Source organism: Physcomitrium patens, chromosome 1 (genome assembly GCF_059467195.1).
Source record: "Physcomitrium patens ecotype Gransden chromosome 1, ASM5946719v1, whole genome shotgun sequence".
NCBI lineage: Eukaryota > Viridiplantae > Streptophyta > Bryopsida > Funariales > Funariaceae > Physcomitrium > Physcomitrium patens.
In genome coordinates this window covers 20794952-20863299 of record NC_143410.1, presented here as the reverse complement: position 1 = coordinate 20863299, position 68348 = coordinate 20794952, and the positions used below count along the sequence as shown (strand labels likewise).

General features: G+C 38.9%; 9 protein-coding genes across 19 annotated transcripts; 4 read left to right on the top strand and 5 right to left on the bottom strand.

Moving 5' to 3' along the window:
* Positions 1–1914: 1914 nt before the first annotated feature.
* LOC112288469 (small ribosomal subunit protein eS19z) lies at positions 1915–3584 on the bottom strand. Its single transcript, XM_024532668.3, has 4 exons — positions 3437–3584; positions 3026–3116; positions 2566–2749; positions 1915–2165 (listed from the first exon to the last, which is right to left on the bottom strand). The coding sequence occupies exons 1-4, from the start codon at positions 3512–3514 to the stop codon at positions 2090–2092; spliced, it is 429 nt and encodes a 142-aa protein (XP_024388436.1). The 5' UTR covers positions 3515–3584; the 3' UTR covers positions 1915–2089.
* A 1358-nt stretch (positions 3585–4942) lies between these two features.
* LOC112288478 (small ribosomal subunit protein eS28) lies at positions 4943–6405 on the bottom strand. The gene is made up of 3 exons (XM_024532677.3): positions 6309–6405; positions 5712–5853; positions 4943–5132 (listed from the first exon to the last, which is right to left on the bottom strand). Exons 1-3 carry the CDS (start codon positions 6309–6311, stop codon positions 5080–5082), a joined length of 198 nt encoding a protein of 65 aa, XP_024388445.1. The 5' UTR covers positions 6312–6405; the 3' UTR covers positions 4943–5079.
* A 2551-nt stretch (positions 6406–8956) lies between these two features.
* LOC112284048 (pentatricopeptide repeat-containing protein At1g26460, mitochondrial) lies at positions 8957–12759 on the top strand. The gene is made up of 6 exons (XM_024523555.3): positions 8957–10206; positions 10576–10798; positions 10923–11381; positions 11572–11775; positions 11894–12031; positions 12171–12759. Exons 1-6 carry the CDS (start codon positions 9554–9556, stop codon positions 12384–12386), a joined length of 1893 nt encoding a protein of 630 aa, XP_024379323.1. The 5' UTR covers positions 8957–9553; the 3' UTR covers positions 12387–12759.
* Positions 12760–13780: 1021 nt separating this feature from the next.
* On the top strand, positions 13781–27638 carry LOC112284032 (uncharacterized). 3 transcript variants are annotated; one of them, XM_024523535.3, is made up of 21 exons: positions 13781–13917; positions 14729–14782; positions 14911–15033; positions 15636–16386; positions 16778–16866; positions 17055–17153; positions 17292–18054; positions 18371–19504; positions 19694–19847; positions 20048–20790; positions 20944–22777; positions 23166–23430; positions 23687–23770; positions 24169–24720; positions 25102–25197; positions 25417–25572; positions 25698–25877; positions 26079–26189; positions 26532–26714; positions 27029–27073; positions 27218–27638. In XM_024523535.3, exons 3-21 carry the CDS (start codon positions 14953–14955, stop codon positions 27350–27352), a joined length of 7455 nt encoding a protein of 2484 aa, XP_024379303.1. In that variant the 5' UTR covers positions 13781–13917; positions 14729–14782; positions 14911–14952; the 3' UTR covers positions 27353–27638. The 3 variants fall into 3 exon arrangements, with proteins under 3 accessions (XP_024379303.1, XP_090109187.1, XP_024379294.1); XM_024523526.3 differs by lacking the exon at positions 13781–13917 and adding an exon at positions 14019–14155; XM_090253061.1 differs by lacking the exon at positions 13781–13917 and adding an exon at positions 13973–14155 and having other exon boundaries at positions 14729–15033.
* Positions 27639–33280: 5642 nt separating this feature from the next.
* Positions 33281–36185, top strand: LOC112275193 (uncharacterized protein At4g15545). The gene is made up of 7 exons (XM_024505365.3): positions 33281–33983; positions 34306–34374; positions 34522–34612; positions 34752–34865; positions 35052–35267; positions 35421–35545; positions 35660–36185. Exons 1-7 carry the CDS (start codon positions 33618–33620, stop codon positions 35753–35755), a joined length of 1077 nt encoding a protein of 358 aa, XP_024361133.1. The 5' UTR covers positions 33281–33617; the 3' UTR covers positions 35756–36185.
* Positions 36186–41252: 5067 nt separating this feature from the next.
* On the top strand, positions 41253–48841 carry LOC112280159 (uncharacterized). 5 transcript variants are annotated; one of them, XM_090253044.1, is made up of 10 exons: positions 41253–41288; positions 41806–42221; positions 42579–43220; positions 44007–44375; positions 44737–44801; positions 45019–45142; positions 45446–46358; positions 46668–47749; positions 47966–48097; positions 48310–48841. In XM_090253044.1, exons 4-9 carry the CDS (start codon positions 44292–44294, stop codon positions 48053–48055), a joined length of 2358 nt encoding a protein of 785 aa, XP_090109170.1. In that variant the 5' UTR covers positions 41253–41288; positions 41806–42221; positions 42579–43220; positions 44007–44291; the 3' UTR covers positions 48056–48097; positions 48310–48841. The 5 variants fall into 5 exon arrangements, with proteins under 5 accessions (XP_090109170.1, XP_090109169.1, XP_024371098.1 ...); XM_090253043.1 differs by lacking the exon at positions 41253–41288 and having other exon boundaries at positions 41812–42221; positions 42640–43220; XM_024515330.3 differs by lacking the exon at positions 41253–41288 and having other exon boundaries at positions 41814–42221; positions 42640–43553.
* A 534-nt stretch (positions 48842–49375) lies between these two features.
* LOC112280183 (oleosin G) lies at positions 49376–50739 on the bottom strand. The gene is made up of 2 exons (XM_024515365.3): positions 50356–50739; positions 49376–49881 (listed from the first exon to the last, which is right to left on the bottom strand). Exons 1-2 carry the CDS (start codon positions 50680–50682, stop codon positions 49759–49761), a joined length of 450 nt encoding a protein of 149 aa, XP_024371133.1. The 5' UTR covers positions 50683–50739; the 3' UTR covers positions 49376–49758.
* A 797-nt stretch (positions 50740–51536) lies between these two features.
* LOC112280175 (uncharacterized) lies at positions 51537–55888 on the bottom strand. 2 transcript variants are annotated; one of them, XM_024515350.3, is made up of 14 exons: positions 55819–55888; positions 55386–55690; positions 55061–55145; positions 54801–54931; positions 54400–54502; positions 54168–54182; positions 53825–53973; positions 53478–53673; positions 53195–53269; positions 52906–53025; positions 52709–52753; positions 52383–52481; positions 51955–52152; positions 51537–51767 (listed from the first exon to the last, which is right to left on the bottom strand). In XM_024515350.3, the coding sequence occupies exons 2-13, from the start codon at positions 55646–55648 to the stop codon at positions 52132–52134; spliced, it is 1302 nt and encodes a 433-aa protein (XP_024371118.1). In that variant the 5' UTR covers positions 55649–55690; positions 55819–55888; the 3' UTR covers positions 51537–51767; positions 51955–52131. The 2 variants fall into 2 exon arrangements, with proteins under 2 accessions (XP_024371118.1, XP_024371109.1); XM_024515341.3 differs by having other exon boundaries at positions 55386–55888.
* A 9808-nt stretch (positions 55889–65696) lies between these two features.
* On the bottom strand, positions 65697–68317 carry LOC112285397 (bifunctional nuclease 1). 4 transcript variants are annotated; one of them, XM_024526227.3, is made up of 4 exons: positions 68243–68317; positions 68042–68151; positions 66762–67599; positions 65697–66647 (listed from the first exon to the last, which is right to left on the bottom strand). In XM_024526227.3, the coding sequence occupies exons 3-4, from the start codon at positions 67491–67493 to the stop codon at positions 66378–66380; spliced, it is 1002 nt and encodes a 333-aa protein (XP_024381995.1). In that variant the 5' UTR covers positions 67494–67599; positions 68042–68151; positions 68243–68317; the 3' UTR covers positions 65697–66377. The 4 variants fall into 4 exon arrangements, with proteins under 4 accessions (XP_024381995.1, XP_090109147.1, XP_024381971.1 ...); XM_090253021.1 differs by having other exon boundaries at positions 67940–68317; XM_024526203.3 differs by having other exon boundaries at positions 68042–68317.
* Positions 68318–68348: the final 31 nt, after the last annotated feature.

The following is a 68348-nucleotide window of genomic DNA, read 5'->3' as shown; positions in this document are numbered from 1 at the left end:
ACACGCATAATTTTGAAAAATGTCATACTATTTATGTCAAAGTTTTAATTCTGATTTTTCGAGAAAGTGAGAATATCACAACTTTGAATAAGATTTTCAATTGAACCATCACCAAGAATTTTATCAATTAAGTCGTGGGGAGATATTTTATCATCTTCAATTGTCATCATGATATGAAGTTTTTGAGAAACAGATCCTTTATTCACAAATTTTGATTTGCCCCAAAACAACCCATTCATTTCTATTCCTCGAACATGTTGTTCAATCTTTATCAAATCACTAACATTGTCCCAAGGTTTTAGCTCAAGTTGTACAAATTTCTTCAACACATTGTCTTGTGCCTCAATACCCTTTGAGACATTACAAGGAACCTCAACAACATCGCCTCTATTAACAATAGAATCAACAACAATAGTTGTGTCTTCTTTGTGTTGATTTGATAATGGAGTTAAAATGGTGCCAACCACAACTCCTTCACTTGGACCCAAAAACCTTGAACCAAGAATATCATTCACATGGTTATACCAACGTGTAAGATTGGCATAATTTGTATCCAAAGTTCCTTTTAGAGCACCATACAAAGCAAGATCATCTTTGCTTGGCTCGGCTCCACTAATGAAGCTTTGTTGACCTAGGAGCTCATCCAACTTGTCCATTCCTTCTTTTGTTCCTATGTTGAGGAATTTAGTTGCCATTGCAATAAGTCCTGATGCCATGGATCCTCAAATAAAAATAAAAATTGAGGTTTATAATTCTCTTAATGTTGTGAGTTTTAGACTTTAAATATAGAAGTCATTAATTGAACTCTTTGAGCTTTGCACAATTTTGGAAAATACTCTTGATAGTGAGATCCTACGCTAAAGCATTCGAAACATGTTTTCTTTCAAAACTAAAAAAAATTAAAAAAAACATAAAATCTACTCTCATAATCATCTCATTTATAACTTGTAAAACATAATCTCAAATGTAATCAAATTATGAAGTTGCTCTTAATAATAGTTGTGATGAATAACTTCTCTTGATTATAAAATTATAGTTTTTTTTTAGTATATTAGAATTAACTTATCATCACATTAGCATGTTTCTTATGAAACACATATTACTATTATAACAAATATATAAACACATATTCCACTTATTTCAAAGAATTACAACAAATAAAAAAAGTTGATGCAGCAAATAAAAAAATACGGGAATCATACTAATAACAGAATCAATTATAAATTGTGATGTACATTACGTCAAATATCTATCAACAAAATAATTAATAACATCTTATTAAATGCACATCACGAAATCAAATCTTAACATTCATGTAAAATAAGGAAATCAATTTATGTCACAAAATTTGCTAAATTATAGCAAAGTGTAAAAAGGAACGAGAATTCCCAAGTTGTGTTTTGAAGAAACCCTAACGCCTCCACTTGGCCGAGTCTAACCACCACATCCACCATCTTTTCCATCCGAGGTCCATCACATTCATCAAGTTTCTATTCTAGATTCAGGACCTGAAAATGGGATCTGAGGCTGTTCGATAGTCATTTCATTGGACACCACTCTAATAAGTCTCACAATGAGATATTGTTGGTAAATGATTTGTTTTAACACAATAATAATTTTCTTTAGCTAGCGGTTTCGACATTCAACTTCCTTCACTTGATCACGTCAAAGTGAAAAACAAAAGAAAGCACCTTGACCCTAATTAAGGCACATGTTCTGTTCTGTTACGTATAAGATTTAAATTACACCATAGAGGAGGCGACAGTTCTCGACTTGGAGCCCGAAACCACAGATCCTAGTTTTTCATTAAAAACTAAGTTAGAAAAGAGAAAAAAAACGCTCATCCAAAATTCCTCTCACGGAACTTCTTAAGAATACATAATTCTATATGCAGACACATTGAACACAGATAGATACTGGATGAGCAACTGCATTTTGATTAAAGATGAATGGTACTGCATTGTGCTGTGCAACACAGAACAAGAGAATAGAATTCCATGGAGTCGGAAACCTAGAAGTTCTGCTGTGAGGCAAAGCCCTACAGTGTCACTCAGCACATGGTGATCAAGCCTACTTCTTTCCCATAAAATTAAGCCGCAGCAACAGCAATGCGCCCAGCAACTTGGTCTAAGTCGCGCTGTCCATCGGAAGTGATGCGCCTTCCTCTGCAATAGGAAAAACGAGCACATCGGACAATAGTGTGTTAGACAGTTGGATCAAAAGATAATGGTAAATCATTAAATTCGTATCAATGAACATGCGCGTAAAAAAAAGTAAAGATGTGCGAGCTTCAGAAATTCTCAAATAAGATGAGGTAAAACACGAGAGCATCCCGACCTGTACAATAGCAAACGATTCACTAAATTCCACTTGGTATGTTCAATTTCTAAAACCTGAGCTAAAACTGCTTCAGGGAAAATAGTGCAGTTCTTAAAGATTGTGTGAATTGCAGACTTTGAGCCTAGTAGAACCCTGAAACAAAGATACTTCGTTGGACGACTATTGATGGAAGAGACGCGAAAACCGGAATGATGCAAATTAAGTAGTAAGTGCACGATCACTGACCCCTTGGGATCCTTTTCGACGATGTTCAAGGCCTCTAGCTGCTTTAGGCAGTGCCTAGCGATGGAACCACTGCTCTTGGCAAAGTGAGAAGGCCTAACTCCATTGCTTTTGCGGCCACCATAAATCTTCTTAAAGGCACCCACGCCAATTCCTCCCCTCAGGTAGATCTTCCTTGCCATGGAGGCTTCAAGACCCATGTAACGGTGTGGCATGATTAGTTCCAAGTTCGCCCGGCATTGGCTTTACGTACACGGGTGCACAAAAATGAAGCATAAACGATGTCCTAGCTCGGACCAAGTGAATATAACATGGGAACCTTATCAGTTAATGAACACTGCAAGATTCATTAAGTAAGTGCAGTGAAGGCTTTCCAGTATTCACAACAGTACCCTCAGCAACTTTAAAAGAAAAATGCGTACAAGACATACAGTTAGCAGAGAAGATTTAAAAAGAAAAATACCGGCTCTTATGTAATACCAGTCAGATTCATAAGGAGCGAGCTCCTTGAAAGTGGCGGTCTTCACAAGATCGGCCCATGTAGGAACCTCAATCTGAGAAGAATAATAAGAAAAAAAAAAAACGAATTACGACCCAATCTCAGTAACAAAGTTTTAAAAGAACCCGACTTCGTGAACTCCACAACAAAACCACCCCATCCCGAAACCCTAATCTCCACGTGACTGCAAAAAAACCAGTATACCAATCGCTAATCAAGCTAGAATCACTCCTCCCAAGCTTACACCACAACGTAAAAAATCCAAACAAAATAAAGCTCCTACTTCGCCTTCGAAACCAGTCTCCACCCTCTGGAAACCCTAAAAATAAATTAAAAATAAATAAATTATGCAGTAGCAATAAGGAGGATGGTTACCTTGCCGGAGCGCTTCAAGTGGGCGGCATAGTTGCGCACGAACTCGTGAGAGGGCACGTCTTTCACCGTCTTGGCCATGGTGGAAGGTGGAGGTGCGACGCTGCTGGGCGCCCCGCACGCTGGTCCGAGTTGCTCGCAGGATCTCGCAGAGACGCGAAAGAATCAGCTCTGTCTCTACCCCTCGGCTTTCAGCACCGCCCCCTGTCCCCCGCCCCAACCCTAATCCCCCACCGCCCGATCCCCCTCCCCATCTCACGGTCCCCCCCCCCCTTTATGACTGACTCCTCCATTCTTTCTTTGGAATGAATATTCTGGAATCTGAATCATTCAACAGATTGTACAATGAATTACTTAGGAGAAGTGTCATTCTTTTTTTCTGTGTGAAAATCTTGAAATCTTGAAATTCGATTTGCGTGATTCAACTATGGAAATAAAGCTGTTCGAAGGTCTAAAATGTATGAATTTGGAATGGATGGTTTGTTATGAGTAGAAGGACACTTCAAGATTTACTGAGAAAATTGAGTTAGTCATTCGTAGTTGTGTCCGTTCTGCGAATAACATCAGCGGAAGTAAGACGGTGGCAAGTGTTATTCAAAACTCACAATACGAAAAGTGGACATGAACAGCAGAAGGTACCACAGACACACAAACATACGAATGAAGATCTGTATGAGAATATAAGTATACGTGTGCACAGTAACAGTGAAACTGAACAAATTGTATGGTAGTCCCATGTGCCAAAGCTTGATTTTCTGTTTGAAGGGTTCAGCGGTCATGTGTCTTAAACCCACCCACGGAGGATCATTGTTACAGCACACTTGCAATTTGAATCATCCAGTAAGAGCATTAAGCACCATAATTTCTAAATTAGCTTGGAAGTAGCTCAGGTTGAAATAAGGTTTTCGTCTCATTATTTATCAATGCTAATCCCACATGGAATTTAAGTACAGTTGACAGGCTCGCTGTCGAAAAAGCACCGTTCGGCAACACATGTTACGGTAGTGACATTGATGTTACTGTAGTTGTTGCGCTTGTCAAATACCGCAGCGTAGCGGATGTAGATGTCCAAGCAAAGATTACAATCTTCCTACAAATTAGTAAGAAATCCCTATTTGTTTAAAAGGATGATAAAATCCAAATAGTCTCAAGCTCCAGCAGAGTTCTATTGATTGTAGATCGCGAATTTGGGAATTCAAATCGAACGTTCATAGTTGGACGTGGTCGGAGTAGTGCGTCCGTATATCTACTCCACGGGGGGGGAACATCAACTTTTCTATAATAGAAGCTACAGATGGGCTAGGAACGATCCTGCCACATCAGTACTTCTGAACGACGACTTGTTGATTTCCGGTTAATACACGAGAAAATACACGCTAGCACAATAATAGTAAATATACAATACACACAAGACAAATATTTGAAACCATTGGAAGTAATCATCAGCAGGCTCTTCAACGTGGCAGATAATTCCTCGGCTAATCAAGATGAAAGTGTGCAACACCCAGCTGGGATAAAAACTCCAGCAAAATTTGGAAGACTGGAACTATATTACGTGAAAATTGATCTTGCACTACTTGTGCAAATAGAGGTTCACATACATGCACAGCAAATCAAGCTTCAGAGCACCGGGAGACTGTTTCTCCTCACCGCAGCCTCCGGGCTTCGCGCTCGGACTCAAGAAGGGTCAAGATGTCACCTACAAACAAACACGACCGACATTATTTTCCATGAAAGAAAACAGCTTCGTGGACGAAATTGTCATTATATAGAAAGTAGCATCTTGTTCATACCATATAAGAGAGACAAATAGAAACTCTAATTACAAGCACTACACGAAACAAGAAACCGTCGGTAACAAAAGTGGTAGTAAGAGTTACTGTATCTGGCCCCAAATATTCTATAAAGACTAAGTGTGACATAAACGGTCTAGTATGATAGAATTAAAAAAGAAAAATGTCACAGTACTAACCACAGTAACATGGAGCTTAATTACAGGATTTTGTGGTGCGTTATTTCCCATATAGATACATAGAATTACTGATTCAAAGTGAAGCTTCAGAATAGACTCTACAGCCCCTAGAAACGGTTTTTTTTTCCAGCACAAGAAGGAACCAGCCACATCTCTTCAAATCATACACATGAACGACAAGTAGATAATGCGTGGGCCCAGATCTGATTCCGATAGGGATGAATCCTCGCCCTGAGTAACTTAGTTATGTAGATACTTGTAAAGCAAGTGCGTTTGGAATATTATCAGACAGACTGTTATACATACCTTCTCGCACTGGCCCCTTGACGTTGCGCATGATGAGACGGTTCTGGTCATCCAAGAACTTAACGCGCACCTGCGTCACCTGCCCTCGGGACCCAGTGCGTCCGATCACCTTCATTACAATAGCCAGCTTCACTGCTGAATCCTGCACGATCAAATCTCAGCATTCAATATCCACATAAACATCATATATTGCAAACGGAATCAATCAACACCAGAGAATTCCTCTACTAATTATGAAAACAAAATAAAAATAAATAAATAACTCGCCTGGATTTACATTACATTTCGAAACATTTACATTCCAACGGGCACTCAATTCGAGACCCCCCCCCCACCGAAGAAATCAGTTTAAGATACTAACTAGAGCCACCACAGTAGAATGCCAAACCTCACAACAAACCTAGTTCTCTCAACAACCCTAAAACGGTCCGACACCCTACTTCGTCCCAAGAACTTCAATCTCTCTACCAAAGCAAGTCGATAGTTGGAAAGACCAATTATTCAGCGCGAAACCACATTGTTCGACAACTCCACTTCAAAAATGCAAGACAAAATAATCGAAGGACGTAAAGAGAGAGAGGGAGACGAAGCGCAAACCATTGTGGCCAAGTAGCGAGAAAGCCTGCAGTAGCAAGCGAACAACGAGAGGGCGAGCGGGCGGGCGAGCGAGCAGAAGGCGCAGAGGTAGATTTCGACTGCGGAAGAGGATGACTAGACTGCAGCACACCCCTCTTCTAGCGCAAAACCCTAATTCCGACATCCCAGAGCCCATTTGCCACCCCGAACAACATCTCGGTATTAAACGACACCTCAATTTGCGGAATCCTGCGGTGGCAGGGCAAATCCCCTGAATTTGCGATTCAGCCGAACGCCGTGGGGTCACGGTCATGGGATCGAAGTGCCCCCTGTTGCCGTGTGCATGAGTGTGCAAAAAGAAAATGTGGAATAATTTGATGGTTTTCGACCAAAATGTTTCCGTTTGTATTCGTAAGGAGATGATGTGCATGCTCGAGAAGTCTTGCATATTCTAGATACTTTTTTCATTTCTTTTCTTTTAAAGAATAAATATGGTATGCCCAAAAACTATAAGTGGTAATGGGTGTGTTAATGTTTGATGTGATGTTGTATATTTGTTAACTTGATATGATATTCATCTTTAACTAAAATATTTCAGTACCGAATAAAAATTTTGAATTTTAAAACTGGGCCTTTTTTTTTTTTTTTGAACATTGAAATTTGAAAATCAGCGAGTTTAATTAATAATTAAATTCTGAAGATGGTAAATCATATAATTGTAGATTTTTAGAAGGTGCCTACACTTTGAGGAAGAGGTTGCAGATGTAAACGAAGTAAGATAACGTTACAAGTATTTAATCGATAGCCGGGAACTAGGAGTGAATGATTAAATAATTATAATGCAAAATATTGTGTTTGTATGGTCAATCTAATAGTTAGGTATATTAAATTGCATGCCAACCAAATACAACTTTTTTTTAAAAGATTTCTTTCATCTTCTGTATCACATAAACTGTAGGAATGTTTTATAAGAAAATTAATACACCATCACATCAAGTTGAAATTGGAATGTTCAGAAATTTTGTTGTTTTGAATAAATGCCTTAAAATATTGAAATAATTAATTAATAACAAGAAGTTGATTGTATGCAGTGATGTTTAAAATCAATAAACTAGGCATGACGTACTCTAAAAGTTGGTTAAAAAGTTATGAATGTGAATTAATATTAAAAAAAAACCCAAATTTTAATAATTGTAGAATATTATAAATTTTCCTGTCGGTGCCAGGTTTGGTCTTTACTACAATAATTTAATTGCACATAGTAAAAACATAATAGAATATGAACATAAATTGCTTGCTATGAACATGGACGTAAATAAACTACGATGCTTAAATCGCATACAATAAATACATAATATTTTTCATATATCTTTGAAATTCGTTCAATTACAACTTAAATGCATCCCAAAACATTTGTATTGGAAAAAATACTTGCACAAAAGAATGACTGAAATTTCAATTGTTTTTACTGTAAAAATAACATCGTACAAATATTAGTAATGATAAAGAAGTTCATTTATTTTCCTAAAACATCTAATGATATCATGTGAAGATTATAATTTGGCACATACATTTTTGTCTTGGGTTTCTTTTTTTTCTTATTTTCTAATTTTCACACCTTTTAACGTCATTTGTACATATGATATGATTTTGACGTAAAGCTCGTTTTAATTCATTGATAGAAGGAAATAGAATACGATCCAATTACATATCCTTCTTTCTATCATTTTAAAAATATTTTAACAAGAAAAGTAATAGATATTGGGAGGTTACCTAGAAAATGAGTAGTTTATGTGGATATTTATACATGTATGGATGGAAATCTTGCAATATATGTCTCTTTTGTGCATAACAAAAACCTTTTATACAACTTTAAATAACAATCAATAATAACATGGAGGTAGTTGTGGTTTTCAACGTCCAAGTTAAAAAAAAAAAAAAAGACTTTGGTGATCAGAATTAAGTGTAATCAGACCTGCTGGATCATTTTTAGTACATTATTTCAAAGAACTCTCAAAAGCAATTCTGTTAATTATTGTACAACATAGAAAAAGATTCAACAAAATGCTTGCATTGAGAGTTGTATTTAAATCTGCAACTTAAAAAAAATAAAATAGATGAAAGACTTTAACAAAACTAATGTTTGGAACTAACCGTATTGATGTTAAAATTGCAAAATTGAACGGCGTAAAGAAAATGATGGTAGAAACAAACACGGTACAAGTTTGTGCCACACTACAGTATAGGAAAAAAATTATATTTCATACTCAACATTCCAACAAGAATAATTATAATTATAATTACACTTACGACATATCACTACAGATTACACATTATCAACAAATCACTCGGAACTGGATTTTATTTATTTATTTATTTTTGCAAGATCATTGACAAGTTTTGGACATTCGAATTTCATTAATCCCCACCCACACAACATGGCTCATTTCTCAGATTTGGTTCAAATGCATTGCGAATTGCATCATCTATATACTTTCATTTCATTTTGTTTTAGTTTTGAATCGAAATCCAACATTACCCACAACTACAAACCCATTCCTCGAGTGACAAATTTGACGATATTTTTCCAAAACATAAGGAATGAAAACATGTTGCAATAGACACATGCATGCACGAACCCTAGTAATATTACAATTATCAAGCATTTGTTCAGGTTGGGAATTTTCTATGAGAGTGAACTAAAGTCTCAAATGCTCTACAAGAGTGAACTAAAACCTCAAGTGACCTAAAACCAAGGGACACTAACTCCACGGAAGCTTAGGAAGAAGAGCTCTACAGGAAGGAAGGAAGGTGAGGAAGCCAAGCCGAAGCCCAGCTTTAGCATTTGCATTGTATTGAACCACGTCGTTGTTGTTTTCAGGCACTTGGGCTCGCCATCGCCCCCACCCTCTTCATCCCCCTTGTTCTGCTCGGATCGCTTGCTGCGCTCTTGCGTCGTGCAGCTACTCGGCTGCCGTTGCTGTGCATCGGCGTGGGGAGCACGTCCCGGTAGTGGCGGATTTTGAGCTCGTGTTCACCCTTTGCCTCGGTGGTTGAGAGCGGAGGATTCGAATTGGGTTGCATGGGCTGCCTCTATGTCTGATGTGGTGCGCTTGAGTGAGGTTGCGGGAGTTTCTTCTAGACGTGTAGATAGTGGGGTTTGGTTCGGGAGGTTTGGAGTGAGTCGCGATTTAGAGGTGTGAGACGAGGTTTTTGTTCAAATTAGGGTTTAGTGGAGGTTTAGGGGAGGACAGGTGTGGGTCGATATGGCTTCCAGGGAGAGTCTGAAGGTTTTGTGCAAGCAGTTGAATGCGCGGCAGCGGCATGTGCTGTGTCGAAGCTTGGGATCGCTCGCATTATGTGGAAACGGGGCTGCTCAAGGGATAGGCGAGGTGGAGAGGAAGGGTTTTAGGGTTCCTATGCTGAGAGATGTGAGGAGCGTGAGCAGTAGTGCGCATTGCGCGCAAGCATCGTCGCAGTTGGATGCGCAACTTTCGTCTGTTGTAATCCAAGCTGTCGGAAGTACGGCGCCGAAGGTACCTGGATTTTCCATGTCATCTGGGTTTAAGCCCGTTGCGGCACCGGCTGAATCGTCCGTTGCGAATTTGGATGCCATCGGTTTAGCGCGAGAAATGTCCAATGCGCTCTCCCATCAGAAGATGGACGAAACCGTGCGGTTGTATGATGAGTGGGTCAAGTTGACAGATGCAGCAGGGAATCCTAACAGTCCGAATATTTTGGTTTACAACCTGCTGTTACATGCCAAGCTCCGCCTAGGTGCTCACCCCGATGTGCTGCATCGAATTGTGAGCGAAATGGAGAGCGGAGGCGTAATGCCAACTCAATTGTCTTACAATTTTCTTCTACGATCTGTATTCCGTCAAAGGGATTCGAAAGCAGCTGAACTTATTCTTGAGAAGTGAGTTCCGCTTTGATGTTCTTGGTGCATTTCATATTCTCGCATACTTTAATCTTCGCTTGTAAATCATGGAATTCGAAAAACATCCCAGTGCCTGTGACTCGCTTTTATAGTTTCTTCATCAATTTTGATTGTGACGTTTTGTAAAAGAAAGATTAACTTTAGTGGATCATGGTAACATGAAGATTGGCCTCAGCACTTTTACACCAGGTTATGAAGCGTTTCTTGGCTTCCATCGTGCTAATTATCACCTTTAACAATTATGTCGTGTCGCAGGGTATTGACTAAAATGCTTTTTTCATATGATATTTTGGATGCAAATGAATAGTGCCACAGGTTAAATGTTTTTTTCTCCCCGTTTCTTTGCAGAATGGAACGAGCTGGTCCAGAGGCGCAACCTGATGGGGATGCATATAACTTCGTTATTGCTTTGTGTGCGCTTAATCGAAGAATACCAGCTGCGATAAAGCACATGCAGTCTATGTATGTGAGGAATTTTGTGCCCAGCAAGACCACGTATAATGAAGTATTGCTTGCTTGTGCTCGAACCCATCGCTCCGCAATAGCTGTTGCGGTAATGAAGCAAATGCAGGTGGGCACGCTTGACACATCGCTCTTGCTTGTGGTGTTTGTTCAAGGGATAGTTGCTCGAGTATTCATTACCATGTCCTTCGGTTTCTAACTTCGGCGATTGATATTTACTTCTGTTTGTTCAGACGCACCAAATGGTACCACAAGTTCAGACGTTGGTAGAGCTAGTCATAGCGGCAACAGAAGTTGATGATGCTGAGTGTGCTTTTACCTCTTTACAACACCTGAACAACCAAAGTGCATCTAAGGTTGTTCAGCCTCTGGTAATGGATGAGGGGAGTATTGCGGCTATTCTTGGAACGGCCGCACGTACTGCTAATGCTGCACTCGCTAAAGAGGCATGGGATCTTCTTAAAGTGTGTGTTGGGTCAGGTCGTACACCTCATCCAGCTGCTTACATGGCCTTGGTGCATGCCTTGTCCACCTCTCAGCAGTTTGATGCCGCGTTTTTAATACTTTCCGAGATGCAGAGTCTCTTTGGGGCCGCTCAAAATGCAGAGGAATTGGAGATTTTGAGTCCTTTTTCGTCCTTGAGGCCTCTTGTGCTTTCACTGTCTCAGTTAGGCCCCGCAGGTCTTGACGGGGTGAGTTTCATTCTTAATTGCCCAGTGCGTCTTTTACACTTTGTCATGTCCTCTTTTGTTTATGCGGCGGTTATCTTATCCTCTCTATTTGTATCTTAGTAGTAGTAAAAAAAAAAAAAAAGAAAAAAAAGAAAAAAAAAGTGGGTTCTTTTTTGTGTTTTGATTACTTCCTTGCATGTTTTGTCTGCAGGCTTACTTTAAATTGGCGGAAATGCATGCCAGTGGACAGCCTGTACCTATAGCGGCTATAAACTGCGTGATACTGGGCTGTGCAAATATTTGGGACGCTGACCGTGCATATCAGACTTTCGAATCTATTTCAAGCACCTTTGGACTGAGACCTGATTCTCATTCCATTAACGCTCTTTTGGAAGCTTTCGGGAAGAACAAAAAGGTTAGTGTTGTTGAGAATTTCTGAAGGACACTTATCAGGAGCCTGCGGTTTAAATTTGGATTTAATATTTACATATACTTGTCCCTACTAAGAATTTTACTTTTCTGGTTCTGAGCAGACAGCTGAGGCAGTAAAGTTGTTCGAGTACATGAAGGAATCTGGTATTGCTCCCGATCAGCGATCTTTTGAGCTGATGATCACTGTTCATGTTATCAATCGAGATGTTGAATCAGCTTCTGCTATTCTCACCACAATGGTCAGCAACTTTCCAGCCTCATGTAGATGACTCTGTATTCCATTCCGGGTTGAGATCATTAGCAATAATTTTCAAGACAACTAACAATTGTCTGGATAGGATGTGATGGATGCTGACTATCTAATCACTCTTTTTGCAGATGGATGCTGGTCATACCCCGTGCAGGGAAGTGCTGTACAAGTTGTGGAGGCGGTCTCGTAGAGAAGGTGACACGAAGACAGCCGAATATCTTCGGGGACTCTTCAAGAGTTGGGGATACCGGGATTGCCACGTGGGAGAGAACAGGCGCCGTCTCATTACTACAACCGCAAAACAAACTGAATTCGATTCTCAATCTCAACTACTTCAGGCTTGATGGAATGGCTCGAGAGAGAAAGACTTGAAGAGTGTTAGGTTTTTGGCCTTTTCTAAAACTGGAATCACAGGTGTCGTAGAGTATGAAAGTGTGGCTGTAGCCTACGAAGCTGCTAACAAAAGGATAGACCTGGAGTCTTTTGGATAGTGTTCTGAACCACTCTACGAATCTATTGGAAGTTTAGGCATTGGTATTGGGTTCCATCATTTCTAGTCGAAGGGGAAGAAATTTTCCCTGGCAGTGGAAGCGCTTCCCAGCTTCAGTCATGCACGATTTGTGGTGTAACTTGTTACACGAATGGAGCTGTGCACCGTTCTTAGTTACCATTCAATATTGATCTTCCCTGCAGACACATGGGAGTGATTTCTCAGGAGATGAGTATTCGTGATTGTACTCCAGTACTCTCATTTGGTTCTTTACATTCTATTTTGTGCAGCCCTTTGTTTGCCACAGCGGTCTGTTTTTTGTCGTCAGTATTCTAGCGTGCTAGAGCTGTTATGCCAGTGATACTTATTGTCCACCTCTCACTTCCTTGATTGACGATTGGTCTCTTTAATAATCACTCTTTTTCCTTCACCTCCGTGCATGAGTGCTTTGCATGCCCCAAATCCATTTGCGTACGCAATCCTACATTTTCTTTAACTGCAGAGCCTTAAATAAATTTCAATGGTTTGACCATTCAACCTCCAGGATCCTCACTGTCAGTACCTGCGCTGGTGATGTTTTTCTTCACACAAGTTCTGAAGCTAAGTCGTGATTAATCTACAACAGTTTAGAGGTCACATCTGCCAGTACCTGCATCATTAATTATATGATGTACGCGCGATATCTCCCGACTGTTTTAAGCACCAGTTGAGGCAAATGCTAAAATTTGAAAATGTAATTTGCAAATCGGTCTGAGAGCCCATTGCCGCTCAATCTCAGCAAAAACGGGCCGGGACCGGAGTAAGGGTACGGCGTAAGTCAACATGGACAGAGAGCATAATAATGTGCGTGCAAGATGAAACGGTGAGGAAGGCTGCAAACAACCCACAACGCTACACTAGGGCTCAGTTTGTAGGGGGAATGCTAAGTTGGGTCCCACCGCTCATCGTCCACGCTATAGAGTAGGCGGGTACCAGAGCCCGCGGATGCCCTAGAGTTCGGCCTTGTAGCAACAACACATGAAACAGACATAGGAAGAGGTGGACGAAGGGAGAGGAGGAAGAGGAAGAAGAAGAGCAAGTGCAAGCAGCGAATTGAGTAGAAGAATCGCTGCCGACGCTTGCTGAACATCAATTGCCACGGCTGTCTCTCTTGCTCCACCCTCCTCTTCCCCCCTCGAGTGGTGCCAACCACGCAAGGTCTCCTCGTCTTCTCCGCCAGCGGCTTCGCGTGGGGTGACTGGCTTCAGAGGAGTTTTGGGATGTGAGGAAATGCTGTTACGGAGAGCTCTCACGGGGGATGTTGGTTGATGGGTGTGGATTATAGCGGGGGAGGAGCTCTGGAAGTCAGTTGTGCTGGGATTACCATCGGGAGGTGCTGATTGAGGGTAATTACGAGTGATTTAGGGGCTTGTAGATGTATTCATTTTTTATTATTTTTGCATCGTTGGAGTGGGGAATTTTTTGAAGATTGAGGAGTTGCGGAAGGGTGGGGCAGGAGAGGAGAAGTGTAGGGCAGGGCAGGGCAAGGTTGAGTTTACAATCGAAATTGTGAGGGCGGACGAGCGCAGTGTCGTGTTTCTTGTCCCCGATATGTTGTGGTTTCCGTAAAGGATCTACTATCAGGTGAGGGTCTTGTCTGGTGAGTGGAAAATCTGCGAGGACAGCGGTAAGATGTTTTAAATTGACGTTTGGAGCAAAGCCTCTTAATATGCTCCAAGAGATTGCAGAAGGAGCGTGTCGTGTCTGCGACTATCCAAAAGACTTGGGTATTGACAGAGGAGAGACTTATTTTTTTTCAGATCATCAGAAATCTTATATGTATACATATAAAATTCTGTGGGGCATAGATAGTTGAAGAGATGGAGACTGGCATCAGGAGACATGCTGCGGGTAGTGGTTTTTTCAATGCTGTCACATATTAGCCAGACTGCAGCGATTGGTGCAGTGGTGGAGTAGTAAACTGCAGCTTGGAAACTTCATGTTTTTGCAACGCGATTGTATTTCTGTACTATTTTTTCTATGTTGTTGATCGTTGAGGAGGCACAATTATCGCTGAGGACAGTAGTTGAGATTCTGGAAACCGAGATAGTCGGTCGTCGTGACTTTGGAACGCGTCAGTGCCTACGGAACATCTACTGCACTACTTGTCTGCGTTGTTTGTATTTTAATGCACGGCTTCGTGGCATTGTCATTCAGGGAAAATTGGAAGTGTGCACTGTTTACCGGACGTTGCATATCTAATGGTCAATGGTATCATATTTCGTTCCGTCTTCCGCTCCTTGATGTCGAAATCGGCATGCCTTTTTCTATAGAAGTGTGCTCCGGATTGTGAAAGTTAAAAAGTGAAGTACAAGTCTGAGGCTTGTTTGTCATTTCAGAGTAAAGTTAATGGTTTAGGTGGGGGCATTCGAAGCTAAGTGATGACCTTGGAGGAGATGTGGAACATGAGGCCACCCTTGAATAAACCTCCGACTCACCCGAGCGTGTCAACATCAAACCAGGTAATCTACATGTCTTAAAGGTGTCCTGGTGTCTAAGAAGGGGTTGCTCGTCGGGAAATAACAGGACGTGGTCCATGTTGCCTCAGAGTCTTTCAATGTGTTCATCGGAATTTTTTGTAGTCTTGTTTGGATGGTTGTAGCAATGCACCTTTAGCTCCATTTGTACAATGAGCGTTCGTAATCTCAGAGCTGACGAATAGGGAGACACAGGAGAAAGTGAGGGCGGTTTACCATTTCCAGCTCTTAGGAATTGATTTATACAAATTTGTTTGAACAAGGAACTTTGCTTGCATACAGTGTGGTAAGTTATTTTGATCTGATTGGATATATTAATCAGACAGGTACATTTTATAGCATGTTCATTGCAGTTTGTTACATCAACGTATCAAATTGTGCAAGGAATTATGAGAAGTCACCATACGAATTAACTGTATATAGTCCACCTGATAATTCTAGTAATTAATAACTATTCAACAATCGTTTATTTAACTCGTGAAATAGTGGTTTAACTTAACATGTACAGGTAATGTCAGTATTCTCGGCTTTTCTGCAATTTATGTAGAAGCGCTAATCATCACTTTTGTGTGGGTTTTCTGTTGTAGTTCAATTTGGATTCAGGGCAGTTGCCCCAGCCCTACATGGCTAAGGAATTCTGCGTTATCGAGCGTACTTTCAGGCAAGAGCATATGCTTCCGAATATGATGAATTTCGGCTCTCAAGGGCTCAGTGCAAACAAGCCCAAGTCGGAACTTCTGGCCATGGTTTCTGGGTCTCAGCAGCATCCACTTAAGCCGAATAACCCTCCATCCTTGACTGCCCGGTCGAGTCATATTGCGTCTCTTCCTCCATTCACTCAAATGAATCTGGCAGATCACGGTGGGTATGATGGATGGTCTACTCAAAATCTTTCTATCCCATCACAAACAAATCGCCTAGACGGTAGTGCAAAGTTTACTACAGTGGCAGATCCATCTATTGGACACAATAGGGACTTCAATCTCACGACTGGCGGAAGAGTAAACGAAAGTTTCCTTCTGAATGGGTCAAGGGCACCAGTAGCTGAATTTATGTCGCAAAATTCAAGTTTTAGCAGGGGTACGCATGAATTGGGTTTGGAGGGGAGCCGACGTCTTTCTTCATCACAATGGTTAGCGGAGCCGTTGAGACAAAGGCAGCGGTATCCAAGCGTGCAAGCGTCGACTCTGTTCATGGCCAATGGGGACCTTCACAAATTTGACTCGACGTCATCCAATATGGGATCTGTTTTCCGGAGCCAACCTCACTCAAACCCAGGCCCGACTCCATCCGGAGGGCTTCGAGTTTATTGCATAAACTACTTTGAAGTACCTGTGGGTGAGTATCTTCAAAGAGCCTTTGGCACACTGTCTTGGCCCTGTTTGTCAGGCTGTGAATGTGCATGTTGCTGGCTTAATCCCTTTCTCTTTGAGCTTGTATTGAGTAGATTATTGCCTCTCGTAGAAAGAGTGGCTGATTTGTGATGTCAAGTTTGACTTTGGGTGGGTGGGATCTCATTGTGTATCTTTTCGTGTGTTGCGATTCATTTTTGTTAAGATGTTTTATGTAGCATCTTCGATGGGTATAATCTACTCAATACAAGCTCAAAGAGAAATTGAGTAGATTATTGAGTAGATAAGTCACGATGTTTTATATAGCGTCTTCGATGGGTATATGTCTCTTTGGATTCCTCTGGGACTGCGGGTTGACCTGAGAAGTGTGGTGGCAGGTGGGCTGCTAAGTTTGACTGACGCAGGGCAGTTGGGAGTAACTTGTGCCTGCCACGGCCAACACATGTCGGTTGCTAAATTTACCCAGGTATTTGATGGAGGTACTTATTCTGTTGGTTCAGTAAGGAACAGCTGCACTGTAATGTATGGTCCCTGCAGGTCTTAATGCTCCAACTGATGTTGGTGTTGAATTTGAAGTGGTACGAAAGTGACTAAGTTGCCACCCTGTCTCTGTCCTTAGTGGCTTAAGATATCTTATGGTATGGTTGTGTGCAGCATTCAGGACTTAATGTTTCAAATCCTGGACTGGCGGTATTTATGGAGGGAGGTGAAAATTTGGTACAGTGGCGAAAGTTGTTTTTCTCTCAATTTGGGGTAAGTTGATGGACATCATGGACACTAGTGGCTGAGATGTATACAATGACATGTTTCTGAATGTATTTTGAGGTTCTCCAACTACACACAGTGAGGGTCACTGCGGTTGAGCTCACAAATTGCTTTTCTGGGCGGCAGGTGAAGGTTCCGGAGGACAATGTGGGTTGGGAATGGCAGAATAGTGGTTCTGTGGAGACGGGGCACGGAAAATATAAAGATGTTGGTCCTGGTGAGATAGGGCCTGGACGGGATAAAGGGATGTCGACTCAGAGGTGGCAAAAAGAAGTGGATGTGTCATGTGGCGGAACCAGTCCGATGATGAAGAGCAGAACAACACAGATGTGGGATGCTCGTGTAGGCAACGGGAGCACTTCCACTCTTCATGCGACGAATTCCAACTCTAATACGAAATTCGGACTGCTGAACACTGGAAACGGTAGCGTAATGGATTCTAGAGAGACGGAGTTGAGGAATTACGAGCAATCGTACAGAGGAGTGAATGTAACATCGGCTGTCGGGTCTGGACAGTTGTATACAGCTCCACCGCCCGAGAGCCTTTCGAGGGGTCAGGGGAATATGGGAGGTATTACATTTCAAAGCATGTCTCATGCAGGTCACGAAGCCATAAGCAATGAACGCAACTTTACAAATGATGGAGGTCAGCGTTATTCCTCTGCGGAACAGCAGGTGAGGAACGGTAAAGGGGTAAACTATTTGGTTAACAGATGGACCGATGGGCAGGAATGTCGTACAAGAGAGAATGACAGTACTTCAAATTTTGAGCTACGGTTGGGGCAGCCATCTCAGCAAACACAGGCGGCTGGGGCATCTTTCTCATCCATGGCAACTTCCAGTGTGGATCATCCGAAGCCGCCTTTGTTTGAACAAATCATGAACAAAGGTTGTCGCCTTAACACATGTTTCGTATTCACAATTTGCATGCTGATTACAACAGTGATGTCTATCCATATGCACTGGAAATCCGGAATAAAAATTTAAACAGCAGAAAAGTGCTCATTAATGTCACCGATGTTACCTCCCGTCAGAGACAATATGAAATGGAAATACAAATTCCACACGAAATTGTTTTGTGGTAGAAGATGAGGTATAGTGTCTGGGTTGGTGGATCAAATGTATTAAAGCATACACCAGCCTATATATATTTATATATGTATGATTAATGTGGAGAATGTGGATATGTGTATGTTTCTTGACAGTGTGGGATGGAAAGTCGCCACATAACTTACAGCAGTTCAATCCGACGAATCTACCTAAGTTTTCTGGCATTTCTGGTCAGAAGAGAGAGCAACTAAGCGGCAACACGACACGACATTCAGTTCCTGTCAGAACAGATGGTTTGGATGGTTTCGGTAAAGAGAAGCGCGGAGAGGACAGAGGCGCAGCTTATCACAACTTAACCCAAAGTACAAGGCAGGTGTTCCATTCCTCACAAGGAGTATACGAACTAAGTGCTGTATCAGAGCAGGTTCAAGGAAAATTCACGTCTTTGGAATCCATTCACCAGTCGAGCATCTTGAGCAGGAGTGGGGATGGTCAGTTCCGGGTCGTACAATCGGGGTCGGAGAAGTTGGCGGCAAAGCTAATTTCACACCCTAATCAGTCTCGTAGCGTGACATTGGAGAATGGGACGAGCTTGGATTCGTTGAGCACAGGGGCATTGATGCAGCTGAGCAACAAGACCGGACAGAGGCTTTTGGAAACAGCCATTCAGTCATCGTTCACGTACCGAGCGATGGGGCCAGAAGGTCTTAGGGCACAGCTGAAGGACGGTCATAGTAGAGGAGTTGCGGCAAAAAGTTTGTCCAGCGGTGTGGATATATTTGGTCGGCCCTCGATGGCTCCCCGTGCTAGATTCTCTGACTTCCTTATGGAGAACCAAGGTCACCACGATTCGGGGATTGGTTCTCGAGGGATTGTGGATAGTGCAAGTCACAGTAGGTTGGAGCAGGATCCAAAACTTGGATTTCAGATGCGAGAACAAGGGATGACGTTCATGACACAGCGGCCGATTCAGAGAGTTGTGCAGGAGGATTGCAGTACACGATGCAACGAGGTAGGAAGAGTACCGGGTGCTGAACATGTATTGGAGGGTCAAAAATTGATGTCAAATAGAATTGAACAGAAGCAGTGGCAGAGTCAGAATGACCAGGCATTGGGAAACGACAAGCAAGGCTGGGCTCGAGGCGGTCCCCAGGCATTGAACACTGTAGATTCGGGTTTGGGATGGAAAGTGCAGAACGCAGAGATTCCGAAACGTTTAAGGCCAGGCGACGCTGAAAGCAGACGCAATGAAGCTGAGTACGTGGATGTGCGATTGGAGCGTCTAGCAGGTCTCCAATCGAGGCCCCGGAATCGTGGTGTAGTTGTTTAGATTTCTGTTTTTAACGGTGCTAGAGATGTGGTTTCGACAGAATATTTGTGGAGATTTCTGTGCATGTAAATATGTAGGTAACGGAGTACACCTGAATCTGTGTATGGGCAGTGTCTTGGTCTAACATGTTTCTAAGCGGCTTTTGCAGATCCGGCAGTTAAGGAGGTGAAAGATGGTCACGCGCCGGGTGAAAGCCCGCAGAGAAACTTCGAACTTTTGTCTGTCAATGGGGAGGACACACAGTGCACTTGTTTCAAATGCAGGAAAGCAAGTCCATCTACGAGAGGGCAAGCTGTGCCAAGGTGAGGGGAGGTTGCAGCGTTTCTGTGAGGGTTAGCTTTGATCGTTGATTGCTCTTACGTGGTGTAAATATGCTTGTTAGTTTTAAACATCCTTGATGTATGCAGTTAGTGGACTTCGAAGCGCAGGCATGTATGAATAGTGAGTCATTTATTTTTATTTTCATCACAGCTTAGTGTTGAATGTGGTGGTGGTTGTTTAGGCTCGCTGGACAAGTTTGTCTGAAGGAGAAGAATAGCCTTGCGAGCACGGTGGAGGCTGGAAAAAGAGTAGGTTTTGTGGAAGGCCAGCATGATGCTTTAGAAGGTCGTGCCCAGGTCCAACAGCCAGACACGGAGCCACATCTGGACAAGGACACAGTGAAGGGTAAAGAGTGTACTCTGGAGTCCAGTGGTCCGACCTTACCGTGGGAACCGAGACGGAGAGAGATAGAGGTGGAACGGCAGGAGATGATTACAAAATGTGAAGGAGTGGCTCCCGGGGATAATAGTGTGTTGTCAGACACTGCTGCGAAGGGCGCTGCAGCAGGGCGTAGCAGTCCACTAAGGAGTGCTGGTGGTGGTGAAGTTTGTTCGAATAGCTCAGAGAACGTGTCTAGCGGGCTTTCTGATGAAAGATGTGCTGCTAGTGGCGAAGGATGCCCTTCGGTTGTGCAAGAGTCGGATATGACGGCTGCTCCCGGGGCTGTAGATGAAGGGTCTGGAATAGGTAAATGCTCTTCATCGGACGATGTGGACATGGGAATGGCCACGAATCAGAATGAATTGTCGTTGTTGGAGGATCCAGTTAAGCTCGCATCTCCATCGTCTATGGGATGCCCATCATCCAGCAACGTGGGAAGAAGACTTATTGTGAAGAGAAGTGGAGTGAGAGGCACAGGAGGGTGCCATGGCAGCAAGGAGGCAGAATCTAATGAGGTGGAAGCAGAGCCGGTGATAAGCACAGGCGAGTACTTTGTAGTTACTTTTGTCCGGTTTTGATTGTGTGAGAGTGAATTTTTCGGCTTGGGAAATTAGAGTCTGAGTTAAAATTTCCCCACAGAATGGTGGATTGTGAATTGAAAATACATGGCAAACTCACACAATCTTGTGAAGGCAGGTAAACTGGAGAGGACGCAGCGACGTAACACGAAATGGAAACGGCTGGAATTGGGTGAGGATGGAGATGCTAAGGTTGTTAGTCCGACGAGTTCGTCTGGGCACGAAGCTGAAGTTCAGGTGCCACCAGCGAATGCAAGAATAGGATTCCAGGTGCAGGAGGCGCTTGTAAGAGCGGATGCGGACTTATCGACGAAGGATTTGAAAGCGAGTAGCGGAGAGGTGATGCCGCCTTCTAAGCGGCGGAAGCTGGCCATACCGAGACGGCATCAAGAAATGAAGTTGACGAATGTGACTGAGGATAATCTAGAGGCGGCGAGTTTGAGTGAGGATACGAAGAAAAAGACAGGCAGTTTGGTGATACGAGTTCCAGTGGCAGGCGTGAACCGTCTTAAAGCCAAGAAAGGGATTTGGACAAAATTGCAGTCGAAGTGCGGCGGGAGGGATTGGAGTGGTAACCCAGCTGAGGAGGGTCATTCGGATATAAGAAATGGCAAGAGAGGGCCAGATATGGGTGAATCGACGGTCTCCAAAGTAGGAGCTCTGGGCAAAGTTTCGTCAATTTGTGATTCAGGTTTAGGGGAAGCAGGCACTGTAGGTCCAAATAAGGTACCAACTTTCTTGACTAAGAGTCTTCGCAGTCCGAGAACACCATCGGCGCGACCAAGTCCACGAAATGGGAAGATAGTGTCGTTAAGCGTGATTTTGAAACAAGCCAAAGATTCCAGTCCGATTTCCGAAGCTTTCGAAGGAAAGGCAGTTGTACAGAAGCTTAAAGAAGCCGTTCCAGAGTTCAGAAACGAAGGAACTATTCAGAAGAGGGTAGATGTCCACGCAGTTTCTGGTAGTGTCGCAGCCAGTCGTGATAAAAAAGTCAAGGATCGAGATCATTTTGGCATGGGAGGATCTTGGAAGACTTCTAAATCTACAATAGAAGCTACAGTCCACAAGAAAGTTGAAACCCATGTTGCCACTGGTAATATCACAGCCGGTCCTATGAAAGACGTAAAGGATAAGAATCGTCCTGATACGGGAGTAGTGTGGAAGGAAGGGCGTAAGATGATACAAGTCCACAAAGAAGATGCACAGAATCGAAAGGTCCGCAGTCTGTTGGAGTTGACTGGCAAGAACAACATGAATGGGCCACATGCAGAGGTGTCCGAGTTCGCAGAGAATGAGGATTCAGCAGCAGTCTGGAAGGCCGGAAAACAGGCGTCAGCAGCTTTACAAATGGACAACCCGGCAGTACAACCTGGATCTGTAGGTATTGGTGGTCCTATCCCTCGCGGTGAGAGGTCAGTGAGGCCAGGGATTTCAAATAGAAGGAAAGTAGAGTGGCACAGAAGCATCGACGCACAAGTAGAAGTTGACAGGAGCGAGAGTGTAGCAGAGAAGGAGAAATTAGCTCCTAGAAAAGGCGATACATTTGAGTGCGAACTATCTCAGTTGAGATCAGCAAGCGACAGCATTATCTCAGAAACGAAGCTTCGGCAGGGGTTCGGTGAGCAGGGTTGCCTCGTGAGGAAGCAGATACGGTCAAGTAATGTAAAGAGAAGTAAAATAAAGGGAAATAAATCGCTGGACAAGGATACATTATCTTCTGATAAAAGACTGCGTCTGGGAGATACAGACACAGTGCCGCACGAGGAGAGGCGTGTGCAAAAGGGGGGTATAACAGGACTAGGGGTGCTAAAGAGAAAAGGAGGACCAGAGTTGCTGTCTCTGCCGGGTGCCAGCACGAAACGTCCGAAGTTTATCTCTGGATTGAACAAAGCGAAAGAGATTTTAGTTTGCGACATTGAGGCATCCATGGAAAGCGTTGCTCTGCCGAAGAGGTACTTCATAATCATTCAGATGCTCAAATAGTTGATGGTGGCTTGTGTTGTGTATGTGGGTTTATTTATATTGTGTTATTTATCTTAGATGTGTCTTGTCTAATAGTTGGTCTTCGGTAGCTCATCAGACTATAGTCAGTATTGCGAAGATGATCAATGTTCCTTTGCACCACATCTAGATGGTGCAGGAGTATCAGTTATGTATTGGGTTTTATGCCTGCTATTATTTCTTAGGTTTCTTTAGTGTGAGGAATGTCTTGCTCATTACAATGTGCTTCTCCTTACACTGGTGACCTCTGTTGTTTTAAGGACATGCTCTGGATAATTTAGATCTGGTTTTTATGAAAGGGGTTTCCTGAGAGAAACGCACATCTTTTGCTTGGTGCAGTTCCATGGGGGAGCTTTTTTCAGACGATAGAAAATTGAAAGAACACGTGGACCATAGTCTGGGAAGCAACTTGAAGATGCAGCTGAAAGCAAAGCCCACGTTTTCAAAAGAAATGATGGGTTCTTATTTGAAAAAAGAAAGATCAGTGGCCAGTTTTGAAATAAAAAAGCCCAACATTCACGAAAGGAATAAATGTGATGTTTGTGGAGCCTTCACCTCGGTCAGCTACAATAAGTTATTATGTTGTAGTCGGTGTCCAGTCAAGGTAAGAATGTATATTAGTGGACGTGGAACTTTCTGGTGAATTTCTAATGGAGCATGTGCCTCAAGTTTCGTACTTTTGATTGCATTCATCCTTTGTTGTGGTTGGTAGTGTCCAGTTGACAAATTATTTTTTCTGATATCAATATGATATCATTAATGTTTTTTTTAAAAATTTTCCTTTTTGGCCGTCTGAATTTTAACTAAATGATGTCTGACCATGCTTTACGTAATGTTCATCTTGATCATCATTCGGATAGGTTCATCAAGCATGTTACGGCGTGCCCAAGATTCCGAAAGGGCCTTGGTCTTGTCGTACTTGCAAATTCAAGATCAAAAATTCGGTAAGGGCATAATTTACTTCCGGGTTTTCTCTGGCTTCAAATTTTTAGTTGCTTTTGTCCAGCTTGGTATGTATTTTTTATTTGAGATGTTGGCACATTTTTATCTCCTTCAACTTCAGGATCCTCGAGTTATTTACTGTTTATTTTAAATATAGTTTAGGTGTTTCCTTGTCCATGTCAGGAATGATCTTTCTCATTTATATGTCTTTTTACTATGCTCTTTGGGTTTTCTACCTTGTTTTCGATTTGGCTAATTCACCTTTTGATGTTTGGTACGGGTGCCACAATTAACTTTGCTAGAGCTGTTTCGTGTCAAGAATACGCGACCTAAAAATGAGGAATGATTCTTGCATTTGACCTGGTGAGGGAATGACGAAGTTTTGGGTTGGTTTATGTAGATATGTGTTCTTTGTGGATATGGGGGTGGAGCTATGACCCGCGTCCACAAAGCTCGAAGTTTCTGCCACGGGTTATTGCAAGTTTGGCGAGACATGAAGGATGAGAACATGCCTGACTCCTCTTTAGCAGATGATGAGAAAACCCTTCTGTCAGAAACAAACACCATTCAGTTATCGAAGAACAGGTCGGTATCTGTCTTGGCAAGAAAGTGTTCGAAGAGTAATGATACGATGGGCACAGAATGTGAGTCATGTGATTGTGAGGGGCCCAGAGACAACAGTTCGATTTGCAAAGTTTGTCGTAAGGACAGTCCTGAGCCTGGGAGCAGTGGTGGCAACATAGTGAAGTATTCTGATAGGGCTGTTTTCGCAAATTCCGGACGTGAGAGTTGGAGGAGGAACAATACCGTTCGAAGCGTCTTGAAGGATAGTGGAGCCAAACAGTGGGCCCATATGGTGTGCACATTGTGGATGCCTGGAACGCGATGCTTGAATATGGGAACCATGGGAGTGTTCGATGTATCGGGTGTAAAAGTTTCTCTACGAAAAATGGTAAGTACTGGAGTATTCTGGTTGGATCTGGATTTTATTGATTATCTGGTTGTTCTCAGAAGTGATAGATGAGCGTTTCATTTTTTGTATGTCTCAATAGAATGTGATGGGGAAATATGTAGGAAAAATAGACAATCTGCCGAGCGAGAGGTTGTAGATTGTGATGAGACAGGTTGATAGTTAGTTTCGTGGTGAACATCTGCGAGTATATTGCAGTTTGACGTTTTATTCGACTCACTCCGACTCTGGTACTGGTTTTGAGGTTCAAGATTGTTCAGGTGCTTGTCGTCAAATTGAGTTTGTTTGTTCGAGGACCTGAGCATTGTGTTGGAAATATTGCTTTTGGTAACTTGAAGTTGACTGTGTTATTGAATTTGCCAGCTATGCTCCATATGTCGGAGGAAAGGTGGTGCCTGCATACAGTGTCGTGTACCAAAATGCTCAACACCATTTCATGTCTTGTGTGCTCATGAGAAGGTAAATCTTTTCAATTGGTACTTGAAATACATCGGACATTCCTGTAAATTCTTCACCTAGAAACTGATCCGATATTTTAGCCACACTGGGTTTTGGAACTCGATGGACATTTTATTGAGACCAATGCGTTCTATAATTCCAATGCATAGAAAAATAATTTATATTCATTATTACCCTATTATTTTCTCTCATTTTTCATTAACTATTTTTGTTATGCAGGGTCTGTTACAAAGTGAAACTGTAATGGATGGCAGTAATCAGGTTGGCTTTTTTGGAAAATGCCTAAATCATGGCGATTCTTCTGTTAACGAGTTGGACGATTTAACAAAAGTGGGGCTTCGTCCTGCCAGGCGGGAAGTTTGTGCTCGTACTGAGGTGATTTTAACGGAACCTCCATATTGGCTACATGAGCTTCATTTTCTCTCTTTTTTACAGATAAGCGAATCTGTCTACACTGAGAAGTATCTGAAAACATTTCTATGGGCTTTTCATGTATGTAGGGGTACACAGGAAAGCTGAGTTTGGAAGAGCGAGCCAAAGCACAGCAACGGATGACTCTTGAAGGAGCCATGGCTGTTACTCCTGAGCAAGTCGCTGCAGCGCTTCGGATCGATGTTCGTAAAATGCCAACTCGACGGTTACTGAAACCAACGAATTCTGCCATGAAATGTGATCACCGAGTAAGTTTGACGTCTCTTATCACTGAAAGCGATAGAGTTTAGTAGAATTTCGAGGACATTCGAAGGAATCCGATGCGCTACTAATTCATATGTTTCAATGTAGCTATGTTCTGTTTCAGTGGTATGACATTCATTTTGAAGTTTCAATGAAGCGGGTACTTATTTCCTGAAGGAATTCTTTGATTACGTCGCAAATTGCAGGAGTACCTTCGATTTAAACAAAAGAGAGGTTGGACGAAACTTGGTGTGTATAAATCAGGAATCCATGCACTCGGCCTCTACACTACTGATTTCATTGCCGAAGGTGAAGTGGTGAGATTTGTTACCTTGTACTTACATTTGAACTTGGGAATATGTGACGTAATTCTGGGAGTTCTCTTTTTGATATGATGTCATGGTGTATTCGACTATAATGGCGTACATCTCAGCCAAATTGGAGAATCTTCATGTTAACTCTATTTGGTGCACAGCTGTATGTTACCAAATGATGGCATGTGACCATGGCCTCCACCAAGTGTTGTGACTGGGTGCATTCATTTGTTGTGGATGAAGGATCTACTGATTTGATAAGATCTTGGAGTGGTATTGATTCTATGCTTAAATGGTGCGCCCATGTGCAATTTCTAAGTACTTTTGCGGTTGGCGGCACATCAGGTTGTCGAGTACGTAGGCGAGATAGTAGGTTCACGTGTTGCAGACAAGCGGGAAGCTGAGTATCATTCTGGAAAACGCTTACAATATCAAGGTGCTTGCTATCTATTCAGAATAGATACGGAGCAGATTATTGATGCTACCCGTAAAGGTGGAATAGCTCGTTTTGTAAACCATTCCTGCTCGGTAAGCTCTCTGGTTTGATGACGAGTTGTAGCAAATTAGATAATTATAACAGAAAAGTTCATCATCAATTGACAAAGACCTCTCTATTGGATATGCAGCAAGCGCTTTTTTAAAAATTTGACACCGCTAATTATTACAGAGGGACCTCTTGATCCCAAGCTCTCTCTCTCGCTCGCTCTGTGTGTGTGGGATCATTAAAGCCAGCAATACGTCTGATTTGTTTCGGATATTGATGTCCAACTGTTCGGCATTTTCTTTTACGTTTAGGCGGCTGTTTTAACATTTTACTAATTTTTACCTCGGTCGTTTGCCAGCCTAATTGCGTTGCGAAGGTAATATGTGTGGAGAATCTCAAAAAGGTAAAACCCAGATACATTATCCCAGTATTCTTTTGTTGAAATTATTTGTTCTAATTTTCAACGTCTTTCTCAGTTTGTCTACGTTTACAAAAATTAGATACTTTGTACCTAAAACGAAAATTGTTGATTTTGACAATGATGAAGGTCGTCTTCTTTGCGAAGAGGGACATTTACGCAGGCGAGGAGGTCACGTATGACTACAAATTCAATTGCGATGAAGTTGGTGATAAGATACCTTGCTTCTGCGGTACTCCTGAGTGTAGAGGAACATTGAATTAACATTACTAGCTAGATTCAGTAATGAGACTTCGAATAGTTTGTAACAACAATTTAGGTAGATGATAGCCAGGCAATAGTTACCAGCGCTTGTGCCGATCCACTGCACATAAATTGTGCAACCACACACTGGTACAGAAACCATAGAGCACTTTTGGTATTGAGTGTCCACTCCATAGCGAGTCAGAGTATGTGGCATAGCTGGCTCGTGAATGAACACCTGTTAGTATTGGTGATAATGTATGATATTTCCAGGGTGTCAACAGCTTGACTCTGGAAAGTTTTCCTACTGTGAATAGTGTCACTAGTATTCAGACGGCGTTGCTATTTACGGCCTCATGAGGGTCCCTTAGCAGTTTTCTATCTTAGCAAACTCGCCGTGGTTCACATCTTGCAAACAGAAATCCCCTGTGATACTGTATTTCGCCAGTTCGTTTGGTGCATTGTTTGATTATGAGGGTTCATGATCAAACAACGCAACAAACGAACAAGGGAATGATGTGAAACTCTTCCTAGGTGATGGACAAGAGAAAAGCATGATCGTTTCAACTGAAGAGGAGGATACCTACTTGATTTTGAATGCATATAGTGCATGTTCTTTTGTCTGTGTGGGGATGTGATATGAATACTACTTGTTAACTTATTATATATTCTACTTGGTTGTGGGCAGTGAAGGCCATATCAACTTTCACATGGTTATTGGATTCTGATTTGAAGCATGTGACAATGGATTAATCTGAACATTTAGACTGCGTTTGGTCAGTTGTAACTTATTGTGCATGAACACACAGGTAAAAAAATAATTTGTGATTTTTATCCAATTCAATGCATTGAATGTCAAAACCGAACTTGTATTTTAGGTCTTTCCTGTTGTCAGCAACAAATAAGTGGATGTTTACAGTCTTCATTTATTACTGACAACAGCAAAGAGCTAAAAGAGATTCTGTAAGACCTATTAATTTTGAATAGAATTCTAGAGGAGTGCCTAAATACTTAAAATGTAATTCTAAATCAAAATAAATCTTACTTTTTTGTGATTTTAAAAATCTTGGTTGTGATTGACAAGAAAAATGTATCATTGAATTTAAAAGCCTAAAATTTAACATGAAACATTTATCAACTTTTAAAATAAAAGAATTGAAAGCCATTATATTTTTATGCCTCTAGAATTTATTTATTTCCATTAAATTAAAGTTCATATTGAATTAAATATTTTAATGGATCTATTCATTTCAATGGATTAAAAGTCCTGATTTTATTTCATATTTTTTTCTTTATGCATATATAATTATTGCAACTACAATATGGACAATCACTTTTATTTTTTTATTTTTTTATCATAATATAATAATTTGATTTCAAAAGAAAACTAAAAATGATTCAACTCAAAGAAACCAAAATAGTGTTCATAAATTTATATTTATATCTTTTATTAAAGGTGGCATTGATATAAAATCTCTCCTTTGAAACATCAAAAGACTAATGCAAGATACATTAAAGATAAGGCCCAATACACTTAATGCTAATAAAGCAATCAACATTTATATTAACATCTTTTGGTAACAAACAAATGTCATAAAATAACAAATTGCTAAATATGTAGATAGAAGACTCATATAATTACCATAGAAAATATATATCTAAAAGGATGTCATCACAATAGTGAGGTCTACAATGAATTTATAAGGAATATTAACATGTAGTATTACAAGTGTTAATGCTGAGTAGACGATGTAGAGTTGGAATTTAGAATAATATTGAGCAATGATGCCTTTATGGATTAGAATCTAGTGTTAAAAGAATTGCTAGAAAAAAAAATATTAAAGAATAGATTAGAATTTTTGTGTGCTTGGAGAATTTAAGCCAATGCATAATTATACACAACTATGATGATTAATTATGCATGATCAATTATTAGTAGCTATACACTCTCTTAGCTTAACTAACACTTATTGGATTTCTTGAGAATATTACAAATCAAGTTAAATAATATATTTCCAATTTGTATTTAAGTTAAAGATTAAGGATGCAATTAACTAAATATCTTATGTAAGAGATTTGGAAGTTGAGAGAAATAGCCAAGCTTTGGCCTAGGTTGAAGAAGAAGTTGGTTTTTCATCCTAAAAACTCAATGAAGAAAATAAAAAGATAATATAAAGAAAAAAAACCAATTCTTATGCTTACTTAGAATTAGATAATGTGTGTTTGTGTGTTCATAAAAAGAGATGGCTTTTGGGCTTGTTATTAAGCATGTGAGAGGAAATAGTGACATACGATCATATAACTTCAATAAATATATTGGTACTTCAAAAAATAATTGTATGTTGCAGCAAATTTAGATATGAATCCAATAGTTGGAACAATATATTCATGTAAATACATGTATAGTCAATCATGCAAAATCTTACATGTCACCACTTTACATTGAGTTGTGTATATCTTTTATAAATTTGAATGTGATTTTTAAGCAATTCATTTTGCTTTGCTATCTGAAGCTTTTTTCTATCTTGAATGTATGATGTTGTAAATATTTTAAAGCATATAATTTTCTCTTTATTTCTTATCTTTAATCTTGGTTTAAGAATTTATTTGTTATAGTAGCTCAAAAAAGTACATTTGTTTTATTTTTTCCCAAACTTGTTAAAAAATATAAATGTGCAATGAAAGAAAATTAATAAGATTAGAATGAAGTACATGCCAGGTTTGCAAACTTTGGCATTAGAATTTGCTTGTGTATCCTCTTTAATTTAAAATTTTCGATGTAATATTGTTAATAATAATAATTATAAGTATTATTATTTGTATTACTAAGCTAATTGTGCAAAGGCTTCGTTGACTTGTTTTTTTTCTATAAACAACATAAAGAGTAGTGATGCCATTCATCTTTATAAGATATCTAATATACATTTTGGTTTGTGCTCCAAAGAAAGAAATGTGTTGTGACATCTAACTTGACAAGCCTTATATCAAATCTTTAATAATTTGATGCACACAAATTAATTATAGATATAAATTTATATAAAGAATGTTAAAAAAGCCTAGTGTCACGTCTTTCATCCTTCTATTATTAAAAAAAGTCAAAATTGCTTGTAATTTCAACAACCTTGGATGTAAAACAACATGCTACAACAAATAGCAATAAAACTGCTAACAAATATATTTGCTACACAATATACAATCCAAATTGTTGCAAAAAAAAAAGATTTCGCATTCAAAAAATAGTTTAAAGTGAATCCAACTAGATTATACAAAATTTTAATAAATAAATGTAATTATTTTACATCATCAGCTTATAAAAAAATACATAATTCAATATTTTATTTGAATTTGTTCTTGAAAAAATAAGATTATCTAATTACACTAATGTGAAAATTAGAAAATTAAAATGCACAAAATATATTTAATATAAAATTTTAGTTTTGATTTTTATCAATTTTTCATAAAATTTTAAATATTTTAGGATTAGACATTTCATGGTTTAAATTATTTTATTTGTGTTATATGTATATCTATAAAAAAAAAAAAACTAAAATGTATTATGTTTTATTGTATAATTTTTATTTTTATTTAAAAAATATATACATCTATATATATTATTATTTTTTAAATTAGAAAAATATTTTTTCTATATAATTTTATTTTATATAAGTAATAAAAGAAAATATATTTGAATATATAATTAAAAAAATTAGCATATTTTATAATATCATATTCTTTTCAGCAAATGATTTTGAATTCTTAAAAAACTTGTTAATTTAAAAACGTGTATGATTAATTATATAGGAATCAAATAAAAAAGTGCAAGATAGATACTTTTTATTTTTATTTTTATTTTGCAGACACTCTTGTGTAATTTTCTAAATTTATTAAGAATTTATTTAAACTAAAAGATATTGTTATTTATTTACTTCTAGAATAAATTGAAGTCAACTTGAATAAATTTGCTAATGATGTCAAATTTGAATATCCACTTATATTTAATTTTATTAGAGATGTAAATTTGTGCAATTTCTTTGGCAAAGATATCACATTTTAGCATTTATTAATATTTAACAATATGTAGGGTTGTTCAATTCTTTTAGGAATAATCTCAACTTCAAACAACGATAAATATATATATATATATATATATATATTGATGTTAAAGATGTAAGGTGGCAATAATTTTAAGTTTGAACATTCATGTATATTTAATAATGTTTAAGGTTTAAGATTGCCTAATTAATTTAGTAACAATGTTAAGATTGAGCATCCACTTGTACCTAATTTTATAAAATATATAAGGTTGTTTGCATCCTTTGGTAGTGATGCCAAGTTTGAGCATCCACTTATATCTAATTGGTTGCAAGATGTAGGGTTGTCCAACTCCTTTGATAGTGATGTTAAGTTTGAACATCCACTTAAGCTTAATCATAGCAAAGATGTAAGATTGTTTAATTTATTTGGTAATAACATCAAGTTTGAGCATCCACATATATGTACCTACTTCAAAAATATAAAATTGTATAATTCTTTTAGCAATGATGTCAAATTTGAGCATCCACTTATATTTAATGATTTCAAAGATGTAAGGTTGACTAATACTTTTGGCAATGATGTCAAGTATGAGCATTCATTTATGTCTAATTGTGTCAAAGATGTAAGGTTATCTAATTACTTTGGCAATAATGTTAAGTTTAAGCTTTCATATGTATGTGTATATATATATATATATATATATATATATATATAGTATTAAAAAATAATTATTTAATAAAAATATTTAATTACAAGATTTAAATTTTATTAATACTATAGTAAAAAATCTAAAATAAAAGATAAATTTGATGAAATATGTAATTGGATTTAAAATCCACTTACATATAGACAATGTCAAATTTAAAGTAACTTACTTTAGTCTTCTATTTTATTGTCTAATGGATATTTAATACCTAAAAACTTACATTAAAAAGCCATAGTCATAAAGACTTATTTAGGTCTCTTACTTAGTGAAAGAAAGTCCTTTAGATGCTTTGGGCTTTGGATATTGTATAAAGAAAGAAGAATCCATAAATTGAACCAAATCATTATTTTTTATTATAAGTCTAAGCTTTTCAATCTATATCTTGGTTTAATCAATTTTGAGAAATAAAAAAACAGTTGATTTCTTTTTTAAATAGTTATTTTAAGAATTTTTTTGAAACTGCTTCTCAATTTTTTAAAATAAAAAACCACCTTTTCGAGATGGACTCAATAAAAATTCCAAAAAACAACAATATTCAAAACATTAGGACATGTTTCTTTTAAAGTATAAAGTCAAAAAAATATGACTTTTTAATTTGAACCAATCAAAAAATTATAAAAAAGACTTATCACCTCGTATCTTTAACATAAAGTGCCCTAAATCCTCGTCCATCAAATCCAAATATGGATCCAAGCAATATAACTTCGAAGAGCACAATTAATCCACACAGTGTCCCATCCCTAAGACCGATTATCTCATCCACGGGGCGATGTTCACTGGAAGCACCTCCAATCATCCACGAAACAATATTCATCCAAACGACACCTGGCAACTTCTACTCCACCTCAGCGGGTCCCAAGGACCAGAGTTGGCGGGAAGATCGATGACGTGTCGTGTCATTTACGTGGACCAATCATAACTGTCGAGAGCGTACCTCTATTCTAACGTGGGGGTTCGAAAGGGAACTTGGTAAGCCATTAATAGTAATAACACCCCCTTTCCGAGGGCACTGGCTAACTTCCATTAATGCTCGCGCCGGAGCCAGCAGCAGCAGTTTTAAGGTTTCTTGGATTTGTTCCACCGGAGATCGAATCGAGAAGCTGCGGATCCGTGCTGGTGGGGACTGACTACGAGGCGATTGCCAATAGCATGGCGTCCTGCTTCCGTGAAAGGGGAAGCGTCAGAAAGAGAGAGATGGAGGATCATTCGAACGATGGCCTCGCATTCCACAGGCCCTGCTGCATTGTTGATTCAGCGTGCGGCAACGATCTTCACACAACTGTACCCCCCGCAGATACAAACAAACAAACCCACACGATTTGGAAGGCTCGCTTTTTCACCGTGGACTTGATTGAGAATCTTGTGGCGCCCTCGTCGTCTTTCGCGTCCTCTCGCTTGCCACCTGATGTTGTTGCGTCTTCGTGTTCGGGATTGCGAGTAGGGACGCAGCCGTGGGGAGTGGAACCGGTGCAAAATTTGAGCTGGTTTTGGGGAGTAGGCTGTTCTGTGTTGTTGTTGTGAAGGTGGAGAAGCGAGAGGCATGATATGTGGACTAAAGAAAAGGTGGAATCTGACGGGAGGAGTGACGTCGTGGAGGGATTGGGCTGTGCCGAGTTGCGGGTAGTTTTGCATTTGGGTTTGAATATGGGCAGCGGAGGACAGGGTGAGCTGCCGCAGGATTTGGTGTCGGTGCTTCCCTCAGATCCGTATGAGCAGCTCGATGTCGCTCGTCGTATCACGGCCATGGCTGTGGCGACGAGCATGTCAAAACTGGAATCGGAAACCGGAAAGCTACGCCAGAAACTGACGGAAAAGGAGCAAGTCATTCATGGATTGCAGGGGCGTGTGCTCGAAGCCGAGGCTGCTTTGCAGGTTCTGAACGCCAAGTTGTCGCAGTCTGAAGCTGAGCAGGTGGGTCTATCGCTTGTAGCACTTGGTCGCGTCGTTGTTTAAGTAGCCGCAGAGTTGACACCCCTTCAGGAATACAGGAATACAGCATTGTAATCCTTGACCTCGACTTTTCGACTCGCAGCGAAAATGTGTGAAGCTTGAAACACTTGAAGTTTTCTTTGCTCTCCTTATCTCTGGTTAAAGCCCCGCATAAAATGGTTGCGCTGTCTCTTCGATTTGACTAGAATCATTGATCAACACTTCGGTGTAGTAGCGCTTTTCTATACGATAAGTCCTCACTAACTCGTGATTTGTTTATTGTTGTGTATTTCCTTCGTGGCAGACGAAGTTAGTCGATGAGAAGAACTCACTGGCCTTACAAGTGAAAGGATTGTTGAGGGATGTTGCGAAGGTCAGTAGCTATGGATTTCGCGCATCTTATGAGCATAAACTTCGACTTTGAGCTGTTCTATTCTACGTTCAAGTCTGTCCAACATTGCCTCTCGCTATATCGAACAATTATACGGACATTTCTTACTCATCCTGCCGAATTTTGCAGCTGGAGACCTTTAAAAGGACGCTCATGCACTCTCTTGAACAGGAGGAGGATGACAACCTCGCTCCGAATTCTGCAATATGGAAGGCTTCACGTAAATAACAAAGCATCAACCTTATATGCTGTATAGATTGTAGTACTTGGATTACTTGCGGTGGAAGTTGTTTCATCTCCTTTTATACAGTAACTCTGCACGAGATGTGATGCTCTGTTGTTATGTGCCTATTTAACAGAGGCGGAGTCAGCCGTGGTTAAGGCGCAAAATTTCGAGGATCATGGTCGCTACGCAAAAACGTCTTCACGTCCCGATCCACCCAAGTATCAAGGCGATCTTGATGCAGTTTCAGGTGATGACCTTTTCTAAATGAATCCTTAGCTGAAAAAATGCTTCCTTGTTCTTCGTAACTGGCGAACTGCCTTAACGAATCATCCGAATTCAGCTTTCTCCTATGTGATTTGTTTTACCTCTTGCAGTTAGAGCCGAACGATTCCTCTGTGTTGTCAGTCTCATGAAACGTTGGGCATTCTCGCAGACGGCAGAACAACACCACCAAAATCACGGAATGGACGTACCGTACCGAAGCAAATCGTAGGAGGATCAACGACTCTGCGGCCGAGCTCGCAACTAATCCCAATTGGGTCACGTTTGCCTAAGAATGTAGATTCACCTCTGAACTCGATGATCCAGCTGCCATCGTCGCAGCCAACCAGCGGGGCTAGCTCTCCTCCAAGTCATGGCTCCGGACAATGTGATGTTCCCCATCACTACTCTTCCCTATGTCATTAAATACGCGATACATCAAACTCACTGGCATTACTTGTAGCTTGCTTGTGGAACACCAGGTTTCTATGGCTATTGTTCCTTGCGACTGATTGTTTATGTCTCAATTTACTCATGGCAGCGCGCTCCACTCGACTAGATGGCAAGGAGTTTTTCCGGCAAGCTAGGAGTCGGTTGTCGTATGAGCAGTTCAGCTCGTTTTTGGCCAACATCAAGGAGCTCAATGCACATCGGCAAACACGAGAGGTGAACTTTCGACTCCACTTTAATTTAGTATGTACTTCGGGGGGTTGTTTCACTTTCTTCTTTGTCAGAAGAGTTTTAACAGACTATTCATTAAGTCTATATTCGGTGATTTAGGACACACTGGGACAAGCGGAGAGAATATTTGGTCCAGAGAACAGGGACCTGTCCATTGCCTTCGAAGCAATCCTCAGCCGACATCTTCCTTCATAACCATTCACTCGTTTCAACAACTGAAGGTCGGCTTATCTCAAGTTCCAAGGTCCGCTGTTGTGTGTTCTTCCGATGAAAGATGGAGTACATGTCCAGAGAATAGCGATCGAGTGATCACACATCGAGCAGATCACACACTGCAGGAGACAGCTTCATGTGTTTCCATGTAATTAAAACCGGGACTCTCTCTATCTCTCTCGCTCTCATTGTCAGCAAACCCATCGTGTTGAAATCATTTTGCAGACTAAACCAGCAGGAAAGAATCCCAGCTCTAAGACTGAAGTAAGCTTCTTCTTCTTCTTCTTCTTCTTTATCACACAGTTTTATTTGAAGGAGTCGGTAATGCACACGGCGTTAGTTGATGACCCCATGTATTTATATCTGTATATATTTTCAGCCAATTGTTGCGGCCATTCAGGTGCTTATGGGACACGAGAATTACATGCTCCTGTTGATCTATCTCCAAGGGATGCTGTTAATACTTGCTTCGGTTTCCTTCATTCTCAGTCTTCTTTCTGGTTTCAGCGAGTGGATTGTTGGATAAGTTTCTCCAAACTTCGTAGTTGGGTTATCTCTTTCCAATCTACTGATTTAATATTCTTGATCATTTTATGATATTACCCAGAATCCCCATGCTTCTTTTTTTCTGAATTTGACACTTTTTCATGCAGTTTGAGTTCGTGATGTCAACAGTGCATTGAGGATGTGAATTTTTGCACTATTTTTTGAAATTGTGCGTGTTATATAATTTTTTTATGCAGTTAATGTCTGTAAATTATTTGATGATTTATTCAACAACTAAGATGACCGTTGAATGCTTACATATTAATATTAGTCGATCTTGTAGGATATAAACAATCAAGACTGATGAACACACATGATACTGAACGAAAAACAGTTTCAAATGTATGGGTTATGATTGAAAGAATGAAGACCAAAGGTTTAATTGTGGATTACCTATTCCACATAATCATAATCCATTAGCTACACTTAAAACTTGGAAATTTAAGTGCTTTTAAAAATTTAGGTTGAAAAATGTTTCACCTCTTTTATCGATTGGATCTACTTGTAAATACTGCTTTGACCTTACTCACGTAAAGAAAATTTTGGATATTTTAATATGCACTTCAGTTCAAATTTTTTTAATTTTTTGATTTTTTTGTATTTATCCAATTGATTTTCAATTTGGTTATTTAGTGTAAAAATAAGTATTATATTTATTTAATTAAGTTGAGTATTTAAATAAATTATAAATAAATATAATGATTAATATTTTTCATTCAATTTTTGCATGCCAAATATTTGTATGATATGTTGCACAAGAACACATGAGTTAATTTACTAAAATAAATTTATTATGAAAATTGTGTGTATCTTTAAAGATAATTGATTATGTGTTTTTAGAATTGTTACTATTGAAAGTTTAAGTTTTGTATTGTAAACAAAGTTATCTGCAACCTTAACAATACAATTTTTATATTCTAAGTTTTTTGTTTAATATACATTGCATTACACAGAAAAAAAGCATTATTTATTTATTTACTTATTTGATAAGATATTATTGTTCATGTATATATGTATACATATTTATTACATTTAGACATTTAAATTAGAGAGAATCGAGCTTAGTTACCAAAAACACCTATTTTCTATGCAAAATTTGTATATTATTAACATTAACATTAAAAATAACCCAAAAGAAACATTTCTGCATAAAAAATTAGTGATACAAGTGAATGACTCTATACTATGGATATAAAATTAGTACTAATGCATCATTGCTTTTACATAGCATTTGAATTTATTATTCATTGTGCTATAAATTTTACAAATTACACAAATATATTTAGTTATTATACCTTTTTATATTGAAGGAATCAAAAGAATAATTCTTATTGTATATTTATAAAGTGCTTATTAATACTAAACTACACATTTTTGATTTGTTATAATATTTGATGATTAGCCAAATATACACCTTGATAATATAATCAAGAAATTGTATGCACAACATTTAGACATTAGAAAATTGTTTAAATTAAGTATTCTTGATAAAATAGTTTAGAACTAGTCATTTATGCATTAAAATTAGAGACTTAAAAGTCCACCTCAAAATGACATAGAATAAAAGCCTTATGAAGATGTATGGTTGGTGAAAAAAACAAATTGTTTGCTAGAAATCTTACTCTTTAGAGATAGTAAAATGAGGTTATCACAAGGACCCAACTATTTCTTAACATAATTTCAAATATAGAGGTTCATATAATGGTTCTAATAATTATGAAAAACAAAATAAATAAAATAAAATAAAACTAATTATTAATCATTTTTAGAAAATTTCAGTATATTTTTTATTCTCTTTTCTTGTAAAAAAACCATCTCTTAAAGTAGGTCTAATGCAAAATTAGAAAGTCATTATTATTTATTTCATTTAAGATTTTAAAAAATAAAATTTTTATTTTTTTCTCCCCCTATGGTAATTTGGCTAATTTTCTTAAATATAGAGCCAATTTAGGAAGAGACTTCTCAATTTTAACCAATCACAAGTTTTAAAAGTTGCAATCTCTCATTGTCTCTTCTAAATATAAAGACCCTTTATAAACACTCAACACTTCTATTACTTTATCTAATAATATTATTTAAAATTATTTCACATTATCTTAAAAAGATAAAAGAAGAAGATATATATATATATATATATATATATTATCTTAGCACGATTCATATATTCAACTTACATATGATTATATGTATTATTCAATGTACAGACATACTCTAAATTTTTAATTGGAGTATATTGGAGTATGATCTTCACTAAACCAATAAGGATATAGAGAAACTAATATATTTCTACAAGGACAGAAACGGGTGAAGGATGGCGTTCAGCGGTTTCCGGTGACCGTCCAGTAGGTCGACCTACTCTGCCCCTTCTGACGCGGTCCTTTGACCACGCGACCGAAAGGCGGGGTCCTGTAGCCGACCCCGCGAATGAGTACCGCGGAGGACGTGGCACCCCACGTGTGCTTGACTCAGCTCCATGACTGGCTCCACCTCACTTTGTTCCCAAGCCACGTTCCCCAGGGCCACCGACTTTCCCCTAGCATTCTCATATAGGGGCCCCATCTTTATACCCATCCTCAACTTTTTAATGGAGGATTCACTTTCTTGTAGTTTAAGTTTCATCAATTTTGTATTCAATTAGTTGTATACATTATCAAAAAGTGGATGGAAAATGTATATACAATTTAAATGAGAAACTTGACTTTAGAAGCACTTTCAACATTTTAAAAAACTTTTCACATTCGTGGTCATACTATGTTTGAATTTGTTGTTGTTCCTACTCAAATCTTAGATCTATGTTGAAAAGGTTGAAGAATATGATTTTTTAAATTTAAATTTAATTTAATTTATTTATAATTTTTTATAAATAATAAGATTTGCATGGTGATTAATATGGTTATGTAACAAAAATAATTCTGCAAATTCCAAACATTCTTATTTTTTGGGTAATTCTTTTTCTCTCTTAATTAATGAATTGATTGGGGTCCACATTCTTAATTAAAGAGGCTAATCACAAAAGCTCAGAGAAAACCCATAAATGAGCAAGTGAATGAGTTGAAAAAATCTTATTTGTGAAAAACAATATTATTGATGAAAATTCAAAACACTACCTGAGAAATACATCTTCATTTTCTCATGTCAACTTTATAGAAAAGATAAATTGCTACCAGATAGAACATTATACAAGATACAATGTTATTTATTAGTAACTAAATTATGTAATAATTTAATAATAATATAAGGTCATAACACAAGAATATTTTTTTTATTTGATCAAAAATCAATTCTTTGAATTCAATAAGGACTAAATTATAAAAATAATACCACAGAATGCATAAGTTGTTATTTTTTACAACCAAAAAATAAAATTATCAAGTTTCAACATTTATTTAAAATATAATTATAGAACTACAAATTTAAAGCTTATTATTCATAAAATTTTAAAATTTATTTACATAAATTTATGATTGTTATTTACTTTTTAATCTTTTTTATTAATATTTTTTTTGATAACATCAAGTTGTCTATTAAATAGTTGAGTTATAAATTGATACATTAAATAAACATTTCAAATTGGAATTCATATTTGTTTGTTTAAAAGTTATTGACTCACTTTAATGTAGAAAGATACTAATGTTATTGCTTTAAAATAAGAGTAGGTTTTAAAATTTTGCTAACTGTACAGTATTTTGATTTTTAATTCAATCAATTTGAAAAGCTGGTAACATCTACAACCACCTAAATAATGAAAGAAAAAATTGACCCATATTAGTTCTTCCAATTATCTTATTACATAATCTTTGCACATTATCTCTACTTTACCTTTTCCTGTATCATTGATCCATACAATTAAATTTATTTCACAGTTTGTTCACAATACAGAAAGCCACATTGAATAATTTATATTAGAACATCATAATTAATTTTTTTTATAAGTATTTAATTTTAATAAAATTTAATCTATTTTTACCAGTGCATTTTATTTACATTTCCAGAACAATGTATTTAATGTTACAAACTCTAACAAGTCCTATGTATACAATTCCTTTTCAACCAAGTTTATATCAAATCACTCAAACAAAGACCTGAATTAGCACTTGACTTATAATAAACAATAATTAGTGCACCTCAATCTAATTCTCTCAAAACATTCTCTTATTTTTAGTCATTCATCTTCAATGGATACATATGAATCATTTGGACTTAACACAAGAACAAAATCTGTAATTATTTTGTTGCACTATTTTTAAAAAAACAAAAGCCTCCTTATCAACAACACTTATTGAGTGCAAAAAAAAAAAAAAAAAAAAAAAAAAAACTTAATAAAAAAAAATACAAGAAAAACCACCTGATTTGAAAATACAATCAACTTTGGACTAAAAAAAGACTCTTTCACACCCGATTAAAATAATAAGATCCAATAGGAAGCTATGTCCCACCTCCAACAAAATACCCTCCTTTTTCTTTTTCTTTTTTTTTTTTTTTTTTTCCTTATAACTAAAAACTAGACTTGATCTTACTACCACTTCATGATAGATGTGAGTTCCATCAATCAATCTTAATCGATGGAATTGTTAAAAATTAAAATTTAAGTTAATAAAATACAAATATATCAATATTAAAAAGAATTTTTGATTGTTGATGAATTTATTAGACTAGATCTCACTACCAATTCTTTTCTAGTCATAATTTTCTCCTCTCATCCTAAAAATGAACCTTTGTTGGGTCCCCCAAGAAGCAAATTAAAAAACCAACAAAACAAAACAAAACAGAGAAGCATTACAATACAATCAGATTCCATCAGAGGAAGTGGGGCAAGTTTCGAAGGTGATCCGCAAACGAGGAAAAAATGGCTCACAACTTGCACACATTTCGGATAATCAAACGAGGTTGGGTGCCACACCAAAAACAGGAAAACACAAATCTTCTGCCAAATTGAGAGCACAAGCAAGTGAATTCATTCACAGCCCCAGTGAGTAATCCAAACACACACCACGAGAGTTATGTGTTGTGAATTTGCACTGTGTGACTACTTCATACTCACAGAGCCACAGAGTCAGTCTATCAGCGTTGTAAAAATTATTATTCCAGCCTCATTTTCAGCTCCAGATCTCACTGTTTCTGTTGCACTACTTTCTTGTTTGACCCCCAACTGTTGAATTGTTCTCCTTCTTCTTCGGATGCCTTAGCACACACTCACACTCACTTCTTCTCCCTTAGAATTGTAATTGTAATATTATTCCCACTTGCTGTGTATGTACACCCTGACTGGAATAGTAATGTGTTTATTACCAGCAGTGATGTCCCTTTTTAGCACCGGAAACACTTTGCCAGAGCATCTCGGTGGCGGCGTTGGGCTGTAGAATATGATATGTTTCCATGGTTGGCTTTGCCAGGAACTGGTCATGGGTTTGACTTGGCCTTCAGCTATGGATGTGTATACAACAAAGATATATAATCCATGATTGACGTGCTCGTTGCCTTTGCAGTGTGGGTTTTTCCAGGTCGGGTGTTGTGTTGTCAATCGACTGACAAGATTTTTGGTGGGCGTGGCTTCGGTTGGTGGAGTTTGTAGCGTCTGATCAGATCTGTGGAATTGTGCGGAAGTGTGCGGAAGTGTGTGTTACTTGACGAATTCGTGTTTGATTTTGAGGGGGCGTGTGACTGGAGTTGCGCTTTTGGAATCGGAGATCCGAGCTCCACATCTTGTTGCTGTTGTTGTTGTTGGGACGTTTCTTCTTCGTGTTTATTCGAGCTGCCTCTTGCTTCTCGAGAAAAAAAAGGATACCCATTTAGGTGTGACGTCGTGCTTCCACAAGACTTTTTCTTATGCGTTCTTTACATGCATTCGAGCAGAATCTCGAACGGGGAGATTATCGTTTCTGCCGAGGAAATGAATTGCAAGGTAAGTAGCGCCACGTCTCGTCAATCTCATCATCTTCTGCTGCTCTTCTTTCCATTCTGGCGCTGTTTTGATGGAGTGTTTTCAATCCAGCCAGTTGTGCCCTTAGTTTTAGTACCTATCTTCTCATTAGGCCTTTTTGAAGGGCTTTCAGCGGTATAGAATCATCGTCATCGATTAGCACACCTTTGTAGACATTACATTATTCTTTGTTACGTGCCTTTTTGATAGCAATGCTGGCGCCTCCTCACTTTTAGTAAGAACTCATCATCTGCAAGGTTCATACCCCTGCTGTTAATTTTTGCACAGTATTTATTTTTAAATTATTTATTTATTTATTTTTTTCGGTTATTATCTAAGGTTTTGTACAAGTAATCAGTAGCATTGACTGTACACCCTGCACACTTGATCGGTGGAGCAGTGCAGTACAGAGGAGTCCAAGCCTCAACAAAACAGAGCAAGCCATCCGAAGATGTGAGCAGAAGTAGAAATCCTACGCAAGGTGCAGAAAACTGACAACAATCTTCGACAGTGAGATACCAGAAGATCCAGACTAAAGAAGACGGCTGTACAGTGTACTGTAGTGCTGTTGAGCACGACTCCCCATTTCAGGGGCTATTTGCTGCAGCCACCCTGCCAATTGTCAAATCCCTCTGCTACACAGCTGCACTCAGAAGCTACAACACGATATCTTTGGAACGTGTAGAGCTCAAGACAAACTTGCACCCGAGCCATCTCCGTGCTTCTTCACACGTGAAGAAGAACCGGGAGCTTGTTGGGTTATTACTATCTCAAAGCACAACAGAACTTTGATTCACGGGAAAACAAACAGCTGCAAGTTTCACTGCTTTCTTCTTTCTGGCATCAAGCTTCACGAGATTCTTTGCTCACACATGGTTAGAGCGTGGAGGCAGGATGATGCCAACCTCTCTATTCAAAAGGGAAAACCTGCGGAAAACCTAATCGCGGCGATTCAACACTGCTACTGCCACATCTGCTCATGTAAACTACCCCTTCGCGTGTCCGGTCCTTCACATGAATTTGCCAGAACTTGTGAATCTTTGTTTACCGGGACTTCCATCATCATGCTAACTCTGTTTCTGAAGAAGCTGATGATTCCAATGAGTCGAAGCTCTCGCTCATAATGACGGCACTGAGACACTTTGTCGTCGTCCATCACTCCTCATTGATTGCGAGAATGTTGACTATCTCAGTTCGAATTCAAAATTGCATGGTATGGAATTGCACACGGTGTATTTTGGGTGCTGGGAGAGAGTAAAAGTAAACGCGCTATGCACAGTGATCACCTCGACTGAATCTCTCGACCTCTGAAAGGTAAATAGTAGGAATATCACACGGTCCTGCGAGAATCGTCCAAGTTCGGTCGTAATAAGCGAGAGATGAAAGGGACCTTACGCATTTGCAGGCTGGGTTTGTAGATCCTTGCCTCGGGCCAGGGGTAACGTTACCTCAAACAGTGATTTTATTTTTTACATGGTTTTTTTTTTTTTTTTTTTTTTTTTTTTTTCTCGGGATAAACTTGGAGACCTTTTGAATGGTAGCTGCCGACCTGACTTTATGGGGATACGAGTATTTTGTATCGTAGTAGATCGTCGTTTTCTCGATTGCGGGTGTGCTGTTGATCGATCGGTCAACATCCCTCTCTCTCTATTCGTTACCGCATCTAATGGCGTTGTCGGAATGGCAAAGAAACTTGGAAAAGTGGTTGTGAGGAATCGTTAGAAGTTGTGAGATCTTACGACGGCTGATTTGGAAATTTGTCGACAGGCACAAACGAATTATGTGTCGACGTGCCTCGGGATTTTCGGAAGGATCGCGAAAGGTAGCAGGCATCACGGCAGCGAAGATAGTCGGGAGCAAGGAAGTAGCAGGAAACGAACAAACAACTGCAACGCATGAGAGGGGCAATCTCGGCGTATAGGGCGTGTGCTCAGGCAAAGCAGAGTGACGTAGCTTATGGTGTTGTGAGTGAGAGGAAGTTGGAGAGGACGGACGAAGGGAGTTAGGACAGGAGAACTATAGAGCGGTGCATTGGCAGTTCATGAGTTGAAGATGGGGGACAATCTGCAGGAAAAATCACGCAAGGAGCTCAAGGAGCTTTGTGCCCAGAATAATATTCGGACGGCGGGAGTTAAGGTGCATATTTGGAATTGTTTTGGATTCACCAGGATGGAGTGATGCATTCTTGTCTTCTCTGGCGTTGTTGGATTGTTAGATTTCAATGGACGTTGGTGAAGAGGATTCTTGTAGCTTTTGAAGGAAATGGTGATAATATTCCAGTGTTTGGGTGTAAACATATTGTCATGCGCATTTACGGTGTGCCGCTAATTTGAGCGTACGCTCGGCTATGCCAGTGCAAGAGTCTGCACCCTCTGCACCGTAGTACGTTCTGAAGGGTTAGTGGGACAGATCTAGTTGAGAATTCTCTTGGCGGTGCTACGGAGCGTCATATTGATCAACAATTTTTTTGTAATTTATTGGTTTTGTGTTTTTGAAGCACGAGGAACTCGTTCGTTTGCTGCGCAATAAGCTATATCCGTCGCCACCTCAGACAAAACCAAGGTAAACTCGTCAATTCAATTAAACATCGTAAATTTCCACAGCCTGCACATGATCGGTGAGTTTCCGTAAATTACGACATCATGACAAGATCCAGCAAAATGGTTGAAAATATAGGTTCAGAGTGCAGTGTGCTTGGCTTGATTCATCAATGAGTCGCTTGTCTAAAGCTCGGTAATCGATGTTCATTAAGGTTCAATAGAACTCGATGTTGTAATAGGTCACCGAGGACGCGAGAAACAAAAGTGCAGTCTCCCGTGAAGGAGAATGGAGATTCGTATAAATCTCCTGCGAAGTCAGCCGGCAAAGTGCAAAGCATTAGCTTAAACAATCCACCGCGCGAAGTAAGTTACAAGCGTAACAGTCTCACCTCTTAATTTTCGTTTTATTACTAGATTGACTTGATCCTGCAGCCTGTTAGATTTGTTTGAAAAAAAAAGTCCTACAATACACCGCTGCTTAAGTGTCACGTTGCTCGCTTCCCACGAGGCAAAGAATTGCCACGTCGAGTTGTGGGGCCCTAAGCTCGGAGTTACATTTGTCACCAAGTGGATGGTATACAAGATAAGAGCGAAGACTTCGCACAAGGCCACCTGGAATCTTGTAGTTCATCACTTGTTGCTTGACGCTAGAATGTGTTTCCACAGGAGGTTACACCATTTCAGAGGAAGAATTCAGGGTTGTCACGGAAACCTCTATTGACGAAGTCGAATACTTTTTCGTCAAGGAGAGCATTTTCTCCCACGAGGACACCCGGCGTTGGTCAAGATGCACTCCCTCGTCAACCTTCAGTTAGAAGGCTTTGCCAAATTAATGGACTGTCTCCGTTGAGTCGTAGAAGCGCTAAGGCTCCAGGGAAACTTGAATCCAGACCATCGTCGCAGAGTTCGGTTCAATCATCAGGAGAGTTCAAAGACGGACTGGGGGCACAGACAGATTCGAACCTCAAAACCGAGGAAATGGCGAATCCTAAGGCATTGGAAGGCGATCCAAATTGTATCGGTATTGACTCAAGTGATACAAGCGTTGGTGGCTCTCAGAGGGTTTCGGAGTTTGCTGTTGTTGTAGAGCCGGATATTGGGTCTAGTTTCTCTGATGCTGATGAGTTCCAGAGCGTGTCAAGTGAACCCTTATCGAGGATCGGCTCCATCAGCAAAAGGCTTTCTTTGAGAACAGAGTCTAGTAAAGCGTCACTCTATACTGCAGCAAGTGGGCTATCGTTCTTCTCCGCAAATAGTTGGGGAAGTGGAGATTTACGAAGTTTAGACAATCTTGTAGCATCTGTTGAAAGGAAAAGAGACCTCGCTAATGATATCGTTCCGGGATTTTCTGATAGGCCAGAGTTCACGGTTGGTGATGGAGACGCTTTAGAATCATCGTTTCTAGATGATGATACAGAAGTGATTGTCGATGCAAAGGATCATGGAGTTGAAGTTTATGGATTTAATGTAGTGGGTTCTCCCATAACTCGTGACTTCATTAACAACAACCCTGGTTCTGGGGCGGAGAGTCCTGCTTGTTCAAGTGGAGCTTCCAGAGCCAAATTCACTTCAGACCAAGGTAAAAATCTCAAAGATGTTAACGTGGCCTCTTGTGATAGAGCATGCACATCTGTCAAATCAATGGACAAGCAAAAATCTACATTAGTATCGTCAGAAAAATGATCTAAGATTTAGAGTGTTTGGTAACATATATGCTGTTCCAAGGATAGTCACGCTTTTAGTAAAGGAAAGATCGAACCAAAACGGTCTTTTAATGAGGATTTTCTAAAGAATACTTTGATGCAGCTACAGAAGTGACGGGTGAGGACTTGAAAATTTACTAAAATTTCATTGGAAACTACTTCTAACATGAAAGTTTCGGTTGTAGATGGCGGGGAAGTTGATACTCCTACACGGCCTGGGTCTTGTTCTCGTGAAGATGGTACTTCGACCATTCTGAACGGGAAAGTGTACTCAAAAGGTCACGCAGACTATGCCCAATTTATTTTCAAGGATACTGCAGGTGATGGCGAGGTCCATGATGAATCTCCTGAAGGTGGAGCAAGTACAGAATTAGAGTCACCAACGTCCGATTCTTGTGTTGCCAAGAAATTGGAATTTGATTCTATGGAAAAGACAGACTTGGCTCCATTGCAGCATGATGAGCTTCATGAGGAAGACAAAGAAGTAGATAGAGAAACGAACGTTCAGAATGTTGAAGAAGGATCGACTCTGCGCATGCCGGAGGCTGTTGAAGTAGACGATTTTGTTGAACATCACGAGGTCTCGGATCTTGACGAAGCAACAAGGGACAACCGAAGTAGCGGCGAAGCTGTAGTTTCTGAGGATGCGCCACCAGCGCCGAAGACTGCTTCATCTAATTTGGATCATGGTGAGAGCAATTCTGAACATCAAACGGTTGAGCAGGAATCGGCCAACAATAGTAATCAAGAGCATAGATCTTCACCTGCAGGGGAGTTGGGAGCACCAACCGTATACGGTGAGAACGATGACGAGGCAACACCTTCAAAGAAGAAAAGTGAGCTGGCTCCTGATGCTGTCGAGGTGCCTGTTTCAACGACTTCATCCAGAAACGTTGAGTCATCTGGTGCAGAAGGCCAGGTTGTTGTAAAAGGAGATTTGTTGTTGGATAATATCGATTTTTCAACCAACGAAACATGTGACAAGGGCGAGGATCACTCTACAACAACTGCTGAAAGTACCGGGAAACATTCTTATGCAGATACTGAACCTTTGCCTCCACCGAATATGAACACGCCTTCAGTGATGCCCTTGAATGACAACCACTCGAATTCAAGTCCCTACAACAACAAAACTGAAAATATTGCTTCAAAACCAGATCCATTGACCAACTCCGGTTATCTGGCCGGAAAGCAAGTCGAATCTGATGTCAAATTCAGGGATGGAGAATGTGCAAGCAGTTTTGAACCACTGCCTGATTACAAGAAGGTAAGCGATGTATATACCGTTCGTGTTATTTACAGCTCTCGAATTGTTCATACAATTAGCTCTTCACAAGCATTTCATCAAAAGCTTCAAGTCTTGTTCGTCTCTTCTGTTCATACTTCAATGACTAGCTAACTTAATGGAATAAAGGGCCAGTATTTTTTTTATTCTTTTCTTAATTGAAAGTTTGAATATTTTTTCTTACACAACCTTGTGCAGGACGAACGCGAGGAGATCATACACATAAACTTGCCATTTCCATTTTCGATTATATTATGGTGTTCAACGAGATGTTGCAGATGCAGATAATGCCGAGAATCCGAACATGATTACCATGTCTCAATGTTATCAGTAAGTGAAACTGAACTCGTATATCTTCAACCTTTTGCCAAGCACCTGAAATCCTAATTGCAATATCATGAGAGGTGCATTAGACCTGAGGCACTGTATCTTTAGAAGATTTAACTGGGTAGGCATTTGCGGAAGCTGCAAGTAATTTTCTGTGGAGGAAACACTTTTTATCATAGTTCTAATTGTAAATGTTACATACAAATTGCTTGCAGAGTATAAATTTCTTCAGAAAAGGAGAAATGCAAAAAAAAAAAGAAAAACAAACAAACAAACAAACAAACAAAACAAAACAAAACAAAACAAACAAACAAACAAACAAAATAACAAAACTACCTAATACAAAAGAGAAGTTGGTGGCAGCTGGAGCGTCGGAATGGATACACCATATCTTGTAACTTCAAGATTCTGCTCTCAATCTTCATCTGTAAACTATACTGAGAAATATGTAAGTTTTATCCCTGAAGGCTTGTTTCGGCTCCCAGTTAGATATTCTCCAACTGATTTCCGGATTGCTTTTCATGCTCTGCCAATGGACGAAAGATAATCCGGGGAGTTAAAGTTTGCAGGGAGTCAATACACGTTAAATTGTAAAGTTTTTATAGTCACTTAAGCATGACTGTTGAGGCACATGTATCATCAGATCATTTAAAGAGGCAAACAAATATGCTGTAAATTTCTTAGATTATATGGTTTTAAGTGATGACTGTTATTGTTACCACTTAGCAATCTTTGTTTTGCCACTAATTTTTTGTCCTGATCACAAACTTTCTTAATAGAATGCTCATCAAGCATGATTTCATGAAGATTTTGAATCACTAATTATACTTCGATACACGATCAATGCAATTTAAAATTTTCTTATTATAATAACAAATCTATGTATCAAAGCCATAATAAGATAATTCTAAATTGCATTTAGTTTTGAAAGCTAAAAATTGAAGTGTCGTGCACGCTGACTTTATGTTGCAAAAATCTAGTTTCATTTTTGTCATTTATTTTTAAATTCCGAACAAAAATTATTAAAAATACATTGAAAAAAAAAAGTATTTGAAACTTTATGGAAAAGACATCTTTATCCTTTTTGAAGTTCAGTTCCAAAGTATAATGAATGATATTATCAAAATAATATATTTTAATAATATTATCAAAATTCAAAAATATCAATTTTCACATTTTAGTAGTATATTCAATACTAAGGTTAATACACATCATATAAGTCAAAACCTATAGAAGTTAAACTAAAAGAAAACATGTACAGAAGACAAACAACCGATCAAATAATAATAATCAGTGTAATCTCTTTTTGAATTATAGAAGATGAAAATGTATGCAACACCAATGAGTTCCCTTCTATAGATGATGACAAAATGAACTCTTGAAAATAACAGTCTGTGATAAAATCTTGTTCAGAACCACATGACTTGCGTTTGAAACATCTATAATATGATAAAGACCAGGGGTGTAAGATATGAAACGTTCATTGGCACTTATCCATCGAGGTTCAGGCAGTCCTTAAAAAGCTTGAAGCATACACCTCAATACAAACTGAAGCGTAAAGCACACAAGCAAAAAGAGGATTGATATTCACAAGACTATTAACATCATGAACATCGGAGCTTGTGCCACTTTTCTCCGCAGTGGCTACTGCTGGGATCATAAGTCTAAGCTGCAACACTGGTGTCCGTCTTTTGGGAAACAAATTCCTGGACATCCTCTGCTACGGCATATGTCTTGTCCCTGACCTCTTTCGCACCTTCAGCAATACGGTAACGTGCAGCATCAACCTGCGCATGATCCTCTGCATTGTGAGCAACTTTCTCATTCATGGGGTGCTGTGTTAGTCCAACGAGTTGCCTAGTCCTTCTAGTGTCCTTCACACGGACACTAACCATATGCGATAGACAACTTACTCCAACCTGAAGTGGACTAAACTAGAGACACAAATATAGACCAAAAACTTCAGAAGATGTTGAGCAATCAAAGGTGGGTTTGCAGCTAGCCGACTCCAGCACTAATCATCACGGCAGTTACCCATGGCAGTATTTTTTATCAATTAATCTAATGATCTTTGAAACATGAGCCGTTCAGAGGAGGCCCAGTGATTAGACCAGGGAACTATTCTAACATGCCTAGGTTGTAAAGAAGTTTCCTAAGCAGTAGGAACTTTTGAGGGGTTAAGCCAGATTACAGAAGAGGATAATTGTACAACTAAACTGAATCCAAACACGAGAAAATTTTCATAAGCAAAGGATTCGAACCTGATCGGAGCCGACGGGGTGGGCGCCCTTGTAGTACTTGTACACCCAAACAACGAAGGATGCGAAACCCCCAAAGCTCAACAGGCTGGAGATGGCGACAAATGCGAAAATGGCAAGCGGGATCAGAATGGGGCTGAAAATAATTAGCAGGGGCGATGCGAAGAGGAAGCCAAGAGTGGTGCCAGTCAGAGTAAGGCCTGCAATGAAGGTGATAGTGCCCAACGCAACGAGGATGGTCACCAATCCCAGCGCCTGGCGCTGATTAAGTGGCGCATTCTCTTGCGCCCTGTAGTATAATTCATTGGCTCTTGTCTTAGCATTGTCCATGTTGCAGAGCTACCTTAACGTCTCTCTCCCTCCCTCTCTCTCGCTCTCTCGCTCTCGACGGTATGCCCTTGCTGGTAGGAAAAGAAGCGTTTTGATAGATATGTTGGACGTTTACGAACACAAACGGTGCAGGGGAAAGTCAAGATTCTTGAGAGAGATGGGCACAGAGATAGATACGTGAATCGAGTATGCGACGGAGGGGACCACCTTGCCATGCTTTGCCAGAGCCGACGTGAGGATGGCACAGACGTGGAGACGCCACAATAGAAACCGGCAGATTCCATGCAGTCTACGCGTCGAAAGGCAAAATGCGTTCCCGCCATGCTACTCCAGTGTTGATAAAAACGAAGCTAGGAAGTAGGGCCTGGATGGAATGATCAACAGGCAAAAAGCGGAGGTCTGGGGAGCTACACACAAGGTTGCTTGTCCAAATTTGGTTGCTGGAGCTTACTGAGTTTATTAACTAAATTTCGATAAACATGAGACGCCCACCTTGTTATCCATGAGACCGATCTATATCCAGGCTGATCCGTCCGCAGACCGCACCGTTCCGGATTACTACTCAGTAGCCTATACTCTGCGTCGGAATAATAGGAGACTGGATGATGGGCGCACTTGTCGAGATCGATCCTGTGCAGATTGAGTGGAGGTTATATCCGAGCAGGTTGGCAATGCAGGCATGTGATAAAATAACTGCATTCATGAGAATAGAAATTCAACGCATTGAAGTAGCAGCTGCCACTGTGAATCTCGTTTTGGCAGTCTTAACTCATGGTGTTGAATGTTAACACCATACCATGAACACACATAACTGGTGTGATAAACTCGAAAGATAATAAAGCAGAGAAGTCATAGCCATGCGTACGTCTACTAAATATAGCAGACTGTGTATGCTTCATTTAAGAAGCACTTGAAGAATTCACCCATCAATACGCGTCTACATTGTAGATCTTGTGAAAAGATTGTTTACAATTGATTATACCCAACAAAGAGAGCAGCTGAAAAGTCCCAATCAGGCTTATCTACTACTCCTTCGATGATTCTGAACCCCGATGTGCATTAGATATTGTGGGCTTAGATCCGACCTGTCATAAAATACAACAATAAAGCAATTTGTTTCAGGACTTCCAGATAGACAACTCCTGTCAAAAATTGCAGTCTAGGATGAAATTTGCAAGCACATTACTAGACCACAAAGGTTGGAAGATATATAACACCACGCTATAGCAAAAGAACAAGGACAAATATGTTCACTTTGTGAAGTAGGTGCACCTGTTCGAAGTGGTTCAGATTTTGAAATGTAGGAATAAATATTCCTAGCAGGGAATTACATGCTTCAAGACAATTCCAGGAATCCTGTAGGAAAATGCCTCTCTTCGATGATTCAGTGTTGGTAACATACTATGCTGATGATTTTTTTATTCCTCTAATTCTTACTATTTTTGCAATTCACTCGGACTCCACAAACACCTGCGAGAGAATCCAGAACAAATCATAAGAAATACTCGTACTTAACATCGACGATGCTAATCGCTCAACAAGCCTCTTTCAATTTTCATATAAAACAGGTTACTGAGTACAACAATAGTTTAGGATCTGATTGAGCTCCTGTTCAGCTTCATAGAAAAATAGATAGATCTTATCAGCTGCAAGTTTCGACTCTAAAAGCTCCAATACAGGTATTAATAACAAGATTGTACCTCAGTAGCTGTCAAAGCATCATAGGGCTTGCCATCTCGCCGATCAGTCAACCCTACGCCGGTGATCTTCTGGACACCAACCGCGGTAGCAACCAAACTCTGCCCCAGATCAACCAGAAAATACAATTAACAGTGAAGGTGACAATTACCATCCCCATGTAACAGCTACCCTGCTCTCTCATCACAACTAGAGTACTTATTGAGAATTTCAAATGCTGACATGTATGCATTAATACATCAAACTAGAAAGGTCTAAAACGTCGAGGCAACGTGAAGAGAGGAAGACAGAGAGAGAGAGGGAGGAAGGGAGGGGAGAGAGGGAGCACCAGATTAACATCCGTGGAAGCCAATGGATCTAATTGCGGCACAGTCTGAAACAATGATCACATCGTGCGTTAGAAAGAATGAAATAACAACTCAGAGAGTCTTTATGGTACCAATATGGCACTGAAACAAACAATCACTTTTGTCCTATAAACTGAGCACATGTTAACAGTAAGATTATTTCCAAATAGAGACTCACCATGCTCCAAAGGCCATTCACAACAATTGCTCTGGGCACACCCTGAGCATCATCTTGAGACATTGAAATCTGAAGAGGGCCAACAGTCCTGTCAGTGTGGTTGCTTACACTCATTCGGACCTGTAAAAAGAAACAATACACAGTAAGCACATTTAACACAGAATTCAGTAACAAAACGAGAATCTCAAAAGTACATGCGACAATCAACTTATTACTACAGATTTGGTTCAAAGCTTATCAACTACAAATTAAGACCTTCCCGGAATCATAGTTTGATGGCAGTTAATACCAGAAAGGGTCTCTCCAGAAGGATGCGAGAGGGAATCTCCACAATACGAAGACTCACTTCCTTTCGAGGTGATGGCTGCAAGTCATAGCAAAACAAGACGATTATCAACTAGCTGAAATGAATCTTGTAGGGCTGAATTGTAACAGATGTCAGTTGGTGGTAATATATGGCCGCACCAAGAAGGTAAGGCAGGTGCAATAATGATTACGGCTAACGAGGTCATAAAGCACTAAAAACATCTTCAAGAAGTGGAACGTAACCAGTAAAAGGTAGTTTCACTCACATTGCCCAAAATTTGTTGTGTTTGCAATCGACCAGGTTCTCCAAGAGTAGTCCGCCACATGATTTCCAACTTCCCAAGAGTGTTACTGCCATCTGCCTTAGTTGACACAGGTACTCCTGCTGGTTTATGGAACTGGTAAAGAAAATGGCGGGTACCACCATTTGCTTTTATGACTTTAATTTGTTTCAAGAGGCCACTGAAAAATTAACCCACACGTACGAATATTGGCTCTTTTCATCTTAAACACCAGAGTAAAAAAGATTTCACTCACATATTGACACATATAGAAGAAGGTATCCGATGAATACAAAACTAATTTAAACGTAAAAAGTGGGCAAGAAGAGCACCTTAATGGACCTTCAGATTCATCATTTTCATTGCTCTCCACTTCCAAAACAGACACAGTCATAGGAGGCTGTGGATCGAAGCGCACGTGGTCCAAGAAAAGAAGTGATTTTGTGCTATTCTCTATGCAAGCTTCCAGATATGTAGTATCCTGTAGAAAATAGTTCTGGAAATTAATCGCTATCACCTTTGGGTTAATCACTTCATGACAAATATGGTGAAATCCCAAGAATCTGCGTGCCAAAGATATTATGTCGAGTAATTTCTTACTACAACCCCAAAGTATTCCAAATCAAAAAATTAATACAACATAACCTACTAATGAGTAAGGTGTATGTTTCTTACCTTCACTATGCGCACCTGGAAACACAAATACGAAATGTGAAGTCAAGCCTTAATTTGCAAGTTTTGTGATCAACCGAACATAAAGTATTGCAGCATCCTAACCTTGTCATGAGGTGTCAGCGTACCAACAGCAAAAAATAAGCAATACCACAAATATAAAAATAGTGTAGTTTTCTCTCCCCAATACTAGTCGGAAAAAATAGACAGCAGGAAGAGAACAAGAAACAAGAACCTTCGTCCGGACTGAGAGAGGATTTGATGCCATAAACTTAAAATATTGTGGCAGGTACTTTCGTTCTGCATCAGCGTCTGTGTAAACCGCCATGCAAACCAACCTGCATCAACAACGATGATTACATTTCCTTAATTTGGTTTGGCCCTACAGTAGCAGTTATCTCATAGTCACCGGTAAGAAAGGAGTGAGATGAATACTAAATCCAACCTACTCTGCGTGGCCTCAAAGGTCACACGAGACCTAATTTCCACAACAAAAAGAAACTTGAGCTGGTGAAGATCATGAGCATGATGAAAGAACCACTTAGTAATAAAAGCTATAAGAAAGAATGAAATTAACGATGATTTCAGCACAAGATTTAACACGATCACGAGCAATAGTTTAGTAAAGGAATATACGTATGAGGTCCGAGCTCTTTGATATCATGCTCAATAATGAAGTCATGACGGCCCCCCGCGCAAATAAAATCCATGGGCGCCTTCGTATTATCATACAAGGTTACACGCTGCCTCTCAGTTTGCAACTCCGCCTGCAAAATCAATGCAAGTTACTCTGAATGATTGTATCACCTGGTGTGTACCCCACAAAGTTGACCATATTTGCATCGGCTAACACCATTATCCGTCCAAGCGATGTAAGAACCCGGAAGGAAACTTGCCTTGATTCCAACATCTCGAACGTCGTGGTTTGAGTGGTTGCCCACGCTAATGTAGCTGCAAAAAGACTCGCCCAAGTAGATGGAGCTGCTCCCGACCAACACAACACATTATATTGTCAACAACAGTAAGAGCTACTTTAAAAAGGCAGAAACGCAAAAAAAAAAAAAAAAAAAAAAAAAAAAAAATACAAACAAACAAAACAAAACAAAAAGCAAAACATACATATCAAACCTTCTTGAATCACGCTAGAATTGAACTTGAATTCATGATTCTCGTGCCTAGCAAGGATTAAATCAAAAACTACGAATCAGCACATACTCCTACCCGAAGGTCTGTGGGAGCACTAAGAGTCCAGGAAGCCCTAAAGCATCGATCGGTTTTTCCAATTCACTTCTTCTCCAATAAGGCCCTTCCTTATCCCGGGATTCAATACTCGCTTGCAACTCCTCGCTGTCATGTAAATCTTCTCCTTGGACCAGATCCATAGGGTCGAACCTAAGTCCCAGATCTACTTGCAATGCCGGGCGACATAGCCGCATGACGCGAAAGGCCAGGGAGTGGCCCGTCCCTCCTGGCCCCGAACTCATCTTCGAAGCTGCACTTCACCTGGCCACAGCCAATTCTTCACCCTGACAAAACGTGTGCTATCAACGCCCTCGCGGTACAATAACAATAACAACAACAACAAAAAATCGGATAATAGCAACTGAGTTGGCAGTAGCAGCAACAACGACGATGGAGAAACAGTTGCAATCACGTTAGGGTTTCAAATCGTTTCACTTCAGCAACATTGAGGATTCAGGGCATCCGCTACGGAATTGAAGGGGACGCACTTGCGACAAAACTCAGATGGGAGGCCACTAGTTTCGAAAATAGTCTGAGATTTTGGTTATAGGACCCCTGCGGATATAGGTCTCCCATGGATTTATGTGCTCACATACAGGCGTGGGTAACCCCACCCGCGGCCTTTAATTTTTCGTTGAGCCTCAACCCTTTGTCAGCTCAATCCTCACACAATGTGTCAGAAAAAACTTTTATTGTAAGGACATGGTTTTCATTCATTGACCAGTCATAGTTTTGGGATCCAAATCCCTTGATTCTTCTCACCCCAAATTACACTTTTGTATATATTGTTGTAAAAAAACATTATATATATATATATATATATATAAGTACTTGTTATAGCCACATCCCCAAACTTTAGTCCAATGTCACTCCACCCCACTCCATCATCATCTTCCATGAGTGCATAGAGCAGCCCGTCTTTTGTGCACAATGAACCAATTCTCTGCCTGAGACACTGCCCGAGAGTACTGGGATCGCTGTTGTGTGAGTTATACGCCATCGTATCCAGATGTAAAGGATGTGTTCAATGCTGCCATTTTGAGGCACTTTACTTGGAAAAGCGCTGTGGTTTTTACTACTGTCGGAGATTTTGGCAACTTGAAATGGCGGGTGGTTGTACGAGACGGCGTGAGTTGCGATCAGGTGGAACTTGCAGCTTCGCTGTCACAAATTTGTGAAATCAACTTGGATAAGCCTCGTGTTATGTCTGCTGCGTTTGCATCACATGCTGAGAAGAATGGGTCGTAGACTCTATTATCTTAGTTTAGAAGATTGCAAGTTTTTCAATCTTCTCACAAGGTTTAATGGACTAAAATCGTGATGTTGAATCGGTCAGTAATTGTTTTTGAAATTTGTTTCATCAAGAGACGCCATGTTCTTTCAAGTTTTATACCTTGCCTAGTTAAGAAGTTTTGGACAAAGATACATGGCGATTCTCTCATGCTGCAATAGAAGCTAAAAATTGCCATTGTAATTTCTCGGTAGGGTACATCTTGCAAGCCAAGCACTTGATCTCGTTATGGTCTTGGGGAATCATAGTTCTACCTTAGAAGAGGTTTAGAATTGTGCTTCCGGATCGTATACTAGACCCTATTGTGTATGCACTAGACAAGATGAACATTGTCCTCGCATGCGGCTCGCGTTGGAACTCCAAAAAGGCTTGGTATTTTTCTTTCATGTTCTGACACATCGCCGTCCAAAGTTTCAGAGCGGGAGTGCTCCTTAGCGCACCAACCTACTTCGGTGTTGCGAGGTCCTTATCTTTCAAACCTTAACATTTGTCTTGCCCCATGTTAAGAGTAAGGTGAGTAGCATCACCTGCAACTAGTACGCCATGAATCAATACCTCCGATAGTTTGTTCAATCAGTTAAGAATAGTGTTTTCATTGCATAGAAAACCTTCTACACCATCGAAATCATGGGCACAGGAAGAATTGAACTGAGTTGCCGAGGCATCACTGCATTGTTGTAATAGATAATTCATCCAAGTTACTTGCAACTGGATCCAAAATCAGTTAAACGGTGGAACACATGCCATTCATATTCTTGACACTGAGATTAAACACAGTACACATCTCAAGATGATTGTCAACTCATTTTGACAGAGTAGACAAATCCATCCTGGAGATCCATTTTAGCCACTTCTATTCAACTCTCGCTTCAGAATACCAATTGATATACGTGAGTTGTATATTCCCCCTGATACAGACCCAACATGAGCTTCAAGAGATCTTATGTTCCACCACCTCCAAATCCTGTGGCCTGTTTCACGAAATGCTAATCTGGCTAAACCATAAACACCTTCACATTTTAACGTTGTCTGTATCATCATCGGGCTTGAAATACTACAAGGTACAGCTCGGGCAGTTTCTTTGATGCACAATTCAAAGATTAATTCAATTATGGGGACCTTGCTCTCCTTCGCATTCAGCAAGCACCGAGGTCCACCTCGTATCGAGATTTAGATTTCACTGGATCAAATGCATATACTCCTCTGGGTCGAATCAAAAGCCAATTGCAATTGAACTATATAGCTGGAGTTTTTCGAAGTCAAAGCAGCCACACGACTCCACCAGAAGCTTCCAGCCTATCTCCGAAACGTTGATATACCAAGAAATCCCCAGAAACAAGTTTTAAAATAATAATATATGCTTCTATATATATATATATAGAAAGTTGTTAAAGCCAAACCTCTCCTTACCATCTCATCAATAATTCAGTCTATTTACTATCTACCTACTATCTTTGTCCCTTTTCTCAACCCCCTTCATTCCAATTCTATGTTCCTAATCCCAAATCCCATATTTTTGTTCTATGCCTCTAATCCTCCATCTTTTATTCATTATTCTTAGCCCTTTTCTTCTATCTCAAATTTCTCCATCCTTGTTTCCAACAATTGTTTGATTTAGATGATTTAAGTAGGTACTAATTTGAAAAAATTAGTTATAGTTGTTATTACAAAGAAGGTTTATAATCCACTTAGAGGAAAAATATTTGGTTATATTGTAAGATATTTTTCACTTAGATCTTTTTGTGGAAGGAATATAAGTCCAAGTTGATAATGTATTCATTTGTGAATTTTCAAAAAGCATGGTGATTCTTAATAATTGCAGTTGATACTTGTTTTTTTTTATTTTATTTAATATACTTAGATGGCAAGACCTTAAAACATACAATTTATATTTTCTTGAGATCATATTAGAAATATCTCTTAATTGCCTCCAATAAGATAAGGATGAAGTGTAGAATGATAAGTGATGCAACCTCAAAATCTAAAAAGAAAGTTAAAACCATAGCTAGTGTTTAAAGAGAACAATCCAAAAAATAACCATTAGATCCGAACAATTTTTCTCCACTGTTTTGTACTTCTAAAAGAATCTCTTATTGATCTACTTACAACAGCTTTAATATAGGCAATTTAAGAAAGTTTTTTTTTTTTTTTTTTTTTTTTTTTACTTCTTAATAGCTGCTTTCCATATGTTTACATGGCATTGGCCATTAAATCTTGCATTTATTAATTGCAATGTGCTAAATGTCCAAAGATATGAATGGCAATGCTTCCAATAACCATGAAAATACTATGAATCTTGTTTTTGGATATGTCAACTAGATAGGTGTCATATGCAAGCAACTTCCAATGCATTTAGATCAAACATCCTAATATCATCATTATTTGTGTCAATATCTTTATTTCATGCAAATAATGCAAAGGCTAGAGATTCATGATATGTACAATCAAAATACAATAACTTATAGAAAAAAAAAAATCAAATTTGGCTAATCTACGATAGTTTAAAGTCACTTCTCAACTTACAAATATATCACCAATAACAAATATTTATTTCATGCCTACAAATGATTTTTTCAAAATATCCATTTTTCAACCTTGAGTTAAAAATAACCAAATAAGATACTTGAACTATGGTAATTTAGGCATGAGGTCACCATATTTTGAGTTGCTTAGCAAAAAATATAAATATATAGTCTTATTAATGTAATGTACAAGAGAAGAATTGCATTTAGAAGAAGACATACGCAAGATCTAAACAAATTCAATTCAAATATTCATTTCAATATGCAATATAACTTGGTTAAAGGTTCTTTTATACATCTACTTTGAGTAGTGTTTTGATGAAATATGATGAGTTTATCTTGAGAATCTAAGACTCTTCTAAACCACAGCATCATAAAACCTCATCGCAAAGTAGGACAAAATAGAACAGAGAGAATAGAATAAGATACAAAAGACAAAATTGTAAAAACAAAAATAGAAAAAAATAGAACTGAACAGGAAGATGGAAAACCTAACTTTACTGAGAAAGAAGGTCCAAAGCTATACTTGACCAGATGCCCAAAAGACCCTTATTAGTTTTATTTATATTTTTTTCTACCTCCCTAGACTTTCTAGAATATTTTTAGATGATAGACCTTACCTAGATAATTACCTTAAGCCATTTTTAGAAGGTTCCATGTTAGGCCTCATTTAGATAACCATCCTAAATTCTTTCTAAAATATTCTATAATGGATCCTATTTGATCCACTAATTTAGCCCCAATTCTAGAAACTTCTATAACTTCTCAAACATGATTCCAACTATCTATCCATATATTTCAACAAATCAAATATCTTATTTATACCTTGTTACAATTAATCCTCCTCTATCAATATAGAACGTCTTTGTTTTGCTTCCAATAGTATCTACAAATTGTCTCTTAGCAATGGGTGAGGTTTTGTATAGGTTTTCACATTGCATCATGGATGAGATAACCTTTCTAAAAAACTTTATATTGAAGTTGTAGACATCCATTGCCACGACAAAGATAGCAATGTTCCAAAATGATGTCTACTTCATATTTTTGTTGGTCATCAACTACAACTTATAGTAGTAGTGGTTGGTGTTGATCTAGAAAGCGCTTTGGCTTGGTATGAAATTCCTTCAATTGTGAAACATAGAAAATTAGATGGATCCAAATATGTGGTGGAAGCTTGAGGCAATATGTGACATTAAAAATCACTATAGAAATATGGAAAGATCCGAGCCAATGAGGTGCTACTTTACGAATTTGGGTTGATGTAGCAAGTAGCAAGTTGGCATTGGAGAATAACACATGATCACCTTTTTGAAAGATCTTGGATTGCCAATGGTTCTCTACATATTGCTTCTATCGATTCTAAGTGATAAAAAAGCCATGCACTCCCTCATGTAAGGCCATCATAAGCCATTGTATTATCTCCTCTATTATCAGGTTGTTGGTGTCGATGGAACGATAGAGAGTTTTTGGCATAATCAGATGTTGATCAGTGTTAAGAAAAAATAGTAAATAACTGATACTTACTTAAATACTATTATTATAAGTAAACTCCAAAGATGTCAAGTATTCATCCAAATCATTATGATGAACTACTACAAATGTCCATAGCATATCTTCTAAGGAGTGATTTATACACTCTATTTGTCTACGTATTTGGACATAAAAGGCTGTAGACATAGCAAGTCAAGTATCTAATAGCTTCAATAAATTTTACTAAAAACTTCTTGTAAAGCATGGATCCCGATTTGAAATGATGGCACAAGGTGACAAAAGACAATATCAAAGAAGACCCGTGTAAGTGCTAAAACATCAATATCCAAGCACTCTATGATCAAGTGAAGTTGTTTCAAGAATCGATCCACAAAGACGACAACTGTAGTATAATTATGAGGTGTTTATGACAAATTTATAATGAGATTTATAATCACATGCTCTCAACATGCCATAGGTAGTAGAATTAGCTACAATAATTGAAGAGATGTTGCGTTGCATGCTTTATTACATTGACATGATTTATAGAAGTGCACAAAAGCTCAAACATCAAGATTCAAATTTGTCCAAAATCATATCTATAAGATTTTTTTTAGAATCTTTTCTCGCCTTAGATGTCTAGATATTGGGATGTCATGTCTCTCTTGAAGTATGTGCATCCGAAGTATAGCATTGTTAAGTATATAAATTTGCTTCTTGAAATAAAGCAAGCCATTACTAAGATTATAATCTTGATACTATATATCGTCCACCTTCAATCGATTGCTAACCATCTTGAAATAAACATCCTAATGTGTAGCTTCTTTCTATTTTACCTCTTTTGTTAGGTTTGAAATGAAACTACTAATGGTAGCAATTTTTGGCTTGTATTTTGATTTGGCCTTCAAATTTGGTCTCTGTAATAAATTGTTTGGCAAAGTATGTTATCGCCCTTGCTTGTACTCAAGCTGGATATCAAAAAACTATAATTGTTCTTTTCAACAATATTATTGTGATTTCATATTTTTTAGATGCAAATTGTATAACAAAGATCGATGGTCAATCCAAAAAACCATTGGCTTCTTTAATAGATAGTATCGCTATACCTTTGTGGGATGTACAATTCCTAATTGTTCTTGATTATGTGCAAAGTAATTGTGCCTTGTCCTTCTAAGCTTATGTGATTCATATATTATAGGTTGAAGGCCTCTACCAAATTCTTGTTGAAGGACCACTCCAATAGCAAAGTCGGAAGCATCAATGTCAAGTATACAATGAAGGTTGGAATCATACAATTGTAATATTGGAGCAATAATGAGTACTTCCTTTAACTTATCAAAGGTGTATTATTACTCCAATTTTCATTCAAATTGGGTACCTTTCTCCAATAGGTTTGTCAATGATATAACAATGTGTGCAAATCACCAAACAAAATGACAATAATATCCACCAAGGCCTAAAAATAAACAAACTTTAGAAGCATCCTTGGAAGTTGGCCAATCCTCCACTACTTTCACCTTAATTTAATCCATGTGCATGCCTTCAGAGGACACTATGTGTCTAAAAAAAGTAACTTTTTACTTCCAAAGTTTACATATTGATTGTTTGAATAAAAAAAACTATCTTGTAATTAGCACAACACTTCTTATAGGTGTTGCTCATGCTCTTCAAAGGTTTTACTATATATGAAGATATCATCAATGAAGACAACTACATACTTGTCCAAAAAGTCTTTAAACAATTTGTTCATGAGACCCATAAAAGAGACTAGAGCATTAGTGATGCCAAAAGGTAAAACAAGCCATTGAAAATATCCATAGTGCATACAAAATACTGTCTTTTTAATATCCTTTCTTGCAATAGGTATCTCCCAATATCCACTCCGAAGATCTAATTTACTAAAAATGGTTGCACCTTGAAGTTGATCAAAAAGATCATCCATACGTGGAAGTGGATATTCATTTTTAATAATTTGCTTATTGATGCCTCGATAGTCGATGCAAAGCCAAAGTCCACCATCTTTTTTAGGTACAAAGAGTATAAGTGCTTCCTATGATGATATATTTTCTCAAATCAAGCCTTTCTCCAAGAGTTTGTCCAATATTTTTTGCAGCTCTTCAAATTCATTTGGTACTAGCCAATAGATTGGTTGACTTGCTACTTTGGTTCTAAGCAATAATTCTATTTGAAAGGAGGTACCTTGATCAAGAGGCATGCTATTAGGTAGGTCGGTTGGAATGACATCCCAATATTTTCATATGAGTTGCTCTACATGTTCTACCCTTTTGACTATCTTGTCTACCACTAATGTAAGATTTGGAACCACCATATACACTGATTGCTTATGTTGTATTTTTTTCTTTATAAAGGTCATCCCTACAAGTGAGTCTTTAGTTGTAGTTTTTTTTTTCTTCTTCATTTGATAGAGAGGTAGAAAGAATCACCTTGCGTCTACTAACTTTGAAAAAGATTTTCCTTGCTATCCAATCAACTTGTTTATTTTCCATCTCTAGCCATGGAATACCAAGGATAATACCATATCTTAGCTTTGTTACCTTGAATCTTTGAATCTTAAGTCTTAAGACTATGAATCCTCCTTGTTTTGTTGATGCTTGAATTTTAACGTTTTGAACAACTTCCAATCTGATAGCCTGGCTCTTGATAATAAAAACATAATTCTCTTTACACCAATATTTTTTGTCTTTGTGGTATCAATGATCCTTATAGGGCATCAATCTCTATTGGCATTAGTTGTTATACTATAATATTAGATAGCGGGATAGGACTTTTTGCTATAGGTTATACTCCACGATTTGTGAAATCTATAGCATTGACCCTCTCTATAATCCAAATTACCTCTTTAGATGTTTGTAGATCTTTTAATTCCACCTCTTAATGGATCCTAGGTTTCAAACCTCATAGAAATCAATCCATTATCTCCGCGTCCTAAATATTGTCAATTTGGGGACATAGGGACTTGAATCAAGAAACATGATCTTGAATTAATATAGATTGTGTAAGATTTTTCAATTAATCGCATGCTATCTTCTTCGCATTAATAGGCCAAAATTGATTCCTAAACTTGATTTAAATTTCTCCAAATTACAAAATCTATCTTGAATTCCATAGCTTTAAACTTGATGTCACTACCAAATTGCTCCCGCATCTTTCAAATAGTTGGCTATATGCATAATTCCTACAATGATACTTGTTCCAGATACTTGGAGGTATTGTTGCATATTGAAGAACCATTGACATACATCTTTTTGTTTTGAAGTCCCAGAGTATGTTCTAGGCTAATACTTGCTTTGATACTAATGAAACATGACTAGTCTATTTTGAGAATCTAAGTCTCTTTTAATCCACAACAACATAAAACCTCATTACAAAGTAGGACAAAATAGATCAGAACAAAATTAAATAGAAAAAAATAGAATAGGACACAAAAGACAAAGCTATGCAAATAGAAATAGAATAAAACAAAATTGAACATGAAGATGTAAAACCAAACTTTACTAAGGGAGAAGGTTTGAAGTCATACCTGATCAAATGTCCAAAAGGCCCTAGCTAGTTCTATTTTTAGTTTTTTCTATTATTATGGACTTTTTAAAATTTTCTTAGGTGATGGACCCTACTTAAATAACTACCTTAAATTTCTTTTAGAAGGTTCTATGGTAGACCTCACCTAGATAACCACCCTAAACTCTTTCGAGAATGTTCCATAGTGGATCCTATGTGGTCTACTAACCTAGCCCCAATTCTAGAAACTTCCATAACTTCTCAAACATAGTTCCAACTATCTATCTCTATGTGTCAATAATACAAATATCTTATTTATATCCTATTACATTTGACCTTTCATAATAGTACTCATTATATAGAAGACTATCTCTAATAATACTATTCTTATATAGATTTAGTAAGCCACAAAACAATGCAATGGAATGGCATGCAACGAGATATTGGCTTATGGAACCAAATGAGTATTTCTATAGAAGATGGTGGACAAAGAATAGGGATGGGCATTAGAAACAAGAAACAAGGAATAGAGATGGAAGGGGTCATGGAATTAGAATCATGAGCCGAAGATGAGAGATGGATAGAATGATTCATGAGATGGCAAGGAAAGATGTAGCTTTAATAAAATTGGAATGTGGCTTTAACAACTTTTTTGATATAAATATATATATGTAAATAGAATAAAGTGTAATTCATTTCTATGGTAATTGAAGCTCAAAATGAAAAATATATTAGAAGAAAAAAAATATTAATAAATAAAATAAATCAAAAGTTGTTGAATGAAAAGAGTGATATAGAAGATAAATAAAGAGTTAGCATGTCAATTTAATTTTAGAATTTATATTTTTAAGAACATTTAATTCTTAAGGAACAAGGTGAAAAGACCACAATTTTTAAACACTTTGATTGGCTAAAACTAAGAAACTTTTTTGAGTTGGAATCATACTTTAAGAAATTAAATCAAAGGCTCTAAGAGGAAAAGATGAAAAAGAATGCATAATTTTTCTAAAATTTTGTTGGACTCATCTTAAAGAGGTGGATTTTAGAAGAGATTTGGTCTTTTCCATTATTTTTATTTGAACTTCTTCAACTATTGCTACCCTTTCTTATACTAAAATTTTTAAATCAAATTGATATCATATGGCAAAAAAAGAGGGTGAAAAAAAATGTATGCAAATCACACGGTAGGTTGACTATTACTTTGAACTATGGGTGTTAAAATCAATATTACAACTTCCTGATTCATTTCCAATAGTATTGCAATTAAAGTATGCATCTCAAAGAGTTGAGTTGATTACTTGTACCATGAATTGGATCTTCAGGAAAATGCTTATAATTGTTAGAACTGCAATGGAACAACTATTACATCCAGCACAAAAATTGTAGTTTATTCAGTAACATTGTATTGTTTCCTCTGCTAACATGTATACGAATGCAATAAAGATTAGTACTATTTGTCGAGACAAGAGCCTCATTATTTTTCGAAACTTCAACGAACAACAGACCTCTCCTGGAGTTCTGTGTGAATTGTCGGCAAATTAGTACACACATCAAAGTATTAAAAGCCAGACCCACTCTTGCTACAGACCAGTTAATCCTCTACCCATCAAAGAGAACCTACACAAGTACCCACAAGCTGCAAGTACTTACTGCAGATAACCACAATGTGAAAAGCAGTCTATTTCCTTCACTTTGCCCCAGTACTCAGTATTATGAGGTCTTATAATATGAGTGGGTCTACTCTCTGGAATGTATGTACATCTGAAGTAAACTGCAATCAAAAACAGCTCTTAGTATCAGCAGATGGTTTGAGCAGGATGATGAATTCGATACTTGAAAATGCAGGAGACGATGCAGCACTGAAAAAGCATGGCTGTACTGTACACCATGTTTATCCCTGTTTGAGCTTGAGATCCTTCTTCTGCACCGTTAGTGAAGATCCTCTCTCTGCTTTGTACATGATAAAATGTTGATTGTGCGAGCGCCACACCGAAGAGCTAGGGTTTGATTCTCCATAGAACATATTCTCTAGTGGTTTCATATATATATATATACACATACATACACACACAGAGAGACGCTGTCAATCGAAAACTGAAAGCCTTGATTCAGGCTTCATCACTTGGACGTTTACCAGATAATCCCAACCGATTGGATAAGCTCCGTCGATCACGTTTGCTTTTGTGAGTCCTTACGGTTGTGTGTCCTGAACTGCTGGAGCTCATCGCGCAGCTTAGCCGCATCGATGAATCTCTCCTCCACAGCCGCAATATACATGTCCCGAATGATAATGAACTCTTTAGCATCTTCACAGTCTCCCGGAAGTGCCTTGTCCATGTCGATGATAAATTGCGCACTCTTGGTGGCGATGCTAGAAGGTAGCTTCTCGGGCTCGCTGACAATGCGAACGCCGTCCCCTACAGCTAGCTGCTTGTTCACCTGAAGGTAAACAACACATCGTGTGCTGATGGTAATGCATCGAAAACTAATTGAATCTCAAACTTTAGAAATCGGAATGACTAAGATACTTCCATGGTGTTGTTTAATGCATACCTGAATAGGTATTTTGCAGCGCACGGCAAGGTTGATGGCGTCCGAGGGGCGGACATCGAGGCTCACAGGAGCGGCGGCGTCATCTCCATCCTTCACGAGATAAATTCTTGCAAAGTAAGCGTCGTTGACTCGCTTAGTCACTCGAACAACCTTCGCTTTGTATCCCGACACCTCTAGCATCTCGCTCATTACTTGGTACACTGTCGGGCGCGAGATGTTAACATTTCTTACCGCTTCCAGAAGCATAATACTTGGCAGTTCAAGTACAATAATTGGGAGTAAAAGGTTGGAGCCATCGTTTAATCGTAGAACGATCGCCGGTTGTGGAGCATACACGGGAAGATAGCCTCCCTCTGTTGACCTGTTGTGCACACACTTGAGCACATTGCCATCCCGCATTTTGATGGTGAATCCATCAAAGCCGCTCTTGACTTCCAAAGCTTCCACAATCGAGGAATCAGCGTACTCTTCGTCATCTTCACTGAAATTCTCCGCCATGCTTTCACTGTTGGAGGACATTCTCGAGTTCCGCCTCATGGAAAATCTTGAACTCGTTGATTTCACGGGGGCGGGCGATGGTGCGCAGCGACTGACCATTGCACCACGAGAAATTGTGGTCTTCAAGAGTGAATTCCGTGCGGATCCAAAGGTGCAGGGTCCAAGCTTGGTCTGACGAAACCCCGCCGAGGTATGGTTATGCAACAAGCTCATGGCCGCGGCAGGTACTGCCATCTCCGCGTCTCCAACTTAATCCCCTCACAAAACTCACAGCTGCGCCTGCCAAGAGGGAGGTGACGAAGACTGGGAGAATGTTGATGCAACCTGTGCTAAACCATGCCTGCACGAGCACACGAGCGTCGCAAATTCTTTCATGGTTTGCCAAATTAGTCGAGTTTAGCTCACCCCATGACACTAACACAACATGCAGCCAGACAAACAATTCCCAAGCATTGACTTGGTACAAAAGAACACACTATCGCATAAGGGAATACACAAATTATACAAACATAAGTAAACTACAGAGCAGACTACAGGATCAACCAATTCAAGCGAACATGTACGTGAAATCAGATCTCAAAGTCACGCACCAGGTAAAGCCAAGGGCAATGCCACCATGGAAGAGACAAAATTCAAAATATTATACAAAAAAAACAAAATAAAAGAAGATAAACAAACACCTCGTCAAACGAAATAGTTGCAACGATCACAACTAGAAATTCGTACGAGAAAGTACATGCAACCCCAAATTTGTTCCAAGGTGAAAAGCAAAGCACACTAACTGCAAGTAATCACGCGCGGAGAACGGCCGTGAAGCTTCAAAACATGCAACCACTTCAGGGCGATCCAAGAGACAAAATGCGCGTTGGAATCCCTGACTCCCCAACTAGTTCTACAGCAACAACAAGGTCAATCCATCCACAAAGTCAGACCTCGCCTGCTAATCCCCCGCAACAAGTACAAACACAAGCTAGTCCAAGCACCTGTATCTGTAGAATTTGTGCACCAAATGCAGCGAAGAAAAAATCGGCGAAGGGAGGGGGTGCGAGAGAACGAGAAAGCGAGAGAGAGAGAGAGAGAGAGAGAGAG

Bases quoted from the DNA above. Each gene is read 5' to 3' on its own strand.
- LOC112280159 (XM_090253023.1), top strand. From the start codon at position 44,292: ATGGGGGACAATCTGCAGGAAAAATCACGCAAGGAGCTCAAGGAGCTT. The intron at 45,143-45,445 runs GTAAGTTACAAG...GTGTTTCCACAG, and splicing joins TAAACAATCCACCGCGCGAA to GAGGTTACACCATTTCAGAG. The intron at 47,750-47,965 runs GTAAGCGATGTA...AACCTTGTGCAG, and splicing joins CACTGCCTGATTACAAGAAG to GACGAACGCGAGGAGATCAT.
- LOC112284048 (XM_024523555.3), top strand. From the start codon at position 9,554: ATGGCTTCCAGGGAGAGTCTGAAGGTTTTGTGCAAGCAGTTGAATGCG. The intron at 11,382-11,571 runs GTGAGTTTCATT...TTTTGTCTGCAG, and splicing joins GCCCCGCAGGTCTTGACGGG to GCTTACTTTAAATTGGCGGA. The intron at 11,776-11,893 runs GTTAGTGTTGTT...GGTTCTGAGCAG, and splicing joins CTTTCGGGAAGAACAAAAAG to ACAGCTGAGGCAGTAAAGTT.
- LOC112280175 (XM_024515341.3), bottom strand. From the start codon at position 55,648: ATGAGTTCGGGGCCAGGAGGGACGGGCCACTCCCTGGCCTTTCGCGTC. The intron at 53,026-53,194 runs GTATTAACTGCC...TTCTTTTTACAG, and splicing joins TTCTGGAGAGACCCTTTCTG to GTCCGAATGAGTGTAAGCAA. The intron at 52,754-52,905 runs GTGAGTCTCTAT...TCATTGTTTCAG, and splicing joins TGAATGGCCTTTGGAGCATG to ACTGTGCCGCAATTAGATCC.
- LOC112280183 (XM_024515365.3), bottom strand. From the start codon at position 50,682: ATGGACAATGCTAAGACAAGAGCCAATGAATTATACTACAGGGCGCAA. The intron at 49,882-50,355 runs GTTCGAATCCTT...GATCATGCGCAG, and splicing joins ACCCCGTCGGCTCCGATCAG to GTTGATGCTGCACGTTACCG.
- LOC112275193 (XM_024505365.3), top strand. From the start codon at position 33,618: ATGTGGACTAAAGAAAAGGTGGAATCTGACGGGAGGAGTGACGTCGTG. The intron at 33,984-34,305 runs GTGGGTCTATCG...CCTTCGTGGCAG, and splicing joins CGCAGTCTGAAGCTGAGCAG to ACGAAGTTAGTCGATGAGAA. The intron at 34,375-34,521 runs GTCAGTAGCTAT...CGAATTTTGCAG, and splicing joins TGTTGAGGGATGTTGCGAAG to CTGGAGACCTTTAAAAGGAC.
- LOC112284032 (XM_024523535.3), top strand. From the start codon at position 14,953: ATGACCTTGGAGGAGATGTGGAACATGAGGCCACCCTTGAATAAACCT. The intron at 18,055-18,370 runs GTTGTCGCCTTA...GTTTCTTGACAG, and splicing joins TGAACAAATCATGAACAAAG to TGTGGGATGGAAAGTCGCCA. The intron at 27,074-27,217 runs GTAAAACCCAGA...ACAATGATGAAG, and splicing joins GTGTGGAGAATCTCAAAAAG to GTCGTCTTCTTTGCGAAGAG.
- LOC112288478 (XM_024532677.3), bottom strand. The intron at 5,133-5,711 runs GTATGTATAACA...GTTTGTTTGTAG, and splicing joins CAAGGGGCCAGTGCGAGAAG to GTGACATCTTGACCCTTCTT.
- LOC112285397 (XM_090253021.1), bottom strand. From the start codon at position 67,493: ATGGCAGTACCTGCCGCGGCCATGAGCTTGTTGCATAACCATACCTCG. The intron at 66,648-66,761 runs GTATGCATTAAA...GTTTACCTTCAG, and splicing joins GCTGCAAAATACCTATTCAG to GTGAACAAGCAGCTAGCTGT.
- LOC112288469 (XM_024532668.3), bottom strand. From the start codon at position 3,514: ATGGCCAAGACGGTGAAAGACGTGCCCTCTCACGAGTTCGTGCGCAAC. The intron at 3,117-3,436 runs GTAACCATCCTC...TATTCTTCTCAG, and splicing joins ACTTGAAGCGCTCCGGCAAG to ATTGAGGTTCCTACATGGGC. The intron at 2,750-3,025 runs GTATTTTTCTTT...TGGGTCTTGAAG, and splicing joins CTGGTATTACATAAGAGCCG to CCTCCATGGCAAGGAAGATC.